Raw genomic sequence first — 72,089 nt, 5'->3', positions numbered from 1 at the left:
AGCCATGTAGCTTTAAGCTACATAAAAGTAAGGACAAGGTCTATTTAGAAACCTAACAGTATTATCGTTCTTGACGATTTATTAACCATGGTAATAATAGCCATAATAGTTATTTTATTTAATTTCATTCAGCGCTTTTATTAGCAACTATATCATAGAATGAAATATATATATTGGCACCATAGGCCTAGTCACTTCGGACAACTTCTAAATTTTAAATTTAGAATTTTATAGGATTAGATTTGTATAATTAAACAAATAATCCTTTGCTTGGCAGGGAGTTATAAACCACAACTGCCTTTTTGTTTTATATGACATAGTCATAACCCGTAGGCATCAAGTCATAATCAGACTTGTATACAGATATAATCAGTAGATAATTTATTAAAGGGTGACATGTGTGATTTTACAGATCACGCTAGTCAAGAATGCTAACATGTTTGCAGATGTTAACAGAGATTTGAATCTTTTTATCCAGGTTTTACCATATTGGCCAGGCCTTTTAATAAGACATTCAAGCTAGGTTTTACCTTCTTAAGATTCTTATTAGAATGGTAAATCAAAATAACATTTGATATTTTTCATTTATTTGCATATTATGTTCATGCACATAGATAAAATGAAATACTTAAATTAACCATTTTTAATAAAGTAAACTAGTACAATTTTGCCCTAAACGGGACTTTAACTTAAATAACATGCCCACGCAGGGGCTAAACCAAATAACAAACAACAAACAAACAAAACAAACCCACGCAGGGGTTAAACAGAAACAACATACCCACGCAGGGGTAGAACAAGAGAAATATACCCACGCAGGGGTAGAGTACAGGAATAAATGTCCTCGCAGGGACATGAGTAAGTGAGCTATCAAACAAAGGATTTAATAATCCTTCTTACCCTTACCCTTGATCAAGTCAACCATCTTCTTAAACATTTCGCGGTTGTGGCGGCGATCTTCCCGCATCTCATGTCGCAACTCACGTCGCACGTCGTTTATCCCTTGCAGGATTTCTTGGACTTGCGGTGGCGACATCATTGGCGCCGGCGGCGGTGGCTGATACTGCGGTGGCTGTGGAGGCTGCGGCTGCTGGTATCCATGCGGTGGGTATCCAAAAGCTGATTGTCCCGTAGCCCAGGGACCTCCAAAAGCACTCTCCTGATTGAGAGGGTTGTAGCCCGAAGCTAACCAGTAGGGATCCCCTGTATAGTCATATCCTGGGGGAAAAGTCGGCTCGAAAGGGTTGAACTGTGCTGCGCTAGCATACGCAGGGATTGGCTCTCCAAAGTTCTGCGGTGGCAGTGGCGCAATAGGCGCAGAAGTCACCTCTGAGACGGGATGCTGAGATTCTCCCATCTCTGACTCCTCGTGGAGCGGCGAGTAGCGGCTGCTACCTGAATGTCGAGGGGTGCCAATGCGTATCCCTCCTCGCGTAGACATACGGGCGTTCCTCCTTGGCCTCTGAGGCGGAGGAGGCAAAACCGGAGGTGGTGGCGGCGGCGGAGTGACCACGTCGCGCCAGAATCCCTCAGAAGGATCCTGCTGTTGAGGCTGCTGCTGAAGCTGCTGCTGCTGGGAGTGATGCTGTGAGTGCACGGGAGAGCTGTGGTAGGACTGGTGCATGGGAGAGTTATGGTAACTAGGGGTATAAACCCAGTCGTGCTGCTTAAACCTCTCCTCGTAGCTGTCAACACCATTGTAAGGTGATCCCCTGAACGGTGACCCATCTGAAATCTCAATGGGGTGGTTAGGTGTGCCGGACGGTGGCATGGAAGGATCGGTATCCTCATCGACCTCCATCTCATTGCCACCCGAAAAGTGGTCTTCAGGTCCAAGTGGGTTATGACCCACTGGTTCTTCCAAGTAGGCATCAGGGTTGTACAGGCCCTGATAGACGGGTGCTGGGTAGTCGTAAGGTGACTGGTGTAGAGGAATGTAGGATTCATGGGAGTTGTGGGGCCCATTTTCAGAATGAGGCCCATAAGAGTGTGGTAGGGAAGGTGAGGTACTCAGTGAGTGCCTAGCGGGTTCAGCGAACGATCTCCAAAGATCTCGGGCATCAGTGTTATGGGATGCTGATGGGGCTCGCCTATGCGAAGGACCTGCCTCATGATCATGAGAGGTGGCGAATGCTCCTCGTCCCCTTCCTCGTACACGTGGCGGCATCTTGAACCTGTCAAAAAAAATCAAACAAGTGGCACAACAAATATATATAAGACAAAGTTAGAAAAATAAAAGAAATTTGAACATTTCCTAAGTTCTTTGTCTAGACTCGAAAATCGAGGAATGTGCAATTGTGTAACTGAGATTAAACACAAAAGACTAGTGTTTAATTCGCTCAGCGTTGGCTCTGATACCAACCTGTCACACCCCGATCTCCACGTGTCACCGGTGGGCCCGGTGTGGGGTATGGTGACGTAGTTGGCATCGTCATAGACAAACAACACAACATAATAATGCACAGCGGAAGCAGAAATAGATTCATTTCAACTTTAATTAAAATGTAATAATAAATATCACAAGTAGTTGAAACGGATCCACAGGCGGATCAAATAAAATAAGATATATTGTTCAACAGTTTATTGTCGTCCGAGCTTGCGAGACTATTGTGGACGCTCTTTAGGAAACAGCCAGCCTAGTACGTATAGTACCTGCACTTAACCTTTTGGGAAAATACGTCAGTTTACACTGGTAAATACAAATTAACTGACTCATTTTGAAAATGATTGAAAATTGATTTAAATGCACATGGCATAAATATTTTTATAACTTGGGATAATTATGCAATATAAACTTGTGAATGAATTACATGCTACTCGTACTTTCGGTAGCCCGGGATCTTGTCCGGGTTAAAGATTAATTGACACACCACAGTAAAGAGTTATACACGACGGGTGTACGCCTACACCCCGTGCTCTGGTCGTGGCCATCTCGTAAGATAATGCCAAGGATATCCGGGACACGGTCAATAACCCCCCAAATGCTTAAAGTAAAACAAGACTGTTTAAACGAGCCGATCAAACTATTCCAATTGCATACCCAAGGGTGCAAGATTTGAGCGCTCGATCAAGCGGTATTCTATATACCGTACCCCAAGCCCGTATAGGGAAAATAAGTCAAAATGTATTTACCTGAGTAAGTATGAATCACAATTGGCAAGTGTAGGTAGCTTTTACTGGGCCTCCTATTCTGGAACAAAGGTTTATAATAACCTATTAGATTCCTAACGGGTCTTTTATTTAAGCCTAAGCTTGACCGATTAGTTTTAAGGACGATACGGTTCAAGCGCATGATTAAGCGGAGACCGGATAGAATGTGATTTAGACCCGACAAGTTTGAATACTTGTATAATATGGGTATACTAAATACATTCTGGATTTTGAGATAAAAATGATAACGTTTGACCCGTTTCGGTCAATTTATGCAAACTAGTTACATAAACCGAACCGAACGCTAAAAGGGCGTTACGGGTAGGCAAAAGAGTCATATGCAAGTCCCCTGAGATAATATGCTTTAAATATGATATAATATCAGCAAGTTATGTTCTATATTGCCCCGGATGTATTTAAACTCAATTTATGCCTTATAAGGGCATTTTGGTCATTTAAAAGATTATAAAAGAGTTAAATTGGAAATCTGAGTTACGCGTCTGATTTATACAGTAAATATACTTAGTTTGACATATTATAACAGTAGGGTATGACCCGTATACAAAACTTATCATTTAAAATCAAACTATGCACCGTAGGGGTATTTTAGTAATTTCACAAGGGCTAAAAATGTCAAAACTGGAAATCTGAGTTCGAAATCTTATACTTACTGTTATTATATAAAAATATGCCAAATACATCAGTAGGTATGAGTCTTATATGTTTAATATGAGTATAACGCTTACTATGCGCTAAAAACGCTAAAAATGCGATTTAGGGCCGTTTCTGGGTTTTTAAAAGAGAGTTGAGATTTTTATATTTCCAGAATGCTCAAAATAATTTATTTGACAAATCAAATCAGTAGAAAAAGGTTTGGGGTCAAAAGGACTTATAAAACTCATTTTATGGCTTAAACGGTCAAAACCGGCATTAACCGAATTAACTTAGCGACCTATGATACGATCAGCCAAAAATTAAATAAAAATCTTCAAAAATCCCAAAATATTATATAACATCAGTGGGTAAAAAGTTTTATATCAAAACGTGGCCTTAAATAGGTTATATGCTAAATACGCCGATTATGTAACATAAAGCTTTAGTTTTACGATATCGGCCATAACTCAAAATCTGGACCACCAACTGATCTCAAATTTTCGGTGCAAGTTTATAAATCAGAAATAAAGATTTCTACTCTTTCACTTTTCCAAAAATCACATTTTATATCAAAAAGGGCAAAATAGTCAACTTTTAAGCATAATCGGAAACATGCATATGAATCGGTTAAACATAGACTCAAGTTGTAAAAATTCCAGAGAGTTAACCTTAAATAAAAAATGGTCAAAGATAAACTCTAATACAGATCTCAAACATGCATGCACGGATCCGAATCGATAGTCTACGAAAAAGTCGTTTTATAAGACTTTCGGTTCCAATCCGGGCTTATACTAAAGATTGTCGAGTTGATCGTGATAAAACACATTCTTACATTTATTATAAAGTTATTTTTGATGATCAAACTGACTGCATGTCATTTACATTACCATTTATGCTATATTTCGCAAAAACCATTTCTGTTGACTTTTTAAGAACAACTTTGACTCGACAAATAGCATGCTTAGAGTGGGAATCAGAGAATACCCTTTTGAGGGTTTGTTTCCCACATAAATACCAACTTATAAGTGGTTTCAATTTGAGAAATGACAGAGCCAAATTCGTTTAATCGAAAAGTCAAACTATATGAACAACGGATTGACTTTTGGCTAATAATCAAAGCTATAACGAATTAGATAATGATATGAAGGCTTACAAAGGTCCTAATGAAGCCTAGATAACACTTGGAAGTTGCCTTGTCGATCAGATTGCTCCTGGAAATGCCTTGAGAGTTCTTGCAAGTTTGTATGTGTTCTAGTTACTACACAAGTGCCTCAAGAAATGGAGAATTGATCTGATTTAAGGAGGTTGCAGGAGTTGTAGGAAGCTCACAGGTGTCCAAGACATGCATGCTCATCTATTGGTGAGTTTTGGAGGTGCTCCCAGCTGTTTCCCACTCCAAATTCGGACTAAAATGCAAAAATTCGCGAGTTTCTGATGCTGGCATGGGCACGCGGCCCGCTTAAGGTAGCCCAGGCGGGCCGCCTGGGGGTTCTGCAGGTCCAACATTTTTCAAACTTGGCAGCTTTGGTCCCTGTCTTCTCACGCGAGGTTTTGGCTATTTATTTTGACTCGTAAACCCTCAAACTTGGTTTTTAAGAACCTTGGGACATTTACCAACATGGTAATGTCCTCGGTTAACTTTGCGCTCACCCGAAAAGCCATGAAATTCGACGTTGACGCTTTTAACCCCTCAAGTACGGTTTTGGCCATAACTTTCTCATACGATAACGAAACTTCATGAAATTTTTACCACATATCCTAGTGAGTATATTTTAGCATTAAAAAGCTTCGGGTCTGCCAAAAGTTCACTCAGAGGTATAAATTCAACATGTTGACACTTTTAGCCCCTATAGTTTGTAATTCCTCACTTTTGTGCATTTCCCGCTTCGTATGATCCATGATCCATCCGTTTAAGGTTATAAACATTATGTAGGGTTATCATAGAGTCAATTTATCCATTGTTGACACTTTGGACCCTTACGTTCCATAGTTTTCACTGTTTGTCAACTTTAGTCCCTCTAAAGTATGTTTTTCGCATATGCAAAGTCTATGACACATGTCAATACATTATTGGACGTAAATTTTCGAGGTGTTACATCACTCCCGAGCTCCTAATAAGTCTAAGTGCTCCTCCAACGCTTGCACGTGGGAGCAACACTAGACTGGGGGACATGACGAGGTATGGTACTGGACCTGACCCGAGCGGTCGGACTTTCCTGCTATTTATCACTTTTATAGTAATTATATATTATTATTGCGTACTAACCCGCGAAGCCCAGCGCGTTGTAGTTTATACTACACTAGGTTGTGGGCTCGTAGAGACAACCCCTTACTGGGCTCATTGAGGTTAGGGTTTTCCCATATCTCCTATATAAGGAGGTCTCCACCTCCTTATTAGGGCAATACACTTTTGTAGCTGGAAATAGGGGATTTTTCCTCTACCGGCCGTCTCTACTTTGCCCACGTTTCTCTCTTCTTGTTTACAGGTCTAGGATGAAGTGGAGAAGACGAGGTGTGGCCATCCATCGCCGTAGAAGTACAGACCCGCTCGGGTTCACTCTTTTACAATAACTAACAAGCTTGTTTAACTAATGGATTTAATTTCAACTAGCTAATTAACACAAACTTATATAGATTGTTTTGTAATGAGCACGTCCTTGTCATTTGATGGTATAAATTTTGGGAAAGTTATCAAAATGGGCAAAGATCAAAATGACTTGCGAAAATGGCCAACTGATGCCCTTTTGGAACAGGACATGCATCATGCATGGAATGAGTCTTTGGAAATCCCTTCCTTGATACCCAATAAAAAATGGACACGTGGCCATCTTATGAGTCCTTGGAGCAACTCATCATGCATGGGATGAGTCTTTGGAAATTCCTCCCTTGCAAGTGGGATCTCGGACGCATCAGGTCCCGGAAACTTTTAGATTCGTCGGAAACTATGGATGTTCGTCGGAAACTTTCAAAACAGAAGGTGTGATGTTGATGGGGGATTATTGAGGAAGATTTGGTTTTTTGGAGTTGATGTTGATGCCGGAAACTATGGAGGTTCGACAGAGACGATGTGAGATTGTTAAGAAAGATTGAGTTTTTTGGAGTTTTTTAAGTTTTCCGGAAACTATGAAGGTTCGCCAGAGACGATGTGGGATTGTTGAGAAGATTCGTTTTTTTTTTTTTTTGAGTTGTTTAAGTTTGAAATCTCACCGGAAACTATGGAGGTTCGTCGGAGACGTCTGAAGGACACATGAGTTGCCAAGGACGCATGAGGTGACCAAAGACTCATCCCGTGCATGATGAGTCCCTCCAAGGACTCATGAGATGGCCACGTGTCTATTTTTTATTGGGTATCAAGGAAGGAATTTCCAAAGACTCATCCCATGCATGATGCCTCATTCCAAAAGAACATCAGCCGACCATTTTCACAAGTTATTTTCGTATTTGGCCATTTCGGTAATTTTTCCATAAATTTTACCAAGTACATGATCAAATAGTCAAAGACCAGCAACATGAAAATATTAAGCTGTACGTACAATATGTGCAAAATAAATAAAAAATAAAAAGAAATAAAACTCCAACAAATGCTATGCTGTTGGTTGTGTCATAAAAGCTTCATCACGTATACATATATGCTGTACACATAATTGAATATATAGCCAGATATGATGGTACCGTTAACTTTATTTCATCAACCTTATCCTTTTTACGTAGTAATCTTCAATGATTTCCGTAGATCTTGATGCACCAACATATATAGGTGTCTTCATCGTGAAGATACACAGATACTAATAATTAATTACTGTCATACAACCAAACCATAATCTCATAACATTCGTACGTCAAACATCGTTGCCAACACACTCTTTTCTCATCTTTATTCTATGCTAATGTATTATCTATCCGTTAACTTACTTCAATTAAGCATCAAACAAATTGTCATATCCTTCCCATTTCCAGTTGTTTTTTTCTTCATAATTTTTGTTAAAAAATTGTAAAGTATATAATATTATATGTAACAGTAATAAATGATTTTGAATATAAAAGTGTCTTTTTTTGTTATTTTATATCAACAAGCTAAAATAAACACTTTTTAAAAAAACAACTTTTTGATTTTTACCACTATAAAAGCTAATTCAAACACTTATTATAAACTTCATTTTTAAAAAATATAAGTCAACGAGCACTTTAAACAAAAAAAAAAAAAAAAACACACACACACTTGGAGTTAAGTAAGCTATTTCTAACACCCACTTAAATTAATAGTTGTTTCCTTTAGAAATTGAGCTATAGCTCAATTGGTATCGGAGAGAAGTGAAGATTTGCGTTTGAGGTCATAGGTCTCAAGTTTGAATCCATTCTCAATCGGGTTTTATCGCAGTGGGCTCTCGGACGGCGGGTTGGATTTGAGGCCATAGGTCTCAAGTTCTAAGCCGTTCCCAACCGGGTTTTACTACAATGGACCTTTAGACAGCGGGTTTTCCCGGCACTGGAGATAGGGGCGGACTCAATGTAGAATTAGTCGTAGCACGGGCTACGGCTCAACCCCGTATTCGTATTCGCAGTGTAATTTTTTTTCGGTTTTATATATAGCATACCAAAAAAATAAACGAGATACCCCTAATAGAAAATTATGAAACTTGATATTATTCATTAAGCCCAAAACCTATTTAGTAACAAAACCCAAATACTTAGTTTTATGATAATTAAGCCCAAATTGTAATAACTAATAAAACTCATATAATAGAATAAGTGATCTTGCGCGTCATATTGTTAAAATGGGAACACATAGTTCTTGTCCTTTGGTTTATCGGGTAGTGAAGCTAGCAACCGTTGAAAGATGTTTTTCGAAATTGAAGATTATCAAGACGGATTTACACAGTCGAATGGGCCCGTAATTTTTTAACAATGTCATGTTTGTGCGGTCGAAAATGATTTTTTTCATAAAGTAAAAGACGACGATATGATGGAACGATTTCAAGCTATGAAAAAAACAGGCCAAATATATTAGGTATTTGTTTACTTTATTTATTTATTTATTGTCTTTTTTTAATATTGTATGATTGTACGGTAAAAAAAAATTGGGATACCCCTGATTTAATGGGCTAGTTCCGCCACTGACTGGAGATAATGGGCTTAGGCTACCCAACGCTATCTGTGTGTTCACATGCATATACGTTGCATTTTGCCATTAGGTTACCCTAGGTAGTCGGGCTTCTATTTTGTTAACCGTTCAAAAAAAAAATTAGGTCTCTATACCTTTTAGTTAATTTATCCCCTCTTTTTCCTTTTCTTTTAAACTCCTTCTTGTGGTAAAAAAAATCTAATAGTTTATTTCTTCTTTTTTTTAGAAAAATAACTCACACCCTCATCTAATCTACATTTATGTCAACCTCGATGGAAAGGCCACCATTTAACACACAAAAATATCATTGAGCGAAATATACTTTTGTTTTTTAGTTACTTTTTAAACAAAGTTATATGTTCTTTTATATTATTTTTTTATTTTTTCAAAGGTAAAATCATGAAAGTAACCAATTTATGATACATCTTAGTTTATACTTATGTATCCTTCAAAACAATTTTTTGTTTGTATGATAGACCGTGATATATATATATATATAGGGTAGGGATCCTAAGAGAAGTCCACCCTATATGAGAAACTTGAGAAACATTCTGGACCACACATTTTTCTAAGACTTTCGTAATATACACATATGTATAGTTTAAAATTGACTATATACATATATGTATATTGAGTAATACACATATGTATATAGTCAATTTTAAACTATGCATATGTGTATATTACGAAAGGCTTAGAAAAATGTGTGGTCCAGAATGCTTCTCAAGTTTCTCAACTAGCCTATCACTTCTCACATGATCCTTTTCCTATATATATATATATAGGGAGCTGCTAAAATAGAAACCACCCTCAGTTGTAAGAACCGCGAGAACCACAATCAACCAATCAGAATAAAGGGTAATTTGGTCATTTGATCCAGATATCTTGTCCATCATCTCTCTATGTCTTTCCTTAAAGAATTCAGATTCTCTCTCCTGCCATCACTTTAATCCCCAACCCCCAAATAAAACCCATGTTTCTCTCTCTTCTCCCCCTTTTCAAAACCCAGAACCTAACCACCTTGTCTCCAACTTCTCAATCATTGGTTTCTACTTTTCTCTAACAGAGTCGTCTTCTACATCGTTTCTTTATGTGTGTGTGGTGATCTGATGTATAGAGCTTGTTTTTTTCTATGCCTTGCATTGTTTTGTTGCAAGTTTCTTTTGTTTTTACAAATTTCTTTAAACGATTTTGGGTATAATAAACTCACTTACAGGTCTTGCCGGCCGAACCACCGAACAGCAACAGATCGGCCGGTTTTTTAAAGGCCTTGTTTTTTTATGCTCTCAATTAACGGCCGACCACCAAGACATCGACGGCCGGAGAAGACAACGTCGATGACGGTGTTAGACGATGACGATGACGTTGCCGTTCAGATTTGATGATGATTCGTTGTTGTGTAATGATGATGAAAAGGTGGTTATGGCTGACAAGCCAGCGATGGCCGGAGAAGACAGCGGAAGCCGGCAGCGCCGCCGCTCACGGCGGTGGTGTTTTTTTTCCCAACGAAGTTATGTGGTAAACCTCTCCCAACTCACTCGTTTCTTTTGATTTTTTTAAGTTTTCAAGTGTTACCGATGATGAAGACGGGTAACGACGATGACTGATAATAATGATGATGATTCAGGGCAGTCGGAGCCACGCCGGCAAACTACGGCGGCGGCGGACAGGTGGTGGTGCTCGAACTTCCACGACGGTCAGCGGTGGTGATTATGTTTAGATTGTTTTGGTTAGGCTCGGGGTTTTGACTCGGGTCAAACTGGGTTCAGTTATGGTTCAAACAGGGTCAACTCAGCTTCTGTCCGGATCGAATCAGTCAACATCGGGTCGACTCGGTCAACCGGTCAACGTATCAAAGATGGTCAAACTCAGTCGCAAGACCCGGTAAAGATTTGACCGACGCGAAATTTCTCTTTATATAGTTATAGATTTCATATTTATACACGACCCGAGCTCGAACCGACTCGATTAGAAATTAGTTTATGTTTCGACATTTCGACGAAACCTATGTATTGTTGATTATATTGAGTGAATAGATGTTGAGTTTTGAAAAAAAAGTATACGACAATTTTTTATCGGGTTATTCCAAAACCAGAGGAAACTCTGTCCGTTTATCGTTAAAAAAACCCGTGTTCATTCTAAAAACGACGCTTATCTGAGACACCTACTCAGTCGCAATTTTTGGGTAAGTTCGTTTGTTGCGATTCTCAAATTTCGTAAACCCGAAATCGGGGTCGGGGGCGTAAAAAGATATTTTGGCGTAAATCGTAAAATGTAAAGCGTAAATCGTAAAACCTTTTTAACGTTAAACCTTTTTAACGTTAAATGTAAAACGTAAACTTTTTAACGTAAAGCGTAAAACGTAAAATTTTTAACGTAAAGCGTAAAACTTAAACTTTTTAACGTAAAGCGTTAAAAAGTTTTTGTAAAAAAAAAATTTAAATCGTTTAACGTAAAACGTAAAAAGTAAAACGAAAAAAGTTTAACGTAAAACGTAAAAAGTTTAACGTAAAACGTAAAAATTTAACGTAAAACGTAAAACGTAAAAAGTTTAACGTAAAACGTAAAAATTTTAACGTAAAACGTAAAAAAGTTAACGTAAAACGTAAAAAGTTTAACGTAAAACGTAAAAATTTTAAAGTAAAACGTAAAAAGTTTTACGTAAATCGTAAAACGTAAAAAGTTTCGTAAAACGTAAAAACCGTGTGATAAAACGTTAAAAGGTTAACGCAACAGTAAAAAGTTTTACGTAAAAAGTTTTACGTAAATCGTAAAACGTGAAACGTAAAAAGCGTTACGTAAAACGTAAAAACGTAAAAAGTGTTACGTAAAACGTAAAAAGTAAAATGATGTATTGCAAAATACATACTTTTATCGTGTATAGTTTGTATATTTTATCGTTATTTTTAGTTTAGTTTAGGTTAGAATTGCGTGCTATTGATCTTTATTGCTTTTTCCAGGTCGTGATACACAAAAATGCTGGAATTGGAGCAAAACCGAGCTGAAATGTCAAATGTCAAGTCTTGGTTCAATACACAAAAGTGTTAGAATAAATTGCAAGGATTTTGGAGAGTTAAACAAGCTTTTGGAAGCAACTTCCTGTGAAAAAGTCCCACTCGCGTAGCACGAGGGGAACACATCAGGCTGTCGCGCTACACCACTGCCTAAACATTGACTTTTCGTTGACCTGGGAAGCCTCGCGTAGCGCGAGCACATGAGCTTTACCCGTCGCGCTACGCGACGGGTGTAACTAACAAGCCTGATATGTTGGTCGACTAGGGTTTCATATAAATTGAATATTTTATCATCAACAACAAATACATACGAATCAAGAACCCTAAGGCGATTTTTCAGAGCAGATTTTGAAGGTTTTCGAGGCGTTCGAGCGTACAAGAATCATAGGATCGAAGCACGGAGCGTAGGAAAGAAGATAACTCGGGTCTTACCTCCCGTTTTTCACTATTTTCACGTTTTGTCACTTTAACCATGAATTCTTGTTTTGAAACTGATTTGTTTTCGTTAGACATGATGTTCCTTGGCTAGATCTTCGTAACTACCTAGACTAGATGATGTTTTGATTAATGTTTTGGATCTTTTAACGGTTTTTATTTGTTTGATTATGGATTGATTTTTAAAGTAACGTGTTCTAGAATTTTTGACTTGGTGCACATGCGTATTTATCTTTGATTGTGGATTACTTGCTGTTTCACATAGATCTTAGTGACGGTCTTTATCACAACATAGGTCTGTGTTGATTATTTGCATCCTTGCGGGTTCGGGTAATCTTTGGGTAAATCGGCCGATAGCCTTAGAAACAGTAACTAAAATATAATTAGAAGTAAGTATTCTGCTTAGCTTGTCGCTGAGAGGCTCGAGTTAGTTATTAGGTCGCAGTGCAATATATAGCTAAATTAGATTTTGAGAGAAGTCGAGGTTAGTTCCCTAATTGCAGTTGTGTCTAGTAAGCCAAATCAGAACCTAGAACTGTCTTAGATTATCGCGCTGAGAGGTAGATAGTCATATTAGGGCACTTTTAGAATCGTTAGAGGACTGAGAGGAAATCTAACAGTCGGTAATCATAACAGCCTTGTAGGGTTTCCTAGGTTTCTTCCTGAGAAGGGTCGGGAAGTCTTAGCATTGAAATACCTTAAGGTTTAGTATTTAACGATCCCGGCTCCATACAACAATAAACCCTTTAAAAGTCCATTCATTGTCAAATCGGATTCATGTCTAGGTAGTCTTTAATCTCATCTGAGTCAAAACCTTAGTTCTTCGTGCGTGCTTTAGTTAATTTTAATTTAATCACAATTTTAGGATTTTAGCAAAACCCCCCCCCCCCAAACACAATATTTGTTAGTCGTGTCAGTATTTAGTCTTAACTGAGTCGTTAACGTAATTCGTAGAGTCCTTGTGGGTTCGACATCCGGACTTACTTTTCTGTGCTAGAGTCGACCGGTACACTTGCCGGTGAGTAGTTTAGTCTGGTTTAGGAGTCTAGATTTTTTATTACTTGAGTCGTAATTTAGGGTAATTTTAGTTTAATTAGTTGAACTACTTTTTCCACATCAAGTTTTTGGCGCCGTTGCCGGGGACTTCTTGGCAATTGCGTTAACTGCTTTGTTTGGATTTCAACTGATATCGTTACGTGCTTTTTGTGTGTTTGTGAGTCGTAGGAGTCCAAGTACTTTTAGTGTCTTTTTCGTATTTCATTGAGTCTTTTATTGGAGTTGACTTACTTGTTTTATTCTTGGTTTTGCAGTTCATGCCCCACACACGTTCGCAGGGACCAGTGAAGCCACCAATTGACAAGTCTTCCGTCTCCACACCAATCCCTCAGGTTCGAAAACCCCCAACTTCATCTTCAGCCCTTTCTGACTCTACACTTCCATCTAAACCACCGAACTTCGACTTTACCCCTAAGTCATCACCCCACAATTCCCCACCACCCTCCCGTCACCCTAGTCCACCACCAGTTCACCAAATGGCCGAAAACCAAACTGTCCACCAGCGTTCCACCGCGGGTTTTACCGCAAACTCACCCATCACCCTCCCTGAAATCACCAATGATAAGTCTTGGCAAATTCCTTCATACATCATGACTGCCATTAACAACTCTTGTCAGTTTCACGGTCGTGATGATGAAGACGCGCCAGCACATATCAACCGTCTCACCCGTCTGTGTAGCACCTTCGGTATCGAAGGTGTGAATCTGGATGCCCGCTATCTCCAAGTCTTCCCCTTTTCGCTTGCTGGCCGCGCAGCCACCTGGCTTGATTCGCAGCCGGCAGGTACTTACACCACTTGGGCTGGACTTAGAGATGCCTTCCTTGCTAAGTATTTCCCACCTGCGAAGGCCTCCCGCCTTCGAGATCAGATCCATTCCTTCAGAATGGAGCCTGACGAACCTTATCACTTAGCATGGGAGAGGTTTCAAACATTGCTCTCGCGTTGTTCCCAACATGGACTGTCGGATTGGGCCTTAGTAGAAAAATTTTATAATGGTCTTACCCCTGAGTGCAAGGCCCGATTCGACACATCCGCAGGAGGCCACCTAATGGGAAAGAAAACTGTGGCTGACTGCAACGACCTCTTTGAGAGCTTCGCTCATGCTGATATAGATCATAGTGCTACCGGCAGGAATTCCAATCCTGTGGTTACCTCCTCATCCTCTCGAGGAGTGAATCAAGTCGTTTCAGACTCAAAGGTAATATCTCAGCTTGACTATATCACCAAAGAGTTGCTAGAAATTAAGAAGAAGGTAGAGGAGAGTGTTAGTGAGAGTAAAGAGGTAGACGAGGACGAGTGGGTTCCCGAAGTGCTAGAACTGAGTGAAAGTGAGAGTGAAAGTGAGAGTACACCCGTAGAGAAGCCCGCCCCTTTAGAGCTTAAAGTCCTCCCGTCCCACTTAGAGTATGCTTTCCTAGGTGAGGGGTCCGAGTTTCCCGTCATTATTTCGTCTAAGTTAGAGGAGGGAGAGAAGGGTAGACTCTTAGAGGTGTTGAGAGTGAATAGGGAAGCTATTGCATGGCGCCTTTCGGATATCAAGGGCATAAGTCCCGCCTATTGCACCCACCGAATACTCATGGAAGATGACTATAAGCCGGTGGTGCAACCTCAAAGGCGACTTAATCCGAACATGCAAGAGGTTGTTAAGAAAGAGGTTCTTAAGTTGTTAGATGCCGGGGTAATTTACCCCATTTCCGATTCACCTTGGGTTAGCCCGACCCAAGTCGTCCCAAAAAAGGGTGGGATGACGGTGATCATGAATGAAAAGAACGAGTTAATCCCATCCCGTACCGTTACCGGTTGGCGTGTATGCATAGATTATCGAAAATTAAACGACGCCACCCGGAAAGATCACTTCCCCTTACCATTCATTGACCAAATGTTGGAGCGTCTAGCGGGTCAACAATTCTATTGTTTTCTCGATGGATTTTCGGGTTATTTTCAGATCCCCATCGCCCCGGAGGATCAAGATAAAACGACATTCACATGCCCTTACGGCACTTATGCGTATCGCCGCATGCCTTTCGGGTTATGCAACGCTCCGGCTACCTTCCAAAGATGCATGGTTGCCATCTTCCAAGACACGCTTGAGACTTCCATGGAGGTCTTTATGGATGACTTCTCGGTTTATGGCACCACGTTCGACCAATGCCTTTCCAACCTAGATAGGATGCTTAAGAGATGCATAGAGACGAACCTTATGTTGAATTGGGAGAAGTGTCACTTTATGGTGACGGAGGGGATAGTGCTAGGACACAAGGTATCGAGAGAGGGAATAGAGGTGGATAGGGCCAAGATAGATACAATAAGTAGATTGCCTCCACCCACGAGTGTTAAGTCCGTTAGGAGTTTCCTAGGTCATGCGGGCTTTTATAGGCGTTTTATAAAGGATTTTTCCAAAATCACACGCCCGATGACTAGGCTTTTAGAGAAGGATGTACCTTTTGTCTTCGACGAGGAGTGCATCAAGGCGTTCGACTTCTTGAAAGAAAAACTTGTTAGTGCCCCAATACTTGTGTCGCCCGATTGGAGCTTACCCTTTGAGCTCATGTGTGACGCAAGTGATTATGCCGTAGGTGCGGTCCTAGGTCAAAGAGTCGATAAACACTTTCATCCGATTTACTACGCGAGCAAAACTCTGAACGATGCTCAAGAGAACTATACCACGACGGAAAAGGAACTCTTAGCCGTAGTGTTTGCGTTTGACAAGTTTCGCTCATATCTCGTGCTTTCTAAAACCACCGTGTTCACCGACCATTCCGCTTTGCGATTTCTGTTTCAAAAGAAAGACGCAAAGCCGCGTCTTATTAGATGGATTCTTTTGCTCTCCGAGTTCGATATAGAAATTAAGGATAAAAAGGGAGCGGAAAATGTGGCCGCCGACCACTTGTCACGGTTAGAGGACCCTAAGAGAGAGGAAGTTCGTGAGGATACCATAGGAGATACCTTTCCCCACGAAACCATAGATTTTGTGAGTGCCGAGGTAGAGGGTTTGCCATGGTTTTCGGATTTGGCAAATTATTTGGCAACCGGAGATCTTGTGAGGGGGATGTCGTTCCAACAAAAGAAAAAGCTTCTTAGGGAGGCTAGGAAGTACATTTGGGATGATCCTTACCTCTTTAGGATAGGAGGGGATAGAGTGCTTAGGAGGTGTGTCGCTAAGGAGGAAGGTTTAGACATCCTTAGGCATGTGCATGAAGGTTTAACTGGGGGTCATCACGGAGCACATGTGACGGCACAAAAAGTTTTCGATAGTGGGTTTTATTGGCCGATGGTAGTTAAGGATGCCGTAGAGTTTGTTAGGACTTGTGATCGTTGCCAACGTACCGGCAACATCTCATCCAAGGATGAAATGCCTCAAAATCCAATCCAAGTATTGGAAGTCTTTGACGTTTGGGGCATTGATTTCATGGGACCTTTCCCGTCTTCTAGCGGGAATAGGTACATCCTCGTGGCCATTGACTACGTTTCCAAGTGGGTTGAAGCTCAAGCTTTGCCCACCAATGATGCCCGAGTGGTGGTGAGATTTCTTAAGAAGTTGTTTACGCGTTTCGGGATCCCTAAAGCTATAATAAGTGACCGTGGCACGCATTTTTGCAATTCCGCCATGGAAAAGGCACTTGCGCGTTACGGTGTCACTCATCGTCTTTCCACCGCATATCACCCGCAAACTAGTGGCCAAGTAGAGAATGCAAACCGAGGGGTGAAGAGAATCCTTGAGAAAACGGTAGGAAAAAGTAGGAAGGATTGGTCGGAAAAGCTCGACGACGCTTTGTGGGCATTCCGCACCGCCTATAAGACACCGTTAGGCACCACACCCTTTATGATCGTATATGGCAAAGCTTGCCATCTCCCGGTTGAATTAGAACATAGGGCGTTGTGGGCGTTGAAAACCGTAAACCTTGACCTTACCGAAGCCGCAAGGAGGAGATTCTTCCAAATTCACGAGTTGGAAGCTTTGAGGGATGCCGCATATGAAAGATCTTGGAGCATCAAGGAAAAATCAAAGGCATTGCATGATCGAAGGTTGCGAGGGTTGAAAGAGTTTAAGGTAGGTGACAAGGTACTCTTGTTCAATTCCCGTTTGAAATTGATAGCAGGTAAACTGAAATCGAGGTGGAATGGACCGTACGTGGTTAAACAAGTGTTTCCGTACGGCACGGTTGAGCTTTACGATGAAGTCGATAAGGGAGTTTGGAAGGTGAATGGCCACCGTTTGAAACATTACTTGGGAGGTCCAATTGATGCTACCGAAGAGGAAGAAATTCCTCTAGAGGACCCACCCACCTTCACCGAACAGTAATTGCGTAAGGTTTCGGTTGTAGAGTTTGTACCGTTTGTAAATTGCGTATTTATTGTGTTTTTCGTAGTTTTTGTTTTTGTGTCTCGTGTGTGTTTGAGAAATTTTGCAGGAAACGTGCCTTGAGGAGCTGGAAATCTGAACAAAACGAGGTCTCAGGTAAGTCCCATACTTAGAAAAAAATTTTGGGATGATTTGGGAATGGGTTGTTAAAACCTCAAAATTTTTCTAAGGCATGAAATCAAAATTTTTACGAAGCCTTCTGTCCAAAATGCCCAGTCGCGTAGCGCGACGGGTACATGCATCACGCTCGCGCTACGCGAGCCCTAAAGGGGTCATAAAACAGTTTTGAACCTTTGCTTTTGAACCTTTGGCCCTTTTTCCCACCTGAACCTTACGCTGGCGTAGCGCCACACCGTATCCAATAATGCTCGCGCTACGCGAGGGGTTTACTAAATCAGAAAAATTAGCACAAAACCCTAAGTCGCCCCTTTTTCATCCATTCTTTCTCCTCACCATCGCCGTCCACATCCACCTTCCCCATTACCGAACCCCCCTTCACCCACCTCCGACCGTCCCCATATCCGACCATCCATCTTTCCCCCCAAAACCCTCCGGTCACCACCCCTACCATACCTTACTTCACCCTTCTCGCCGACCTATCTTCAACCCACACAACCACCATCTCTACTGCCCAATCTATCCGATCAACCACCTGTCACCGATCTCCCCCACTCGGATTCCGACCACCCCCCTTAACCACCATACCTCAACCAGCCATCCACCCCCGCCTTCACCGATAACCATAACCACCACTTTCACCCACCCTCGATTGACCGACATCACCCACCTGCTTACCGTCTCTTTTATTTTCCGATTCAGCTCACTTCAGGTATGTGCTTCTGTTTAATTTCTAGTTATTTGAGTCGAGTCATAATGTCGAGTCATTGTTTAGGTCAGATTAGTCATGGTGTTTATGTCGAGTCTGTAGTGAGTAGTGAGTCGGGTTATGTCTATTGTGTTAGTGTCCTGTATGGGCTTGTCAAATAAGGCACGGGTGCGGGTGCAACGGGTTGGATTGACACGTTGATTGATTTGAGCGATGTGAGGTTGGGGGTGTGATAGTTCTAAGGGTGGGGTGGTTTTGTCCGTGTCTTATTGATCAAGCTTTTGTGCGCTAACATTTATGGGATCGAATGCAACTCAAGTGTGGGGATGTGACGCGCGTCTTGTCACAAAATTTTTGTGCCAAGATTTTTCATCAAGCATACGCGCGCCGCATCCATTGCTTCCACACTTTGGGATTGTCTAATTTTCGGCACTTGGGATTGCTCGAGGGCGAGCAAGGTGCCGGAAGGGGGTAAATGTTGCGTCTTTTGCGTCAAGTTTGCGTCTTGTGAGTAGTCTAGTGTTGTCTTTAGTGTGTCGAGTCGTCTTGAAGTCTTGTCCAGTGTCAATTTGCGCAATGTACATCGCGTGACAATCGGATCACTTTGCTCGTACTCAATCTCCATTCGGGCATAGTTGATTTGGTTTTCGACCGATATGCGTAAAAGTCACTTGTATCGGATAATGGCCGCGAACGAAATGCTATACGGCCAGTGTTCGACTGTACAAAAATATAAAAAAAAAAAACCAAAAATAGTTTGTTATTACTGATGATCTGCTTGGTTTGTCTTGAATGTTAATTGTTTTGCAGATATGGCGAGCAGTGCGAGAGCAGGTCGCGCCAGGAAAAGGGCCGCGGGCCAGACTGCACCGGGACAGGATCCGGTAGTTGTCGAAACGCCAATCATTCAGATAGCACCCGATGATCCGAATCTACGAAAAATCACATATGATAAGTATAGCTTCATCCCGGATTGTAAGATGCACAGAGATGACCATCCGATCCTCAAGTTCGAAGAGGATACATACGAATGGGACAAGTTCAATAAGTTTAAGAAAATGGGTTTGCTTCAGCATAGGATAATACACTGGGAATGGTTGGGTGAGATAGGAGCTGAGCAGGAGGTTAGAGATTTGTTAGGAGAGAGGTTAATAGCTGCGATGAACTGCATTGAGCCACAGTACGTAGAGCTTGTGCTAGAGTTCCACAGTACGTGGTATCATAAGGAAGGTAAGTTTGAGCAGGGAAATGCGTTATCATTCAGTTCTGGTAGGAAGGTGTACGAGATGAACGTACCTCGGTTCGCGGTTATTTCGGGCTTATATACTGAGGATGAGGTTAGGAGGCCCGAGTTCTCGACCTGTCTGAGGGGTGCGTATGTGGAGAATAGGAGGTTTAGTGTGGGGAAAAGAGAGTTGAAGGCGTTCTGGGAGTCGATATCGGATACGAAGTTTGGCCAGACAAATCTGATTACTACGGTTAGGAATCCGATATATAGGTATGTGCTGAGGTTGTTGGCGACTACGTTGGTAGGTAGGAAATCAGGGGAGAATAAGGCCAACTGGATTGAGTTGTTTGTGTTGATGTGTAGGGTGCAGAGGCGAGAGTTTAACTTAGCCACCGTGTTGGTAGACTCGATTAGTCGAGGTAGGAGAGGTGGAAATAGAGCTAGGTTGGATATGGGCCCCTACATTACTAGGATTGCATCACATTTGGGGGTTTTAGATGTATATCGACCTGAGTTCTTACATAAGGGGCCGACTACTGCGATCTTTGGGTTAGAGGACCTGCAGAAGGCAGGAATAGCATCATGGAAGGCACCGTACGGCTGGGAGCCGATTAGAGAGGGCCCACCTGTTCAGCCACGACAGAGAGGACCGGTAGAGGTAGTTGAGCCTCAGCAGGAGGCAGGACCGTCGGGTGTTCAGCAGCCGCCACAGTCACCGGTACAGCCGGCACAGCAGGCTGAGAGGAGAGTTCCATTACCAGTTCCCCTTACTTTAGAGTCATTCTCTGGCTATGTGGAGCAGAGATTTGATAGACTGGAGCGCGTGATTGAGCTACTACACAGGGAACGTGGTGCACCGGCAGGTTCTGTTTCTACTTATCAGGTTTATGAGGCGAGTAGCCACGAGACAGACAGTGGCTAGAGACTGTGGATGGAGTACAGGAGGATGAGCAGCAGCTGATGATATCTTTTGATGTTTATTTTTCTTTATTGCTGTTTTCATCCTAGTTTGTTTGGTCTGTACTTGATATTGATACACGTTAAACTGGTTGGGTAGGTTGGGTTGGTTTGAAGAACAACTTATGCTGTTATTTTGATAGACATATATATGATGGCATGTTGGTAGGTTGTTCGTTGTTTGATAGGTGATTATGTTAGCCGCTTTCGTTCGCGTGTCCGAGGTTGAATTGTTTGCTGAGCGCGTTTCGAATTGGAGGGCTTATGTGGAAATGACTGGCACTTTGACAGTCTCACATATCAGCTAAGTCGTTTCCCTTTTGTTGTTGTATTTTTTTTTTATTTCGTTAGTTCGTTATTTATTTAGTAGTGTCACACCCCGACCACGTAGAACATACAAAACGTGGCGGAAACGTCGGGGAGTGTTGTAACAGAATCAATTGTTTCAAATCCATGGCAAATGAAGTTTCGTTTTATAAATCAAACATGAAAGTTTACATTGTCTAAACAAGAATCAAAGCGTACATAACATAAATTAACTAGTTCTTGTCTCGTTTTAAGTCACTAAGGCACAGGTCCGCCTAAGTATGTCTTGATAAGTCCTATGCATCATCTCCTGAAAACACATGTGAAAATAGGTACGTCAGCATAAAAATGCCTGTGAGATACATTGGTTTTGTGAAAACGGAATTCATGACTTATGTTTGAGAAAATGTTTAGTCATGAACCTCGTATTTTGCTTTGTCTTGTAAATCATTTGAAAAACGGTAAGATCAAATGATATTTATAAATAAGAAGACACTGTATGGTTAAACGGATAACCATGAAAAATGCATTTGTATAGGATAAGTCGTTTGTAAAGCAATGTCTCGTGAAAAGTGTGTTATTTGTATAAAATGTCATATGTCTCAAATTGAAATGATTCAAATAACGGCTACAATATGTTAATACCATACAAACACTTATATATAGGAAGTACCAGCGGCGTATCCACCATGCTTGTATCATATTACACACGCCTCGTTACTTAATCACTTACTCAAACCAAACCATCAGAATGAAATGTTTAACAACGGTAGAAATGTTCATGTATAGTTAAATGTCTATTGTCAAATGTAATTCATGTCAATGGATACAACTGGTTTACACGGTTCAATGGTTACAGACGGTTCATGAAATCAAAAGGGTAAGACGGTTCACATAGTCAAATGGTTACAACGGTTCAAAATGTAGGGTAATGTGTTCATATGCTGGATGAGCATATGCATCAGAAATGCAATGTGAAACAATGTACTACATATGCACACAATGGGCGTACGTAGCATGAAATGTATTGTAGAGTACAACGGTTCAAAATGTAGAATAATGTGTTCATATGCTGGATGAGCATATGCAACAGATATGCAATGTGAAACAATGTACTACGTATGCACACAATGGGCGTACGTAGCATGAAATGTATTGTACAGTACAACGGTTCAAAATGTAGAATAATGTGTTCATATGCTGGATGAGCATATGCAACAGATATGCAATGTGAAACAATGTACTACGTATGCACACAATGGGCGTAAGTAGCATAAATGTGATGTAAAGCAATGTACTAAGTACGCACACAATGGGCATACATAGCATAAACACAATGAAATCATGTACTATATATGTACTATCGAACATAGCAGTATATGATGTGAAAACCGGAAAGCATGAAAGTAGCAAGTAGGCACATGTGTTTCACCCCAAAACAGTTTGGAAAACAGTAAAAGAGGGGTTCAATGTACTCACCTGAGATTGCTTTGAATTCCTTGTATAATAACCAGATAATGCTAGAGGTCACGGGATATCAAACGGCACCTAATAGGTAGCTATATTAATATACCGGACCAAAATCGGAGGGTCGGATAGTATGCGGGTTCGTAAACCAAACGAGTATGGAGACTCGTGTAATATGGTTTAACAAAGCCTACATACTAAAATGAAACCTAACCTAAGTGCTTACGCCCCATCATGACCCGTTTAGGTAGCTTAGGCTACCCTAACGCGTCGTTCGCGTAGAACGCGTCTGGAACGCCTAACATCGTGACCACAAGGTATAACCTCGGAAGGTTATAGCTATGGTCACCTAATGTGTTTGGTCGGATCCTAAAGATCGACCAAATGGGTCGGGTTCGAAAGTATAAGCCATGGTTTAGATCGCTTACCTTACGACCCTGTATAAGCACTAAACTAAAAGTGACGAGCTAAGCATGTTAGAACATGCTTAACTAAGTTTAGAAAACAGGTTTGACATCAAAACAAACGGCTTTGATGCTCACGAGTAGTTTGGTTACAAAATATGCAAGAATGCACATTTTGGCCGAAACTACGACCCGTCACTGAGCCTAGTTAACGTGGTGATCAGTAGGAATAGTCACTACGGACTATAACCATCGTGATCACGCTCACGTTATGAAGTTCCATGAACTTCGCATCGACCATAAGCTGGTCAATGCAGAAAGTCAACAAAATGTTGACTTTCGGACTCGAAAAGCGATAAAAGAGCGAAAGAAGACTTACGGAAGGTCCCCGAGTGCTAATCTAGATCAAATAGCTCAGGTATGGAACAATGGTTCCAACTTAGAGCCTTAAGATCAGATTTTGTGGGTTTTTGGAACAAAGGGGGGGGGGTATTTATAGGAAAAGTGGAACCGTTAGGATCGTTTATCGAATATCGTGCCGCGATCTCGAGCGTACACTTGTCAATTTCTTGTGGTAAGTCAGAACTTGGCCCTTGGCTCCTGATTGGGTGAAAGGGCATTGCCCCTTGATCGAACGAAAGGCCAAACTGCATTAAATGCAAAGATTTTTCTGTCTGACAGTCTCACGCGCCCCGCGTAAGGATTTGGTAAATCCTTACGCGCCCCGCCTAAGGTTCCCAGATCAGAATTTACAATTTTGGTCCCTGCACTTCAGAAACACGTATTTTGGCCCATTTTTGGCACGTTTAAGCCCCGTTAACCTCATTTCAAGGCTCTAAGATGAAGTTAAGGTGTAGGGGACATGAAATATGCTCAAAAATATTCCGGATGTCGGTTCGTTTGGCCGTACGATTGCGATGTTCGCTTAATTACGACGGAATGCGCATAAGCGCGAAAGACGATCCAAATGACGCGACGAATGGATTTTTCTCATGCCCAACACTAAGGCATAATATAAGGATGCTTACATAAATTTTTGGATGTCCGGATGTATTCAGAACATAAGTTATGCGCGAAAGTGCAAACTTGTGCACTTTTTGACACTTTTAGTCCCTGAATGATCCAAAAGTTTGTTTTAGCATACCAAACACCTCAAAGCCTATTTCTAAGCTATGTAGAGGATATTTAGGGTATGTTTAACTTATGAACATGTTCCGGAATGTTCGTTATAGTTCAAATTGGCATACTTTCGCAGTTTGTCAAGTTTAGTCCCTGTAAGCGAATTAACTTGTTTTTGCTATACCCAAGCCTTCAAAACTTATTTCTAAGTTATGTAAAGGTTATTTAAGGTATGTTGAGTATATGTTGATGTTCCGGAGTATTTGTCGCATTAAACTGAGTACGTTTACGCACCAGTTTGCGTATAATGCTCTAGAAAGCAATGTAGAGTTTGAAATTGAACAATAATTGATATGTGCAAAACATACACATATTTATACAAGATCCCAAGTATGAAATACAATATTTCATCGGCTTGGTATTTGTTTGATGGTCGCGGTGACACAGGTGTCACAGTCTCCCCTACTTTAGGAAATTTCGTCCCGAAATTTATTCGTAGGAGTCTATTTGTGAATTTGCCAAATTACCACCAATGATATGTAAGGCAATATCTTGTCATTTCCTTAACGGTCATTCTTCCGAAACGAAAATGAACAGACGGGTCATTTTCAATGGTTGCTTCATCAGAATTGGAAATGAAGGATTACACAACGGATATTCATTTCCTCAACGGATAATCTTCAGAAACGAAAATGAACAAACGGGGTCATCTTCAACGGTTGCTTCCTCAGAGTTGGAAATGAAGTATTACACAACGGATATTCATTTCCTCAACGGATAATCTTCAGAAACGAAAATGAACTAACGGAGTCATCTTCAACGGTTGCTTCCTCAGAGTTGGAAATGAAGGATTACACAACGGATATTCATTTCCTCAACGGATAATCTTCAGAAACGAAAATGAACAAACGGGGTCATCTTCAACGGTTGCTTCCTCAGAGTTGGAAATGAAGTATTACACAACGGATATTCATTTCCTCAACGGATAATCTTCAGAAACGAAAATGAACAAACGGGGTCATCTTCAACGGTTGCTTCCTCAGAGTTGGAAATGAAGTATTACACAACGGATATTCATTTCCTCAACGGATAATCTTCAGAAACGAAAATGAACTAACGGAGTCATCTTCAACGGTTGCTTCCTCAGAGTTGGAAATGAAGGATTACACAACGGATATTCATTTCCTCAATGGATAAATCTTCAGAAACGAAAATGAGCAAACGGGGTTATCTTCAACGGGTATTCTTCAGATTTGGAAATGAAGGATAAACGGATATTGATTTCCTCAACGGATAAATCTTCAGAACGAAAATGAACAAACGGAGTCATTTTCCTCGACGGGTATTCTTCAGATTTGGAAATGAAGGATAAACGGATATTCATTTCCTCAACGGATATTCTTCAGAAGTGAAAAATGAATAGCTAGTTCATTTTTCCTCAACGGATGCTTCATCAGAATTGGAAATGAATAGGGTTAACTCTAGACACATGACAGAACTTGCTGTGATTTCTGTGCACTAAATTCCATAATTATGTATGCATCCATAATTACGTAATCCCTTGCACAGTCCGCACAGTTTGTTTTGTAATGTTTTGGGGAAGGATATCAAACTTGTGATGAGGGTGACTAGACTTCCATCGGTTCCTTTTAATTAGATCGACAGGGGATCCTCTTGGTTAGGCCACCAAGGAGTCCTTTCAGCTATATCATCACATGATATCCCTAACCAGATTTTTGGATGAATCTGTTTAGCTAGACCACTCAAGGGGTCTAATTATGAAGTAGTACTTTATAATCCGAGGGACTTAACTATAACATAGAAGTCCATTGAGGATTTTAAGTAATACCTTTGGGCATCCTACTATGAATCTCTTGTACACGGATATGTAAGATTCTACGAAGATTTGGATAACATAATTTGGATCACACAACAATACATAAGGAAACACATAAGCACATAGTCACATAATTGTTTAATTTGATCATAATTTGTTATTAACTTGTTGTCGATTGAATACGGATATGGAAACCTGTCGACGGATCTCAATGTTCACTGGAATCTATCTGAGAAGATAGAAAGATCTCCCAAAATTCGATTTTTGATTACAAGGAATCACCACATTCGAATGAAGGTATACAACAATTAAAGACTTACGGGAAATTCCTAGGTACCCTATTAAGGATTTATAGTGGTACCTTGGGTATTCGTCTTGTGTTGTAACCTGCGCCTTGTACTTCGTTTCCTTAGAATAAACGGGTACTTAGGAATTCCGTGGAAGACGCAAGCGATTAAAGAATGGGAGAATTTTGGGGGTAGTTTGTTCTTCAAGGAATACGGTTCCTTGATTGTCGGTATTGCAAGGGATATGTCGTTTATACATGCAACCATCGAAATACATTGCAATGTAAATGAAAGATTTATTTATAAACAACGATATCAACTGTTCCTTGGATCTTGACAACAAAAGAAACTTAATACATAAGACATGATTATTTCTAAACGATGTTGTCTTCTAGTCAGTCCGGTGATCATCCTTGTGCTGGATTTGCATTAGCAAGCTTTGGGCAATTTCTTCGGAAATGACCCATCTCGCCACAGTTGAAACAAGAACCTGGTAGGAAACGACCTTGAGCGGGATTGTTGCCAGCTTGGTTTGGTGCAGCTGCAGCTGGGCAGATTCTTGTTGTATGGCCTATGAGTCCACAAGTTTGGCATTTGCGGCACTGTACATTGGCGTGATGATGGAGGCTACATTGGTTGCACAAGGGTGCAGTTCCATTGTATGGTTTTCTAGCAGGGGGTTGAGCTGGTTGGTTGGGGACGGCTTGACCATTGTGAGCGACCACGGCGAAGTTCTGAGAAGCCTTTCGCTTCCTTGACTTCTTAGGAGATTCAGTCTGTTCATCCATGGTCTTTGATTCCTCGATTGGGTTCGATTCCCCGGCTGATTTCTTGTCACCTTTTCGAAAAAGTTTATGCTTTCTGATCTGCGATTCAGTCAAGGTTGCAGATAGCTCAATGGCCTGACGGAGTGTGGTAGGGTTGCTACCAGTGACAATGTCTTGTACCGAGTCAGGCAGGCCGTCGATGTACCTTTCGATAGCCTTGTCGAGTGGGGCGACCATAGTCGGGCAAAGTAGACTCAACTCCTCAAACCTATCAGTATATGCCCTGTGTTCGCCACTATCTTGTTTCAAATCATCAAACTCCTTCTCCAACGCTCGTTGTTCATGACGAGGACAAAACTCTCTCATCATAAGTGCTCTCAGTTCAGCCCATGTTTGTGCTAGAGCAACATCTGCACCACGGTCTCTCATTACCCCGTTCCACCATGTAAGAGCCCTCTTCTGAAACACACTCGAAGAAAACTCGACCTTGCGATTTTCCGGACACTGCACGTGGCGAAAGGTATTCTCGATGCTCTCGAACCATTGGAGAAGCCCAGTTGCTCCCTCAGAACCACTAAACTTGAGTGGTTTAGCCGAGTTAAAGTTCTTGAAATTGCATGTACCACTGTTGTTGTTGTTGGCTTGGTTCCATTGAGCAAAGAGATTTGGGAATTGAGCAGCCATCTGCTGCGTAATAATTTCTGCCAGCTCGACAGTTGCTATCTGGTGTTCGCGTCGAGGAGGCATTCTAAAAGAGGAAAACATGAAAGGAAACAAATAAAATGGTATTGGGTAAGAATAGGATGTTACAATCACTGACCATAATCACAGTTGATGGTCACTTGTTTGAATCATGAAGCAAACAAACAACACCAGGGCTGAATCAAAGCAAATAGATCCTCATAGTGTATCGCGAAGACATGCTCGCCTATAAGTGGACACTCACCCCAAGAGTTCCCAGGTAAGAGTGACTGGTCCGATTATGCGGATTTGTACGAACACTCTAACCTTAGACAGAAAACCCAGGGTACAGGCATTCACCCTTCCAGTTCGCACGTGTTCACCCTATTTAGGACCCAAAACTTTGACGGGAGTTTTGAAAATTCAAAGGGGTTCAAAACCTTAAAACAAAGGGTTCAAAACCTTACAATAGAGAGTTCAAAACCTAGTAATCAATCATCCTAGAACAGATGATTAGCTTTCAAGGCGGTTTTGAAATTTATGTTCTTGTTGTGGTCGTCGCCTAAGGGTAGGTGACGGTATTGTTTTGTGACTAAACGCAAGTAAACTCGCGTTAGGTTCCTAGGAAGGTTATAGACTAGGTCAAAGCATTACTAATAACCTAATTCCCTATAACCATTGGCTCTGATACCATCTTTTCTGTCACACCCCGACCACGTAGAACATACAAAACGTGGCGGAAACGTCGGGGAGTGTTGTAACAGAATCAATTGTTTCAAATCCATGGCAAATGAAGTTTCGTTTTATAAATCAAACATGAAAGTTTACATTGTCTAAACAAGAATCAAAGCGTACATAACATAAATTAACTAGTTCTTGTCTCGTTTTAAGTCACTAAGGCACAGGTCCGCCTAAGTATGTCTTGATAAGTCCTATGCATCATCTCCTGAAAACACATGTGAAAATAGGTACGTCAGCATAAAAATGCCTGTGAGATACATTGGTTTTGTGAAAACGGAATTCATGACTTATGTTTGAGAAAATGTTTAGTCATGAACCTCGTATTTTGCTTTGTCTTGTAAATCATTTGAAAAACGGTAAGATCAAATGATATTTATAAATAAGAAGACACTGTATGGTTAAACGGATAACCATGAAAAATGCATTTGTATAGGATAAGTCGTTTGTAAAGCAATGTCTCGTGAAAAGTGTGTTATTTGTATAAAATGTCATATGTCTCAAATTGAAATGATTCAAATAACGGCTACAATATGTTAATACCATACAAACACTTATATATAGGAAGTACCAGCGGCGTATCCACCATGCTTGTATCATATTACACACGCCTCGTTACTTAATCACTTACTCAAACCAAACCATCAGAATGAAATGTTTAACAACGGTAGAAATGTTCATGTATAGTTAAATGTCTATTGTCAAATGTAATTCATGTCAATGGATACAACTGGTTTACACGGTTCAATGGTTACAGACGGTTCATGAAATCAAAAGGGTAAGACGGTTCACATAGTCAAATGGTTACAACGGTTCAAAATGTAGGGTAATGTGTTCATATGCTGGATGAGCATATGCATCAGAAATGCAATGTGAAACAATGTACTACATATGCACACAATGGGCGTACGTAGCATGAAATGTATTGTAGAGTACAACGGTTCAAAATGTAGAATAATGTGTTCATATGCTGGATGAGCATATGCAACAGATATGCAATGTGAAACAATGTACTACGTATGCACACAATGGGCGTACGTAGCATGAAATGTATTGTACAGTACAACGGTTCAAAATGTAGAATAATGTGTTCATATGCTGGATGAGCATATGCAACAGATATGCAATGTGAAACAATGTACTACGTATGCACACAATGGGCGTAAGTAGCATAAATGTGATGTAAAGCAATGTACTAAGTACGCACACAATGGGCATACATAGCATAAACACAATGAAATCATGTACTATATATGTACTATCGAACATAGCAGTATATGATGTGAAAACCGGAAAGCATGAAAGTAGCAAGTAGGCACATGTGTTTCACCCCAAAACAGTTTGGAAAACAGTAAAAGAGGGGTTCAATGTACTCACCTGAGATTGCTTTGAATTCCTTGTATAATAACCAGATAATGCTAGAGGTCACGGGATATCAAACGGCACCTAATAGGTAGCTATATTAATATACCGGACCAAAATCGGAGGGTCGGATAGTATGCGGGTTCGTAAACCAAACGAGTATGGAGACTCGTGTAATATGGTTTAACAAAGCCTACATACTAAAATGAAACCTAACCTAAGTGCTTACGCCCCATCATGACCCGTTTAGGTAGCTTAGGCTACCCTAACGCGTCGTTCGCGTAGAACGCGTCTGGAACGCCTAACATCGTGACCACAAGGTATAACCTCGGAAGGTTATAGCTATGGTCACCTAATGTGTTTGGTCGGATCCTAAAGATCGACCAAATGGGTCGGGTTCGAAAGTATAAGCCATGGTTTAGATCGCTTACCTTACGACCCTGTATAAGCACTAAACTAAAAGTGACGAGCTAAGCATGTTAGAACATGCTTAACTAAGTTTAGAAAACAGGTTTGACATCAAAACAAACGGCTTTGATGCTCACGAGTAGTTTGGTTACAAAATATGCAAGAATGCACATTTTGGCCGAAACTACGACCCGTCACTGAGCCTAGTTAACGTGGTGATCAGTAGGAATAGTCACTACGGACTATAACCATCGTGATCACGCTCACGTTATGAAGTTCCATGAACTTCGCATCGACCATAAGCTGGTCAATGCAGAAAGTCAACAAAATGTTGACTTTCGGACTCGAAAAGCGATAAAAGAGCGAAAGAAGACTTACGGAAGGTCCCCGAGTGCTAATCTAGATCAAATAGCTCAGGTATGGAACAATGGTTCCAACTTAGAGCCTTAAGATCAGATTTTGTGGGTTTTTGGAACAAAGGGGGGGGGGGTATTTATAGGAAAAGTGGAACCGTTAGGATCGTTTATCGAATATCGTGCCGCGATCTCGAGCGTACACTTGTCAATTTCTTGTGGTAAGTCAGAACTTGGCCCTTGGCTCCTGATTGGGTGAAAGGGCATTGCCCCTTGATCGAACGAAAGGCCAAACTGCATTAAATGCAAAGATTTTTCTGTCTGACAGTCTCACGCGCCCCGCGTAAGGATTTGGTAAATCCTTACGCGCCCCGCCTAAGGTTCCCAGATCAGAATTTACAATTTTGGTCCCTGCACTTCAGAAACACGTATTTTGGCCCATTTTTGGCACGTTTAAGCCCCGTTAACCTCATTTCAAGGCTCTAAGATGAAGTTAAGGTGTAGGGGACATGAAATATGCTCAAAAATATTCCGGATGTCGGTTCGTTTGGCCGTACGATTGCGATGTTCGCTTAATTACGACGGAATGCGCATAAGCGCGAAAGACGATCCAAATGACGCGACGAATGGATTTTTCTCATGCCCAACACTAAGGCATAATATAAGGATGCTTACATAAATTTTTGGATGTCCGGATGTATTCAGAACATAAGTTATGCGCGAAAGTGCAAACTTGTGCACTTTTTGACACTTTTAGTCCCTGAATGATCCAAAAGTTTGTTTTAGCATACCAAACACCTCAAAGCCTATTTCTAAGCTATGTAGAGGATATTTAGGGTATGTTTAACTTATGAACATGTTCCGGAATGTTCGTTATAGTTCAAATTGGCATACTTTCGCAGTTTGTCAAGTTTAGTCCCTGTAAGCGAATTAACTTGTTTTTGCTATACCCAAGCCTTCAAAACTTATTTCTAAGTTATGTAAAGGTTATTTAAGGTATGTTGAGTATATGTTGATGTTCCGGAGTATTTGTCGCATTAAACTGAGTACGTTTACGCACCAGTTTGCGTATAATGCTCTAGAAAGCAATGTAGAGTTTGAAATTGAACAATAATTGATATGTGCAAAACATACACATATTTATACAAGATCCCAAGTATGAAATACAATATTTCATCGGCTTGGTATTTGTTTGATGGTCGCGGTGACACAGGTGTCACAAGTAGTTAGTCAGTTTGAGTCGTATTCTCGTTCTTGCATTAGGGACAATGCAATCTCTAAGTGTGGGGATAGGAATACATGTAAATAATCGAGTCTTAATTATAAAAATCCAAAAAAATTAAAAAAATTGAAAAAATACAAAAAAATTGAAAAATCAGAAAATGTCTTTCGAAATAAAAAGAAGTTTGCATTTTTAACGGAAAATGATAGAAAAAACAAATGATTGCTCGGGTTTGAATAATAATAATATGAGATCATAATAAATCGAGCTTGCGTCTAGTTAGGGATGTGTGGGTAGGCCCGGGTTTTGGTTTTAAATCCCTTTGAGTTAATATACCTTAATTGTCGGTTTGCTAGTGGGTTCTCGCCTGGGAAATATGGGAAACTAAAACTGGCAAAAATAGTATAAGGGGTGCCGTTATAAGCTAAGATGGTTAGAGTTTTTTGTCATATCTCGCTGAAAAAAATAAATAAAAGTGAGCTAGAAACTAAATGAAAGTAACACAGGCCTATGTAATCTGTGGTTGGGGATAGCGACTCTACAGCCGGAATGCCTATGGGATGTGTGAAATCGACTTGCCGAATAAAAGTACCGAAACCTATGTAATCTGTGATTGGGGATAGCGACTCTACAGTCGGAATACCGCTGGGTTAGGGAAAGCATCGTCTAGTCTCACGAAAATGAACTTGAAAAAAAAATTGAAGCAAGCTAGAAAAAGAAAAAAAAAAGAGAAAAAGAAAAAAATCAGATTTGATGTCAAACTCTCTTTATCTTGGTATAAAACGGTTAGGAATTGGTCAAATGATCGTTCGTTTAGCCCTATAAGCTTGAGTTGGGAGTAGGTGGACTGTAGATTCTAGTGTGAGACCCTAGGTAGACTGACCGCACTTGAACTAAATGTACATGATAAGGGTTTAGGATCAAATTCGGGTTTAAAGTGGATCAACATATCTGCAATCGCTGCTAACGCAAGTCTTGGTTTTAATTAAAGTATACCTATGATTTTCTGCCCGAGTGTTTGTTTGTTTATGATTCCGTTGCATAATTCTTTTTTTTCGGGGACGAAAAAAGAGTAAGTGTGGGGATATTTGATGTATTGCAAAATACATACTTTTATCGTGTATAGTTTGTATATTTTATCGTTATTTTTAGTTTAGTTTAGGTTAGAATTGCGTGCTATTGATCTTTATTGCTTTTTCCAGGTCGTGATACACAAAAATGCTGGAATTGGAGCAAAACCGAGCTGAAATGTCAAATGTCAAGTCTTGGTTCAATACACAAAAGTGTTAGAATAAATTGCAAGGATTTTGGAGAGTTAAACAAGCTTTTGGAAGCAACTTCCTGTGAAAAAGTCCCACTCGCGTAGCACGAGGGGAACACATCAGGCTGTCGCGCTACACCACTGCCTAAACATTGACTTTTCGTTGACCTGGGAAGCCTCGCGTAGCGCGAGCACATGAGCTTTACCCGTCGCGCTACGCGACGGGTGTAACTAACAAGCCTGATATGTTGGTCGACTAGGGTTTCATATAAATTGAATATTTTATCATCAACAACAAATACATACGAATCAAGAACCCTAAGGCGATTTTTCAGAGCAGATTTTGAAGGTTTTCGAGGCGTTCGAGCGTACAAGAATCATAGGATCGAAGCACGGAGCGTAGGAAAGAAGATAACTCGGGTCTTACCTCCCGTTTTTCACTATTTTCACGTTTTGTCACTTTAACCATGAATTCTTGTTTTGAAACTGATTTGTTTTCGTTAGACATGATGTTCCTTGGCTAGATCTTCGTAACTACCTAGACTAGATGATGTTTTGATTAATGTTTTGGATCTTTTAACGGTTTTTATTTGTTTGATTATGGATTGATTTTTAAAGTAACGTGTTCTAGAATTTTTGACTTGGTGCACATGCGTATTTATCTTTGATTGTGGATTACTTGCTGTTTCACATAGATCTTAGTGACGGTCTTTATCACAACATAGGTCTGTGTTGATTATTTGCATCCTTGCGGGTTCGGGTAATCTTTGGGTAAATCGGCCGATAGCCTTAGAAACAGTAACTAAAATATAATTAGAAGTAAGTATTCTGCTTAGCTTGTCGCTGAGAGGCTCGAGTTAGTTATTAGGTCGCAGTGCAATATATAGCTAAATTAGATTTTGAAAGAAGTCGAGGTTAGTTCCCTAATTGCAGTTGTGTCTAGTAAGCCAAATCAGAACCTAGAACTGTCTTAGATTATCGCGCTGAGAGGTAGATAGTCATATTAGGGCACTTTTAGAATCGTTAGAGGACTGAGAGGAAATCTAACAGTCGGTAATCATAACAGCCTTGTAGGGTTTCCTAGGTTTCTTCCTGAGAAGGGTCGGGAAGTCTTAGCATTGAAATACCTTAAGGTTTAGTATTTAACGATCCCGGCTCCATACAACAATAAACCCTTTAAAAGTCCATTCATTGTCAAATCGGATTCATGTCTAGGTAGTCTTTAATCTCATCTGAGTCAAAACCTTAGTTCTTCGTGCGTGCTTTAGTTAATTTTAATTTAATCACAATTTTAGGATTTTAGCAAACCCCCCCCCCTCAAACACAATATTTGTTAGTCGTGTCAGTATTTAGTCTTAACTGAGTCGTTAACGTAATTCGTAGAGTCCTTGTGGGTTCGACATCCGGACTTACTTTTCTGTGCTAGAGTCGACCGGTACACTTGCCGGTGAGTAGTTTAGTCTGGTTTAGGAGTCTAGATTTTTTATTACTTGAGTCGTAATTTAGGGTAATTTTAGTTTAATTAGTTGAACTACTTTTTCCACATCATAAAACATAAAACGTAAAAAGTTTACGTAAAACGTAAACAATAAAACATAAAAAACCGGCGCGTAAAACGTAAAAACGTTAAAAATGTTGAGGTAAAAAACCGGCACGTAAATCGTAAAAAACGTTAACGTAAAAAACCGGCGCGTAAAACGTAATAAAACCGGCGCGTTAAAACGTAAACTTTTTTATCGTAATACGTAAACTTTTTGACGTAAAACGTAAACAAACGGCGCGTTAAAACGTAAAAAACGGCGATTTTCTGTTGCGTTCGGTTTTGCGTAAAACGTTTTTGTAAAAAAAAATTAACCGTAAACTTGTTAACGTAAACCGTAAACTTTTTATCGTAAAACGAAAAAACGTGAAACGTAAAAAGTGTTACGTAAATTTTTTCGTAAGTTTTACGTCAAACGTAAAAAGTTTTTCGTAAAATTTTTTTCGTAAGTTTTAGGTAAACTTTTTCGTAAGTTTTTCGTAAAACGTAAAACGTAAAAAGTTTTACGTAAAACGTAAAAAGTTTTACGTAAAACGTAAAAAGTTTAACGTAAAAGTAAAAACTTTTACGTAAAACGTAAAAAGTTTAAATTTTTAACGCAAAACGTTAAAAGTGTACAAAAAGGGACGCGTTAAAAAAGTGAAAAAAACGGCGCGTTTAAAACGGCGTGTAAAAAAACGACGCATTAAAAAACGTGGAGAAACGGCGCGTTTAAAAAAAAACGACGCTTGAAAAAACGGCGCGTTAAAAAACTTCGGAAAAACGGCGCGTTAAAAAACTTCAAAAAAACGGCGCGTTAAAAGACTTCGGAAAAACGGCGCGTTAAAACGGCGTGTAAAAAGCGTGTAAAAAATTTGGCGCGTTAAAAAACGTGGAAAAAACGGCGCATTATTTACGTGTAAAAAACCGCGCGTTAAAAAAACGACGACTGAGAAAAACGACGACTTAAAAAACGGCGCGTAAAAAACGGCGTTAAAAAACGGCGCGTTAAAAAAACGCCGATTAAGAAAAACGACGCCTTTAAAAAACGGCGCGTTAAAACGGCGCGTAAAAAACGGCGCGTAAAAAACGGCGCGTAAAAACGGCGCATAAAAAACGGCGTTAAAAAACGGCGCGTTAAAAAACGGCGTTAAAAAACCGCGCGTTAAAAAATCGGTGTGTTAAAAACGGCGCGTTAAAAACGCCGATTGAGAACGGCGCGTTAAAAACGGCGCGCTAAAAAACGGCGTTAAAAAACAGCGCGTTAAAAACGCCGATTGAGAACGACGCGTTAAAAAACGGCGCGTTAGAAACGACGTGTTAAAAAAACGCTGATTGAGAAAAACGACGCGTTAAAAAAACGGCGCGTAAAAACGGCGCGTAAAAAACGGCGCGTGAAAAACGGCGCGTAAAAAACGGCGTTAAAAACGGCGCGTTAAAAAACGGCGTTAAAAAACAGCGTTAAAACGGCGCGTTACGCTTGAAAAACGTTGCGTAAAAAAAACGGCGTTAAAAACGGCGCGTCAAAAAAAAAACGTAAAAAGTTTAACGTAAAACTTAAATTGCAAAAAGTATAAAAATCTTTTAAAAAAATCTGAATTTAAAAATGTTTTTAATAAAGAAATTATTTTAAAAAAATAAAAGTAACAAAAAGTAATTAATGAATAGGACAAAAAAGGTAATTTAAAATTAATATATATAAAAAGACAAAATAGAGTTATTTTACTTAAATACTCTTTTGTATTATAATATTAAATACATAATAAGACAAAAAGTTTTTAATATTAATATTAACTACTTTTAATCACATCCATCCATTTAGTTGATCTAAGGGCCATAAAGTGGTTCTCATGGTTTTTACAACTAGAGGTGGTTTTCATTTTAGCGATCCCCTATATATATATATATAGGGGAAGGTTAAAATGAAAACCACTAGTTATTGTGAAAACTCGAAAACTAATTAAAAAAAGCCAAAAAAACATACAAAAAAAATTTTTTTTTTTTGCAATCAAAATTTCGCAGGTATTTTAATAATAAAAAAATTTTCAAAAAAAAAAAAATTTTTTGTGTAGTGCACATGTGTAATACTGCACATACGTATGTGTACTACACATGTGTATTATTACACATGTGCACTACACAAATTTTTTTTTTTTTTTTTTGAAAAAAAGTTTTTTTTATATATAAAAACTAGCGATTTTTATAAAAAAAATTGAAAAAAAAAATTTGTGTGTTTTTTAGGTTTTTTTTAGTTAGTTTTCGAGTTTTCACAATAAAAGTGGTTTTCATTTGAACCATCCCCTATATATATATATATATATATATATATATATATATATATATATATATATATATATATATATATATATATATATATATATATATATATATATATATATATATATATATACACGAATCAGATTCAGGTATTTCGTTCACCCCCGTGTATCCTAAAAAATATTTTGTTTCAAGATTATTTAGATATGATATAAGATTTCCCTATAATGGCAAAACATTTCACCCTAATTATTTTGATATGACTAAAGCATTGGTTTATTTAGATATATTCAAACGATTAATTCTATATACATTAAAGCATTGGTTTATTTAGATGTATTCAAACGATTAATTCTATATACATTATTATTAGTTTCTTCGGTTTTCTCTTTTTGAATCTCGATACAAGAGATTTAGCTTTCAAGTACTCTCCAACAATATGATTGCCCCCCCCCCCCCCCTCAGTTGATTCGCAGATAGGGGTTGCCGACAAGAATCGGTCCTTACTTGTATGAATTGGTATGATTCTGAAAGGACGTCGGCAAAGATAACGAGGATGAAATAAAGATGCACATTAATATGGTATAGGATGTTGGTTTTGTGAAATGTGTTAACTTGGATATCTTTGAAAATCGTGTAAAGGCTTTCATATTGAATTATTTTGCTGGTACTCACGAATATTCAATCGTATAAGTTTCAGAGAGAAATCATTTTATTACGGCTTCTCCAATTTTATTACGGAAGAACAAGTTTGATACTACAGAACATATTTCGTACTGATAAGCATTTCAATACTGACAGCACGTTTACTACTGAAGAACCATTTTTTGTTGAAACACAAATTTGATACCGAGGACCACTGAAGAACAACTTCAATACTGAAGAACAATTTTTTTTGTTGAAACACAAATTTGATACCGAGGACCAGTTTTGGTATCGAAGAACAAAACTACTGATCTTCATTTACTATTGAACACCAATTTTATTTCTCTTTCAGCGACTTTGAAATTTTCCAGCCAGTAGTGTTGCCCTGGACCCCTATTTTTTGTGGGCGTGAAATCATAAGATTTTCAAACAAGTGTGCACCCGACACTTTTCCAACTTATTCCATCTTTGATTATGATTTCTCATTTGGTCACTAAGTAAATCCAATTACATGAAATAGTTAGATGACTGATGACACTAAAATCACTAACATCGGATCTAGGGTAGGGATGTCGTTTATGACGAAAATGACCAGACAAATTAACGTTGTTAAATGAATTGAGTTTGTTTAAAAGAAAACATCAAATTCGCAAAAAGTAATGATCTAGGGATCAAATTCTTAGTCCGGATGATAGGAAAGAAAAATGGTGTGATTTACCCAAATAGTAAAAAAAAAATAAAAAAATAAAAAAGAGCGAGCATTAATTGCGTCATAAGAGGGAGGTTGAGTGTGGTTTACGACACAACACTTGAAAGGTGTATGGCCCAATTACTTAATATAAATAAGGCACCCTCATTTTCTTACACTCACATCACATGGAGAAGCTGCAAAACGCAAATGGTGTGCTGCTGAGATTGCCTCCCGGTTTCAGGTTTCACCCAACAGATGAAGAACTTGTTGTACAATACTTAAAGCGCAAGGTCCACTCTTCTCCTCTGCCTGCTTCCATCATCCCTGAGGTGGATGTCTGCAAGTCTGATCCTTGGGACCTGCCCGGTGTTGACTCTGATCAGCAGGAGGAGAGGTTCTTCTTCAGCACCAGAGAGATCAAGTATCCCAATGGAAACCGATCCAACAGGGCCACCCAGTCCGGTTACTGGAAAGCAACCGGGCTGGATAAGCAAATTATGGGGGCCAACCAAGTTGGATTGGTTGGCATCAAGAAAACTCTAGTTTTCTATAAGGGAAAGCCCCCCACCGGCTCCCGAACTGATTGGATTATGCATGAGTATCGTCTTGCTACCACGCAACCAACTCAGGTCGTCATGTCACCACCATTTTAAATAAATAATAAATCCATAGTCCATAGTCAATACTAACTAAATTTTCAATGGTTATGTAGGGTCTGGAAAAGTGGGTACTGTGCAGAATCTTTTTGAAGAAAAGAGGGAACTACAAGGACGAGAAAAAAAATGTGCCGGTTTTCTATGATTTTCTGGCTACACCCAAGGTGAAGACGTCGTCGTCATCATCATCATCATCGGGCTCAAGTGGAATCACAGAAGAGAGCAGCACAAATTGTTAATTAGGAGAAATCAAGAATAATGTTTCTTAGTTTTCTAGTACTAGTACTAGTATCGATGTTGGAGTTGAAATTTAGATGGAGTTTGTAATCTCATCTTGTTAAGTGTTAACATGAGTTTTTGCCCTCAGCTCAGAATGTGTTGGTCCTGCCTAAAATGATAAATTACAAACTTAAAACACAAAATTAGCCTGCAGAATAGTAGGGGAAGGAAGTCATAGATTCCCTTTGCATTCCAACTAGTTAAATTAAGGGGAGACTATTTGCACACTTGATGTGTAGATAGTCAGCCTAAAAAGGGGGCTTTTTTGTCTTATATACACACCCTGCAGTGTCGAGCTGTAGGCAAAGCGTGACGTTTTGGTCCGGTCCACCAGACAAAGACTGACGGGTCTGTTGACCGGACCAAAACGCCGAGTTTTGGCCGCGTTTTGATCCTGTCAACCAGACACCCGGTCAGTCTTTTGTCTTGTTGACAGGACCAAAACGCAGTCAAAGCTCGGCGTTTTGATCCGGTCAACAGAGCCATCAGACACCCGTTAGTCTTTTGTCTGGTTGACCAGACCAAAACGCCGCACTTTAGCCACAGCTCGACACTGCAGGGTGTGCATATAGAACAAAAAGCCCTTTTTAGTGTGCATATAGGCATTTGGGTGTGCTAGGTCCACCCATTAAGAAGTTTTACTACATACATACATGCTGCATTCCACCACGTAGCCGTCTCTTTCATAAAATAGATGCTTGACAAAGCAAAGCAAAGCAAACGTAAAGGACAAGTCATTTGATTATTAAAATTCGGTCGGAGTTACGTGATGAATGAAGCAGGTAGGTTTATTTATCAAAGTGTATGTATGATCTTGAGACATACAAGAAGGTGGGCCGGCTCTCACTTGTTTCTTGTTATAATAATAATAAGAAATGAAGCTCATCATGGGTACATATTGGATGGAGGAGAGTATAAAAATGCCGACCAAAAGTTCCTTGAGAAACTGGACAACAAATATATATTATTTTATTGGAGTTGGAGTTGTTCACGTCACGCTACATAATATTATTTCCAATCGTATTATTTTGAACTTAAGAGACAATGACATAGAATAGGTAAAAGTGGCTGTTGATCATCAACAATCAACTTTCATCTTGCACCATAATTGTTATTCAACCACCATCACAAGTCAAAATGGGCAGATGAAGGGGGCCGACTTAAGTTGACCAATTCCAAAACCAACTACCTTATTTTGCTTACACTCTCTGCAACAGTGACCCTTTCTCAATATCCACAATTATTGGTTTGATTGGCCTTAATCTAAGGACTCTTTTCTCCAAAAGGTCCTCCTCATAATCTAGTTTCATGATTCAAAATGTGTGGACATGTTTCAAAGTTGAAACACCAAAATAAAATACCACCACCAACTGGATCCTATTTGTCCAAACCAAACACTTTTTTATGTTATTTCAAGTAAAAAAAAAAAAAAACATATCCATAACCTAGAATACTACTGACCAAGGCTTTTACCAAATCCTTAACAGATAAAAATAGAGACCCTTCAGTTTTCTTATTCTTGTTGGGCCCCGGACGCTGGCGCATTTGTCTTTGAAGGTGGTGCCTGTGAGCATGCCCTCAGCACAGCTTCATTCTGCAAAAAGATAACAACTTCAAGTCATTTCACATACCAATTAAGGTTACCTTTCTAGGTGATAGTGTTACGCCTTGATTGCAGTGTGTGCATATAATGTATATATGTGTGTGCCCTCAGGGGAGCAAAAGTGAAAATTGCACTAATTTTAACGTTATTTTACTAATTTAGTGAAAATAACGTTAAAAGCAGCAGACAAGGGTGTTGATAGCCGAGAGACAAGGGTGTACATGCACAAATCGGCCTTTGTCCTGATTGCTGAGTGTTAGCCGCTAGAAGCAGCCTCTCTATTCCTATGAGGAATAGGTAAGGTTGTCTACATCTTACCCTCCTCAGACCATTGTTATCAATAGTGTCCATAGCGGACGCTATCGCGAATAGCGTAGTAACGCAGCCATATGCCACTACAAGGTGCTATGCGACCAAATATCGACCAAATAGCCACATCCGACGGTAGATTCCAGCGACGATGTTGCAACTTCTAACATGTGTATGATGATGATGATGATGATGATGATTTCAAGGTGATGGTGTGTCATACACCAGATATAAAACACGACAGGCCAACAGATAATACGAAATACTGATATGCGATCATTTACAAACACGGCTATTTATAGCCTTTGTCCTTGGCGGTTAAAATAACCGCAAATACAGTTAACTGGGCGCCAACCCATAACTTACAGTCGGGTCAATCACCAGTTCTACTAACCTGTGTCTACATACTATGACCCATACAACTTAGACTATAGTTAAAACACTCAGGTACATTTTGTTAGATTGATTATATTTAAGTTGAGTATTAAACCTTAATTATGTATGCGACAATATTAGACTTAGACCGTGGGGTATGGTGGGGCTTGGGTTGGGGGCATGAGTTGACACGTGGAGTTGGAGCCCCCCCACCGCCTAGTAACGTGTCCGTGGGGTACTGCGGGGCGTGGGTGCACCGCTTGGGTTGGCAGATTAAAAAAAATTACAAAAAATTTATAAAAATCACACAACATTTATAAAAAAAACCTAAAATTTCATTAAATTTTTAAAAATTACATAATCCTAAAAATTACATAATTCCTAAAAATTACAAAATAAAAAACCTAGAGCGTTAGGTAAATTTCAAAAAAGGCGATCTTGTCGAACGCCTTTCGCTCCTTGCCTCAAAACTCAATGTTCGCCACCGCCACCCGGTCCTCGTGGCTTAACTCGCCGCTCGGAACGGCTTCGTAGTAAGCCTTGAAACGATCGAGCTTGGGCCGTAGCTCGCGCCATTTATGTTGGCACGCGTTGAGGTTGTGGCGGTCGTGTCCGACGTTATGTCGGTAGGTTGCGAATGCTTCCAGCCAATATCGTGTTTGGCCAGGTTGCCGCCCCTTCATTGCGTCAACGACATGGCGGTGGACAGCGAATAGGAGGCCGCCACATCGGATGTCAAGACCGCCCCACGCCCGGCTTCAAACACAAGCCCCAAGGGCCACGCCCCAACCCAAGCCCACCCGGGGTGGTGGCTTGGGCGTTTCCCCCCAACCCACGCCCCAACCCAAGCCCCATACCCCATAGTCTTAAGATTAAGATTATTAGTGGATGATTACACACGCTGATTAGATAGGCAGTTATGAAGAGAGAAACCAACCAGTTCAAAGGGTATATAAACCCTATCATGTAATCATTTGAGTTCTAATCTTAAGCGCCTATTCCCTCGCCCTCAAACTCCACCTATTCTATTTGATTATCAAATTCAATGGTTTAAACCATTCTACAAATGACATCAGAGCACAAGGTTCAGGCCTGTGATGAAGCATTTAGAAGATGACTACAAGATGGGATGCCACTACGGTACTGATGACTCTCCATTCAATCTCTCTACCGTTTTCGTTCAGATAAAATCAACCGGTGGTGTGTTGGCAGCAAACGGTATATAAACAACCAACCAACCAACCCCTATCAATCAAATCGAATTCTAATCATTATCCCCTGCCTCTTCCCCCTATTCTATTTGATTATAAAATTCCATTCTTGTAAGATAAATCCAACCACCAGGCTGGCTGGCTAAAACACAAGGATGAGAGATAGAAATAAGAAATTCAAGTGCATTAAAAACAAAATAACAGAAGAATAGAAAGAAAGAAAGAAAGAAAGAAAGGACTAGTACCTGCCAGACGCGTTGGATACGCTTCTTGGCGTTTAGTTTGCGGGTGGTGGTGAGTTTGATTCTCTTCCAAACCAAACCCCCTGAATCGTGCTTCTTCACTATTTCCATCACTCGCGTCCCCCAGAATGCTCCCCCCATCTTCATCCCTCCTCACTGATTCACTCCCCCTACGCAGAAACCCAACATGCTTGCTTGCTTGCTTTTTTAATTCCCCTCACACCCTAATCGCTTAATGGGCCTGCCTGCCCTGCCCTAATGGGCTTTACCATCTCCCACTCAACTAAATTACGATTACTATATATTATTATTATATTATATTATTCTATTTTATATTATATTATTCTATATATTAATAAACGAATTAAAATAAATAGTGATTTTAATATTATAATAATATATAGCTTTTTTAATACTTGTCTGGTGGCAAGAAAAGCTGCTTCCAGAAGATTATCAAGTGTTTTTGCTCGACGATTTCATTATTTGGTGGTTGGTTTGGCCCTTGTTCCTGTAACTCGAATCCTAGCCCGGTATATCCCATTTTAGTTTTACACTATTGTGAATCTTACGCCTTCTTACTCTCTGATCGAGGTTCTCGGCATTGAAAATCAAGAGCAATGGTGATATATATGCGGATTAGACACCAAAAAATAAACACTCAAAAAATGGCTACAATTTAAGAAATGTGTTTAGTGACGACATCAGATTTCTAATTGATGGAGAACGGTCTGGTGGCAAGAAAAGCTGCTTCCACGAGATTGTAGCTTTTTTAATACTTTTATTATTTCAATACTATAATAATAGTTATTTTCTTTACTTTTTAACTTTAATCCGTTTTTTTCATATCAGAGGTTGGGATAAGCTTAGTGTCAACCGGTATCGAACCAGTACTGGTATTGAAAATACCAGTATGATCCTGTTCGGTATCAGTACATGAAGGTAAAAAACGGCACTAATACAGAAAACGCCAAAAGTTGGTGCCGAATTGATATTGGAAATCTTTTGGTTCGGGAAATTCAGTGCTGCTACCCGGTACCATTTGCCCATCCCTGATCACGGTTACCGTACGAACAACGGTATCGTACAAATTTTTTTTGTTCATTTTCTTCAACTTTTAATTTTTTCTTTTTTTAGTTTTAGGGGTAAGGATGAGCTCAGTGCCAACCGATACAGAATCGGTACTGATACCGAAAATACCGGTTATAGTACCGGTATATGAAGGTAAAAAACGGTAGTGAACCGGTACCAAGAACGCCAAAAGTCAGTACCGAATTGGTACTTAAGATCTTTCGGTTCGGCAAATTTGGTACCGGTACCCAGAACAATTTGCTCATCTCTGACCACGGGTTTCATATGAACAACATCGTTACCATACAATTTTTTTGGTTGATTTTCTCCCGGTTATCTCTTAGTGTTTTTTCTATATTTTCTTTTCCGTTCACAACACGCCCGTACTCTGATTTCAAAACACATGTAAACACAGACTAAATAACAAAGAAATTCGCCGCAACGCGGCAAACTTCTTTAAACCTAGTTAGACTTAGAGGCTCTTTGTTTACCGTTCAAATTCAAACCTATTAAGGGTTCAGAATTTATTGGTTCAGACTTTTTTGTTTCACGAGTAAATGTCTGAATTGTTCAGATATTTGCCTTCGAATGATTAAGATTTTTAATCTAAATTGGTCAGACATTTGCCTCTAAACGGTTAAGCACTATACTAGCTCTTAATGGTTCAGACCTCTTACTGATTCAACACTTAACCATTCAGATGTTGCCAAACAGCCCTTTATGCTAAAAGGTGTGGTCATGACCCTTATGACCACCATGACTCACCACATAGTGCCCAAAGGCGCAGCTTCTAGTGGGCGGGAGGGGGCGGCCGACCACCCCGAACTTTTCGCTCAGTAGTAGAGAGTATATAGTTTTCGTATAGACATTTTTGGATATACACATTTTCGACCACCCGGTATTATATAGTTTTTTGGGTATATACGTTTTCGACCCCCCGGTCGGAAATCTCAAGCTTCGCCACTGTAGGCGCCATGTAACCCACCTCTAACCCATCATCCAAAATCACTACCTTGAGACCCAAACCAATATTCCTTTTATTCTTTTAATATATTTTTGTCTCAAAATCATCAAATGGGGGGGGCGTGATAAACGTGGTTCACTCCATGCGAACCACCATCAATCAAGGAGAAGAGTGATATACATCATCATCATCATACTCAGTAAATCTCACCAATAGCAAAGCTAAGGTAGGATCTGAGGAGGGTACGATGTAGACAGCCTTATCTTTATCTCGTAGGATAGAGATGCTGCTTCCAGTGAGACCCCCGACTCGATTGTAGTTTTGCATCAAGACTTGGACATAAGGCACATAACACTTAGCAATCGGGAAAAAGACCGATTGGTGCATGCACCCCCTTGTCTTTCGGCTATCAACACCACTACATGATGCATGATTAACCATCCGTCGCTTTTAACGTTATGTAACGCCCTAACACGCTTTTACTGAAAAGACGCAGTGGAAATTTGTACCATAAAATTTCTTTCATTATAAACCTTATGTCTTGCATGAAAGTTCACTTTTAAAATAACTCCTCTATATTGAATACATCAAACTAACTCAATTATAGAATAAAACATAACTTATATATAACAAATTACATTCTTATACACCCCGTACAATCCTTCATGTGACTCGGTCCTTGATCTCTATCCCTTGATGATCCTCGTGTTTCGTACTACCTGCGCTCACCACATAAAGTCATAACATTAGCACGCATCATAAACACACAAGATTTATTCACATTTACTCTTTGTTCCATTAACTCTTTACGTTCCAGCTTTCCATTTGATCATATGATCCCCGGTGAGACTTCCTTGCTAATCCTGCGTTCCACTTCATTCACCAGGCATACTATTAATATCGTTAGCACTAATTTCATTGGGTACATGCGTAGCTATTTTCTTACATACTTGTACATAATTATATAATCACACATAACCAATTACATACATACGTTCGTACCCTTATATAAACACATCTATGTCACTTCATGCGTATCTACATACACCCATACCTCCATCATTGCGTACACTTCCGACATTATACATATATACAAATATACATTCCTGCTAGTAGCATACCTAACTCATACATGCCTAATCACATACGTACCTCCATAAACTTACATATGCCTCTATACTTATCTTGCTCCATTTCATGCCTGCGCACACGCTCATTGCAGCTCATGAACACTTTACAATAAGTTAGATTACATTTTGGGACACCCTATGGGCTATGGGACTGATTTGGACGAATTCTGCACATTTTAATGAACTTGCAGCTGACGCATGGCCGTGCGTCCAACCGCATGACCGTGCGGTACCTACGACGTCGGGGGCACTGGTAGTGCACAAGCCCGTGCATTGATTTACTCGGATATGCACGACCGTGCGGCCAAGCGCACGACCGTGCGCCACCAATTCCTTACGGTGACAACCTACTGCTTTACGATAGAAAAATGGCTTCAGAGCCTACCGTAACTTACGGTAGCTACCGTAAGTTACGGTAGCACCCAGATCAGCTATCATTCAAAAATGCTAAAACTCGCATAACTTGCTCGTTTTGCACCCGTTTCACTCGATTCTTTTTCCTACGCGACCGTAATTAAATTCCCCATCTCATGGAGTTAACATTCGACATCCGGATTAACAAAATTCTAATCTTTTAAGCTATCGACTTATTACCTTTTTACCAAGTTTTGACCCGTTCATGCTTTTATCAACGTAATCTGATTATTTGACCTCGATTCCTCATGAACCTTATAATTTCAACGTTGTTTATCATAAAGGATCAAATTCTTAGCTGTCTTGCATCCTCTTAACACACTTTCTCTTAAAGCTTATTTTGACCCGTTTAACCTCATAAAAAATCCTTCGACTTAGATAACTTTTCTCGTCTAAACTAGATCAATACTTATCTTGAAACTTTCATCATTGCATAATCTTACATAATTTCCCGCACTCATGAACATGAAATCTATATGCATACTAAGAAGTGAGTCGGAAGTCACTTACCTTGTGCATCCGTGCTCGTAACCGCTTCCTTGCCTCATCTTGACCCGTTATCCTTCCATGCTTGGTCCATGCTTGTGTGGTTCCAATTCTTTCATGTTGTCATGCCATAATAATGTTAGTATTCATGCCTATTCAAATTTACATTTACCAACTCTTATCAACATTGGCTTTCACTAACATGCATATGACATGATTCGTCAACCACATTATTCAATATCTTCGAAATCCAATTCCGTTATCACACATAACACATAATTGGTCTAACACATATTCAATATCTTCGATTCACTCCCCCTACAAAGAAACCTAACATGCTTGCTTGCTTTTTTATTCCCCCTCCCACCCTAATCGCCTAATGGGCTGCCTGCCCTGCCCTAATGGGCTTTACCTCTCAACTAAATTACCATTAGACTTAGAGGCTCTTTGTTTACCGTTCAAATTCAAACCTATTAATGGTTCAGAATTTATTGGTTCAGACTTTTTCGTTTTATGAGTAAATGTCTGAATTGAATAGTTCAAATATGTAACAACTGCCACTAAAATCCATAATTAGGATGATAATTAGGTAATAAGGAAACCCTAATTGAGAAACCCAAGTGATTCCGTATAAACCCTAAAATTTTCGTAACAATCGGAATCAGGATCAGGGCCCCTAAAACTCAGGGGGGTTAAACCCTAGTGACGTTTATCCTCTAAAACTTGCTGGAGAAGTAAAAATTTCGTTGATTAACAACTCACCAAGGCTAGTTTGGACACGAAACAACCTAGGCTACGAAATAGACCCGTCGCGCCACGCGACGGGTACACAGGTCTTCTTCGCGTGGCGCGAGGGAGGGCAAATTCCAGCTATAAATAGAGGGCAGTGGGACTTAGTTCTGTGCTTTACTTCGACGTCCAAATTCACTTTATATACTGAGTTATAGTCGAAACAGTTCACAAACACACACAATTATCGAAACGCTGCCGCAATCAGGGTAATAACTCGATCGCTATTACGATTCAACGTCCGATCGATTATAACTATCCAACGATAGTCCAGGTGCTGCTCAATTGAGCTTGTACTTTGATTATTCGTCGTGATTTCGACTTGAATATTAGAGTGCTGTTCGAATTCGGACTATGCTCTGTTATTCGTTGTGAATCCGATTGAATTATCGAGTATCGCACTGATTAATCGTTGTGAAGGTTTAATCTCGTGAATTGTCGTAACTGCTGTATTAGTTACTAACCTGCCTGTGTGTGCATTGTGTTAAACTAGGTGAAATCAAGGCTAATCAGTAGGCTTATATCTATTGCTCGTTAATCTGCAATGTGAGTCATTCTTCTTTTTAAATTGTTTTCTCACAATTTGTGAGTAAGTATTACAATACCTCAAGTTATTTTCAAGGTTATAATTACAGGGATTAAGTCTTTGTAATCACCAAATTACAGCTGGTATGTGGGGTATTGTGCACATTACTATTTTTATCACTCTAGGTGAGTGAATATTACTCTATGTGAGTGATTATTACTCTGTGTGAGTAAACCGTCACTATTAGGGCAACGGGACCAATAGTGATATGACCACAGTCACAGATCCGGTCGAGTGACAAATACCCATTCTTGATAATTGGTTGATAGAAACATTGTAATCGCGCTTAATACTGTAAATTTATAACTAACGGGTCGTTTTAGAAAATGGAATGATTCACTCAGTATTTCCCCGCTGACAAAACCTTTTTCAAACATGTTTCAGGTGATCTATGTGATCCAGGAAAAGTGCAGTAAAGCACTATCAAGCTCAGAGAAGTGGCTCAGTGTAAATAAATAAATAAAACATGTTCTGAAAAACAAAGATTTCTGTGTGAAATCAACTTATTGTAAATTATGGGATTTATCCCTTAAGAACTTTGTGTAATATATTAAAACGAGCATATTTTCCGGTGAAAAGATCCTGTTGTAAAAAGACTTCCGCTGTCGCATAAATTAAATACCACGGGTACCACTGAAATCTGCATCGCGGGCCCCGACTCCGTCCAGGGTGGGTCGGGGGCCGCGACAGGAAGGTGGTATCAGAGCTAATAATTAAATTGAGCCACTGATCGAGCCACTGATTAAGCCTAAATTAAGTATTTTGTCCAAATGCTTAATTTTACTAATTGTTATTCAGTGATTATATGTTTTATTAACTGGTTATTGTTAGTGACAGTATGGGTAAGCAAAAGCTGTCTGCTATCTACCACAAACTAGATGTGGCATCTTCTTCTAGAAACCCAGTAAACCTAGAAGAAGGAATCTTTGTCCGCAAAGCAAACTATGAGAATCCTCTTTCCCCAGAGAAAAGGGATTCGATACTTAAAAAGAGTCAGGAGAAAAAGAAACCCCGAACCAAGAGAGTTAGGTTTAACCCAGAAGTCCAAGAATTGGGTAATAGTACACCTTGGGAAGATAAAATAGACGAGAAATGGGCAAATCTCTATATGCTAGCTACGGTAGCAGAAAATGCTAATCTCTAAATATCCGATAAGTTGGGTCTAGTAAGAGAAATCACAATCCCGTAAATAAATAAAATCCCAGTGTGTTTATTTCAGTTATTTCTGTACAAAAAGTAATATGCAATAAAACTTCAGTGTTTGTTTGTTAAACTTTGTTCCAAAGTTTTAACATTGCATTTTGCATATATGCTATGCAGCATGAATGAGATGTCGGAAGCCTTCCAGAATCTCAACTTATATCCAGTGCCTATCGAAGTCTCGCACGACTTTACTGGTTACATTGCTGACATAGAAGAACCTGTGGAATTCAAAGCTCCACCGCTGGAAAAAGCCAAACCTAAAAAGAAGAGAAGATATGTAGGATGGAGGAAAGTACGCCGTAGGAAACCTGCCACTAGGAGACTCCCTAAAATAGAAAATCCTGTGATCATGAGCAAGGGAAAGGAAATAGAAACTGGAGAAAGTTCAAAACCACCAGAAAAGGAAATAGGAATAGATCTGAAACAAAAGGGAATAGAGATTGGCGAAAGCTCTAAACAATCTGAGGAATTCACGTTCCAAGACGAAATAGATCGCCTACTGGATAATTGTGATGTTCTAGAGCCTATCAACAATAATCTCTTCTCTTACCCGGCTACAGTTTAATTCCCACTAAACCTAGGACCAACTATTCCAGACCCACTAGTTCATACCAGACCATTAGGCCAAATGGAGGAATGGTGGACCAATGACTGGCAATTCCAAAACATAGTCAACAGTCCTTATAGCTTCCTTCCACAATTTGACCCAGAACCACTCCCAAATCCTCCCATGAGTAATGAAAACCTAGCTGAACTCCGTCAGTTCGGTGAAGAACTGATAGGTACAGGTAATAGGATCAGGGAAATGGGGGAGCATCTAACTTGGAAGTACGATGAGAGGGAGCATCGTTACTAGAACCGTCAGTTAAACCACAGAAAACCGTATTGTATGATAGTAACTCAAAATTCTGTAAAATGGGCAATAAAACTCTGTAAAATACAGTGTGTATGGATGCATATACAATATACCATAACAAAGTAAAAGTCGAGAAATCGACAATTTTGGTTATGCTGTGATAATCTATGTGTTTATCTATGTGAATTTTGTCATTGATAAGTTAGACACTAATAATTTTTACCAATTAGCAGATGGAAAACGCTAATAATGAACCAATTAATGAAGTAAATCAATCTGAGCAAGAACAGGAAGATCAATATATAACTCGACAAGATATCGAGCACTTTATCGCCCAAGGGATAGCTCATGCTATTCCAGAAATTGTAGCTGCTGTTCAGAAACCTGCCGAACCACAATTAATTCCTAGTAAACGTATCCCAGAAGATAACGACAGTAACAGCATAAATGGAGGCGGCAATCATGACGATCATGATCCGCAACAGGCCCCACTCCCTAAAAGAATGAAAGCTGCAACGCCTGGTTGCACTTACAAAGAATTTCTTGCCTGCAAACCCGCTGAATTTGCAGGTAACGAAGGGGCAACTGCAACACTGCGTTGGTTAGAGAAAACCGAGGCAGTAATTGCAATAAGCAAATGTGCCACAGAGCATCAAGTGATGTATGCATCAAATCTGTTCAAAGAAGGAGCACTCGAATGGTGGAACACGGTCCTCCAGGCAAAAGGAAGAAGGATAGCCTACGCCATAGGTTGGGAAGAATTTAAGAGTTTGGTAGAAAGAAAATTCTGTCCCGGATACGAGAAGGAACAGATGGCAAACAAGTTCCTAAGTCATCGTATGTTAGGTGTAGATTGCCGGGGCTATACTTCAACATTCTTTGAATACGCAAGGGTAGTGCCATCACTGGCTTCGCCAGAACCGGTACTTATCTCTCGTTACATCTGGGGGTTAATTAGTGAAATCCGAAACATCGTTAAAGCTGCGAGACCTCGTACTATTGACGATGCGGTAGAATTAGCTAATACCCTGACGGATGAGTTGGTACGCACAAGAGAAGAAGATCGCAAGAAGGAAATAGCTCAAAAGATTACCCAAGGATTTCGTGTGGGTAATACCAAGAAAAGAGGAACCGGGCAGTCCTCATCACCTTCTTTCTGCAAAATTTGCAAAAAGAAGCATTATGGACAATGCAACATGATTTGCAATTTTTGCAAAATGAAAGGACGTCGGGAAGAAGACTGCAGGAAGAAAACAAGAGTTTGTTATAATTGCAGAGAAATGGGACATTTTCAATTTGAATGTCCTAAGTTAGCTAAACCTGTAGTTAACCAAACCAAACCAGCTGAAGGAGCAACTAAGAGAAATGCGCGAGCATTCCAGCTGACTACTCAAGAGGCCGAACTCATTCCAGATGTGATAGCCGGTACGTTTCTAGTACATGACGTATTTGCAAAAGTATTATTTGACTCTGGTGCAAAGCAAAGTTTCATTAATACTTCATTGTGTCAAGCTCTTAAGTTACCGTTAACCACTCTTAGGCAAATTTTCACAGTTGAAACCGCAGAAGGAAATTCTGTGAATATAGATAAAATCTGGCAAGAAGGAAAAATAGAACTATTAGGCCATAAGTTTTCTACAAATTTGTTACCAATGAATTTAGCAGGATTCGATGTAGTCTTAGGAATGGATTGGTTAGTAGCCAACCATGCACGAATCTTATGTGACAAAAATGCAGTAGAAATTCAAACCCCTACAGGAGAAGTAATTTTGATTACTGGAGATAAACCTCGAAAGCCACTGAAATTTATCTCAGTAATGAAATTGGCTAGTTATTCGAGAAAACAGGAAATGGTGTATATGATTTCAGTAATCATTAACACTAAAGATAAAGAACTCCAGGACATCCCCGTAGTCTCAGAATACCCAGACGTTTTTCCAGAAGAGTTACCTGGATTACCACCTGATAGGGAAGTAGAGTTTAGAATTCATTTAATTCCAGGTACTGCACCAATAGCTAAAGCACCTTATAGATTAGCACCTACCGAAATGCTAGAATTGAAAAAGCAATTAGATGAATTACTAAGCAAAGGATTCATACAACCGAGTTCATCCCCTTGGGGTGCACCGGTACTGTTTGTAAAGAAGAAAGATGGATCGATGAGAATGTGTATCGATTATAGAGAATTAAATAAGGTTACAATTAAGAATCGATACCCACTACCTAGGATTGATGATCTTTTTGATCAATTGCAAGGAGCTAGGTATTTCTCAAAGATAGATTTAAGATCCGGATACCATCAGTTGAAAGTACAAGAAGAGGACATACCTAAAACTGCTTTCAGAACTAGGTATGGTCATTATGAGTTTACAGTCATGCCCTTTGGATTAACGAATGCCCCAGCAGCATTCATGGACATGATGAATCGCATCTGTAAACCGTATTTGGATAAATTTGTAATCGTGTTCATCGACGATATACTTATTTACTCCAAAAGCCAAAAGGAACATTGTGAGCATTTACACGTTCTCTTAACTCTGTTAAGAAAGGAAAGGCTTTATGCCAAATTCTCAAAGTGTGAATTTTGGCTGCAAGAAGTACAATTCTTAGGTCATGTGGTAAATCATGAAGGTATCCATGTAGATCCTGCTAAGATAGAAGCCATTACAAAATGGAAAGTTCCACAAACAGCTATGGAGATAAGAAGTTTTCTAGGCTTAGCTGGATACTATAGACGATTTATCAAAGATTTTTCTAAGATAGCCGTACCATTAACTAAGTTAACCTGTAAAGCTGCTAAGTTTGAATGGGGACCTAGACAAGAAGAAGCCTTTAAGATTTTAAAGCATAGGTTGACGAATGCACCAATCTTAGCTTTACCCGAAGGAACAGAAGATTTTGAAGTATATTGTGATGCTTCAAAATTAGGCTATGGATGTGTATTAGTGCAACGCAAGAAGGTAATTGCGTATGCTTCTAGACAATTGAAAAAGCACAAAGAAAATTATACGACTCATGATTTAGAATTAGGAGCCATAATTTTTGCCCTTAAGATCTGGAGACATTATCTGTATGGAAGTAAGTTTACTGTCTATACCGATCATAAGAGTTTAAGATATATATTTGGGCAAAAAGAGCTAAACATGAGGCAAAGAAGATGGATGGAGATGCTAAGCGATTACGACTGTGATATCCAATATCACGAAGGAAAGGCAAATGTAGTTGCAGATGCCTTAAGTCGTAAGTACCCTGAGAAACAGAAACGAGTCCGTGCTCTGAGGTTAAATCTACAAGTAGATTTAATAGCACAAATCAAAGAAGTTCAGAAAACAGCAATCCAAGACGATGCTGAAGGAATGAAAGGTTACCTAAAAGAACTAGAACAAGGAAATGATGGAATTTGGAAATTCCATAAGAAACGAATTTGGGTACCTAAGCAAGGAAAGTTAAGAAATAAGATTTTAGAAGAAGCTCATAAATCTAGGTATACCATGCACCCAGGAAATAATAAAATGTACCAAGATTTAAGAAATAATTTCTGGTGGATAGGAATGAAAAAGGATATAGCCAAATACGTATCCAAGTGTTTAACTTGTTCACAAGTTAAGGCAGAACACCAGAAACCTTCAGGATTACTTCAACAATTAGAAATGCCTGTATGGAAATGGGAACTCATAACAATGGATTTTGTTACAAAGTTACCAAAAACCAAAAGAGGTAATGATGCGATTTGGGTAATCGTAGACCGATTAACCAAGTCAGCTCATTTCTTACCAATGAAAGAAACCTTTAACATGGAAAGGTTAGCACAACTCTACGTGGACGAGGTAGTATCCCTACATGGAGTCCCGCTCTCCATTGTATCGGATAGAGATAGTCGTTTTACATCTCATTTCTGGAAAAGTTTTCAGAAAGCAATGGGAACTCGACTAAATCTAAGTACTGCTTATCATCCACAAACAGACGGACAGAGTGAAAGGATAATACAAACGCTAGAAGACATGCTCCGAGCATGTGTAATTGACTTTGGTGGTAATTGGGATAGCCATTTGCCATTAATTGAATTCTCCTATAACAATAGTTATCATTCAAGCATCGAAGCTGCACCATTCGAAGCATTGTATGGACGCAAGTGCAGAACTCCAGTATGTTGGGCAGAAATAGGAGAAAGTCAATTATCAGGACCTGAAATTGTACAAGAAAACTACTGGCAAGATAACACAGATCAAGGAAAGATTAAAAACAGCCAGAGATCGTCAGAAAAGCTATGCAGACAATCGTCGCAAGCCGCTCGAATTCCAAGTAGGAGATAAAGTACTTTTAAAAGTTTCTCCTTGGAAAGGAGTAGTACGCTTCGGTAAGAAAGGAAAGCTAAGTCCAAGGTACGTTGGACCATTCCCAGTGATTCAACGAATCGGACCAGTTGCTTATCGTTTACAGCTACCAGAAGAATTAGCTGGAGTACATGATGTATTTCATGTATCCAATCTCAAGAAATGTCTATCAGATGAGTCCCTGGTAGTACCTCTTCAAGATGTAGAGGTGAACGAAAAGTTAAAGTTTATAGAGAAACCCCTACAGATCGAAGATAGAAAAATCAAATTTCTCAAACATAAACGACTGGTGTTGGTCAAGGTTAAATGGAATTCAAAGAGAGGACCAGAATACACTTGGGAGCTAGAATCAGAAATGAAGCGCAAATATCCTCATTTATTCCAATAAATCTCGAGGACGAGATTTTTCTTAAGGTGGGGAGGATGTAACAACTGCCACTAAAATCCATAATTAGGATGATAATTAGGTAATAAGGAAACCCTAATTGAGAAACCCAAGTGATTCCGTATAAACCCTAAAATTTTCGTAACAATCGGAATCAGGATCAGGGCCCCTAAAACTCAGGGGGGTTAAACCCTAGTGACGTTTATCCTCTAAAACTTGCTGGAGAAGTAAAAATTTCGTTGATTAACAACTCACCAAGGCTAGTTTGGACACGAAACAACCTAGGCTACGAAATAGACCCGTCGCGCCACGCGACGGGTACACAGGTCTTCTTCGCGTGGCGCGAGGGAGGGCAAATTCCAGCTATAAATAGAGGGCAGTGGGACTTAGTTTTGTGCTTTACTTCGACGTCCAAATTCACTTTATATACTGAGTTATAGTCGAAACAGTTCACAAACACACACAATTATCGAAACGCTGCCGCAATCAGGGTAATAACTCGATCGCTATTACGATTCAACGTCCGATCGATTATAACTATCCAACGATAGTCCAGGTGCTGCTCAATTGAGCTTGTACTTTGATTATTCGTCGTGATTTCGACTTGAATATTAGAGTGCTGTTCGAATTCGGACTATGCTCTGTTATTCGTTGTGAATCCGATTGAATTATCGAGTATCGCACTGATTAATCGTTGTGAAGGTTTAATCTCGTGAATTGTCGTAACTGCTGTATTAGTTACTAACCTGCCTGTGTGTGCATTGTGTTAAACTAGGTGAAATCAAGGCTAATCAGTAGGCTTATATCTATTGCTCGTTAATCTGCAATGTGAGTCATTCTTCTTTTTAAATTGTTTTCTCACAGTTTGTGAGTAAGTATTACAATACCTCAAGTTATTTTCAAGGTTATAATTACAGGGATGAAGTCTTTGTAATCACCAAATTACAGCTGGTATGTGGGGTATTGTGCACATTACTATTTTTATCACTCTAGGTGAGTGAATATTACTCTATGTGAGTGATTATTACTCTGTGTGAGTAAACCATCACTATTAGGGCAACGGGACCAATAGTGATATGACCACAGTCACAGATCCGGTCGAGTGACAAATACCCATTCTTGATAATTGGTTGATAGAAACATTGTAATCGCTCTTAATACTGTAAATTTATAACTAACGGGTCGTTTTAGAAAATGGAATGATTCACTCAGTATTTCCCCGCTGACAAAACCTTTTTCAAACATGTTTCAGGTGATCTATGTGATCCAGGAAAAGTGCAGTAAAGCACTATCAAGCTCAGAGAAGTGGCTCAGTGTAAATAAATAAATAAAACATGTTCTGAAAAACAAAGATTTCTGTGTGAAATCAACTTATTGTAAATTATAGGATTTATCCCTTAAGAACTTTGTGTAATATATTAAAACGAGCATATTTTCCGGTGAAAAGATCCTGTTGTAAAAAGACTTCCGCTGTCGCATAAATTAAATACCACGGGTACCACTGAAATCTGCATCGCGGGCCCAGACTCCGTCCAGGGTGGGTCGGGGGCCGCGACAAAATATTTGCCTCTTAATGATTAAGATTTTTAATTTAAATTGGTTTGACATTTGCCTCTGAACGGTTAAGTATTATATTGCCTCTTAATGGTTCAGACATCTTACTGATTCAACACTTAACCATTCAGATGTTGCCAAACAGCCCCTTAAGCTAAAAGATGTGGCCATGACTCTTATGACCACCATGACTCACCACATAGGTGCCCAGAGGCGCAACTTTTAGTGGGCGGGAGGGGGCGGCCGACCCCCCCGAACTTTTCGCTCAGTAGTGGAGAATATATGCTTTTCGTATAGACATTTTTGGTATACACGTTTTCGACCCCCCCCCCCCCCCCCCCCGGTATTATAGAGTTTTTTTGGGTATATACGTTTTTGACCCCCCGGTCGGAAATCTTAAGCTTCGCCACCGTAGGTGCCATGTAACCCACCTCTAACTCATCAGCCAAAATCACTACCTTGAGACCCAAGCCAATTTTCCTTTTATTTTTTAATATATTTTTGTCTCAAAATCATCAAGGGGGGGGGGGACGTGATAAACGTCGTTCACTCCATGTGAACCACCATCAATCAAGGAGAAGAGTGATGTACATCATCATCATCATCATTATCATACTCAGTAAATCTCACCAATAGCAAAGCTAAGGTAGGATCTGAGAAGTAAGATGTAGACAGCCTTATCTCTATCCCGTAGGATAGAGATGCTGCTTCCAGTGAGACCCCCGGCTCGATTGTAGTTTTGCATCAAGACTTGGACATAAGGCACATAACACTTAGCAATCGGGAAAAAGACCGATTGGTGCATGCACCCCCTTGTCTTTCGGCTATCAACACCACTACATGATGCATAATTAACCATCCGCCGCTTTTAACGTTATTTTCACGAAATTAGTAAAATAATATTAAAATTAGTGCAATTTCACTTTAACCCCTGAACGATTACACATATATACATTATATTTACACACCACAAACAAGACGAATAAGAAGAGTGGTATACCATTTCATTAATGATCCTACATATAAATAATGTCCCAAAACCACACCCCTGTACTCCATATTTGTTGTTTGGTATAGAGAATAATCTCTGATTATGGTTTGAATTGTATTGAGAAATTGTATTCATCAAAAAGGGTTACAAAGAATGGTGTTTATATAGAACACCAAGTTACATATTAGCCCCCTATACTATCTATTATCTTCTTTCCGACACTCCCCCTCAAGTTGAGTAGTGGGGTTACCAATACTCAACTTGCTCAAACAACTATTAAACGCGTTTCCGTTGACTGCCTTTGTGAGGATATCTGCGAGTTGATCTTTTGATGCTACATACGGGAGCTCTATGATCCTTTCCTGCAGTTTTTCCTTGATGAAATGCCGATCAACCTCTACATGTTTCGTTCGATCATGTTGAACTGGGTTTTCTGAGATTTGTATTGCAGCTGTATTGTCGCACATAATTTTACTGGGTACCCTTTGGGAGAAACCAATATCTTCTAGAAGCTTCCTGATCCAAAGAACTTCGCTTAACCCTCGAGCTATGCCTCTGAACTCTGCTTCTGCACTTGACAGAGCAACCACCTTCTGTTTCTTACTTCTCCAGGTAACAAGGTTTCCGCCAACCAAGGAGAAGTACCCTGATGTAGACCTTCGGTTTCCCTTATCTCCTGCCCAGTCTGCGTCAGTGTAGAGCTCAAAAGTTAAATGCCCATTTGTTTTGAATAACACTCCATGGCCTGCGGTTCCCTTGAGATACCTTAGAATTCTCTGAACAGCTTCCATGTGGGCAACTTGTGGTTGGTGCATAAACTGACTTACCACTCCAACAGCGTACGCTATATCCGGGCGAGTATGGGAGAGATAAATTAACTTGCCCACGAGCCGTTGATATCTTTCTTTGTCTGCGAGCTTTCCATCGAGTTCCATGTGAAGATTGTGGTTCACCACCATTGGCGTATCTGCTGGTTTACAATCAATCAGCCCAGTTTCCGCCAGGAGATCAAGAACATACTTCTTTTGGCAGATGAAAATCCCCCGTTTAGACCTGAGAACTTCTATTCCAAGGAAATACTTGAGATTCCCAAGGTCTTTCATTTCAAACTTTGAAAACAAATTCCTTTTCAGCTGGGCTATTTCTTCTACATCATCTCCGGTGATAATCATGTCGTCCACATATATGATCAAGCAAGTTACGAGGCCGTTCCTTCTTTTAAGGAACAAGGTATGATCAGCGTTACTTTGGCGATACCCGTATTCTTTCATGGCCAAGGTGAACTTTCCAAACCATGCCCGAGGAGACTGTTTTAGCCCGTATAGAGATTTCTTCAACCTACAAACTTCCCCATCTTTAAAACCCCCTGAAAAACCTGGAGGTGCGTCCATGTAAACTTCTTCAGTTAGGTCTCCATGAAGAAATGCATTTGTAACATCAAATTGATGGAGGGGCCAATCCTTATTAGCTGCCACGGAAAAGAGGACTCTGATGATATCCATTTTTGCAACCGGAGAAAATGTCTCAGAGTAATCGATCCCATACGTCTGAGTGTACCCTTTGGCTACAAGCCGGGCTTTGTATCTTCCAATGGAACCATCTGGTTTATATTTAATCGAATACACCCACCGGCATCCAACTGTTTTCTTTCCTTTAGGAAGAATGCACTTCTCCCATGTATGGTTTTTCATAAGAGCACGCATCTCCACTTCCATTGCTTCTTCCTAGTTCTTCTTACCTTGAGCTTCCTTAACGGAATTAGGTATTTGTTCAGTGTATAGTGAAGTAACAAATGCTTTCGCACTGTTAGATAAGTTCCCGTCGACCATATTAGCTACAGGATATCTTGAATTTCTGGTTTCCCTCTCTGGGGAGTACCGTTTTGGAGGAACCCCTCTATTGGCTCTAGGTGGAAGAGAGTATCTTCCGGTAGTCTCTTCTGTTGCAACTGGTTCAACATGTTCAACAACTGGATCAACCTGTTCAACAACTGGATCAACATGTTCTGTAGTTGTCGGTTCTATGTGTTCCCCTGTTGTCTCATAGTTATAAGACGTAGAACATTCAGGATTCTCAGTATTTGTTACCTCAGGTATCACGTTGGATGGACTTTCTTCAGTGGTACTGTGCTCCGCAGATTGTGTGTCTGTGTTTGAAGGACTCGCAGTACTGTGAGGAAGTTCTGTTGTTACTTCTTCAGACGAGGGAAGTTGGGATAGCCAACTCAGAGGGTCTATACATTCGTTCTCCCCCTGACCACTGAGTTGGGTGTCATAAAAGTATTTTGTTTCAAGAAAGTCAACGTTCATTGTGGTGAACATTTGACGAGTTTTTGGATTATAACACCGATAACCTATTTGGTCGATCCCATAGCCGACAAACACACATTTCTCAGCACATGGGCCGAGCTTGTTTCGGTTGACTTTGGGTATGTGAACAAATGCGGTACACCCGAAAATTCGAGGTTCAAGTGTAAGAGGATGGGGAATACTGGCAGACTTAGACAGACAATCTAAGGGAGTCTTAAATTTAAGAGCTTTTGTGGGGAGCCGATTCAGGAGATACACAGAGGTTGCAACTGCCTCCGGCCAGAAAGATTTAGGAACCTGAGATTCGATCAAAAGAGCTCGAGTCATTTCAAGAATAATACGGTTTTTCCGTTCGGAAACACCGTTTTGTTCGGGGGTATGAGAACAAGAGGTTTGATGAACTAATCCTTTGGTTTTAAAGAACTGTTTCATGGACGTATTGAGAAATTCTCCCCCATTGTCGGATCGAAGGATTTGGATTTGGGTTTGGAATTGAGTTTGAATCATAGCATAAAACGTGATAAATTTTTCGTAAACTTCGGCTTTGTTTTTCAAAAAATATACCCATGTCATGCGAGTGCAATCATCCACGAATAGTATAAAGTACCGAAGACCCTGCCCCCCCATCACAGGAGCAGGACCCCACACATCAGAATGGATTAGTGAAAAAGGTGAAGCAACTTTCGTATTGCTAGGTTTAAACGGTTGTCGATGGCTTTTAGCACGAAGACAGGTTTCACAATCTATTTTTCCATTCGAGGGGAAGAGTTTTGGAAACAAAAGGTGCGAATAGCCATGGGATGGATGCCCCAAACGTCTATGCCATAACCAGGCTTCCCGATTTTCGGTTCCATGTGCCAACATTACAGTACCCTGTTGAGTCACTTCATCCACGTAGTACAATCCGTGACGCTCAGTACCACGTCCAATAATTACACCGGTCCTGATATCCTGTAGGAGGCAGAAGGTAGGGTGCATTAGTACCGTGCAATTTAATTCTTTGGTAATATGACTGATTGACAGTAATTTGTGTGATAAGGACGGAACATAGAGGCAATTTGACAATTTCATAGTTGGTGAAATTTCAATTACTCCTCCTCCTTTCACTTGCATCGTTCCATTGTTTGCTGTATGTATTTGAGATTTTTGAGGTTGGGTCATTGACCGTATGTCTAATGGTTCAAACGTCATGGTGTCAGTGGCACCAGAATCAAATATCCAAGAATTGTTTTTTCCATGATTGATTGCCATTTTTTTTAACGTTGCCCCGGCACTGCTATTAAGTAACCAACTAAACCGGCGAATTTATCAATTTCGCTGGATACTTGAACTCGCGTTCAAGATTTTAGTTCGGAATATCGTCGCTAGAAGCGAAGGTACTCTACCGGCGAATTTATTAAATACACCGGTAACTTGAACTCGCGTTCAAGATTTTAAAAAACCCGCAAATTCGCTACCGACAGCGAAATTAAACCACAAATGGCAAAAGAAGAACTTCGCAGACGAACGCTAACAGTAGCGAAATTAATCAAGTTGGCGGCAGCGTATTCATGAAAAAGGAAATGGCGAAAATTATGGAGTTGGTGAAAAAAGGAAGGTAGCGAATTTATGGAATTGATTGAAATTGCTTGGAACACAACAATTGTTGAAAAAAAAAGGATATTACTGACAAAGACCCATTCCCCAAACAATGATACTGTCGGCCACTTGCACTTGTTTTAAATATTGGTTGAAATCAATTTTCCAAACAATATTAATGGTTTATGAGGATCAATAGAAAGCCTTTTTGAAATCAAGAATTTATTTCAAACGAAAGAAAATATAATAACAAACAGGAAACAACCAAACGACGGCAGAAACGGTGGCTCCAAAGGTAGGGTTTTAAGCGGCGGCGACAATGGAGTTTTGGAGTTTGATAAGATATTTTTTTGGGTTTGATTTTGGTTTTGGGTTTTTTCTAGTTTGATTTTTGGTTGAGAGAGATTGTCGATGAAGAACAAAGTGTTCACGAATCAGAAACACTGCTCTGATACCATGTTGTTTGGTATAGAGAATAATCTCTGATTATGGTTTGAATTGTATTGAGAAATTGTATTCATCAAAAAGGGTTACAAAGAATGGTGTTTATATAGAACACCAAGTTACATATTAGCCCCCTATACTATCTATTATCTTCTTTCCGACAATATTACTTTTTCAACCCTCACCACAATTAAATTTTTCACTCCCATAGAACTCAAAACAGCCATAATTAAAAAAAAAAACTCTTATATTTAAAAGATAAACATTATAAAATTGATTTTTTAACGACAATTTATACTCCCACCCTTTATTACACAAATAATCTAAATATTCATCATTGTCTTGGACTGAATCTGTGACCTATCCTCTAAGTAGGGTTGTTAAAAAAATCATGACTCGAAGCTCACTTAGATTTAGTTCAGAAAAAGCTCGCTTGAAATGACACGATTTGAAAATAAGCCGAGCTGGATTGTCTCGCTTGGTAGTTCGACTATGCTTAGCTAGGAATATTTTACTTATTATGTATTTTATTTTTATTTACATTATAATATATTACAAAAAATTGATTATTATTTACATGTATTTAGGAATGTAATTTGATATCTATGATATATTTGAAGGTTGATTATCATGCTAATGAACTAATAATGTATTTCATTGAAATTTAAAACTTATTTTGTGTTGTAGAACTTGATTTTGGCTTGTAATGTATTAGGTTGACCTTATTTTAGATGTGTTATTTTAAAGTATTGAATAATATTTTAGACTACTAAATTTTCAGAACTATATATTAATTTTTCTTTTTAAAATCCGGCTAAACCAAGCTAAGCCAAGCCAGCACGGCTTAAAACCAAGTCGAGTCCGAGCTTAGATTTTCAACTCAGTTTCAAATCCGAGCCGAAGCAGCTCAGTTTATAATCGAGCCCAACCCGAGCTTTGTAACATCCGCCAAAATTAGGAGATAGAGTTGAAGACAAAGACACATAGAACATGCCTTAGTAATAAACTGGATCTTTGTCATAATTTCTCTTGAATAATGTATGAAATATGTAAAATGTTTTCTATGATTATATGTGACAAATTTAATTTGTTGACTTTAAATATCTAAACTTATAATAGTGTCATAAGCTATGGCAATCATCATGTTCCGTTACCTTATCTATTGTGGGTCGGGGTGTTACAAGTTTGCCCTGACTTGGCTCGGTTCATGAACAAGCCTGCCTCTAAAAGTAATATGTCTCTACCAATTGGACTAGCCCCATGTTAAAAATTAAAAATTGATTTCTTCTATTTTCCACAATTTAACATCCGAATATCAACTTGTTTAGTTTAGATCTTAACCAAATTATCCTAGCTTAGTTTATTTTTTTATCAAGCTTATACTCGTTAAAGTTTCCTACAGAGGTTAAATATGCCATCCTTCCCAAGTTTGCGGTCTTGAGATGGTCACCATCCCGCTCGTCACTAGCCCTTTTTGACTATTTAATATAATGAACACACATTAATTAACCACTATATTTCACAAAAACAACATGATATTTTTTTACACAAACACAACATGATATTATTTTACAACTTAAAAAAAAAGATAGAAACAACCCAAATAATCCAACAATCTTTTTGTTCGGTTCGTTTACATGCATATATTGTTGATGGATTTGATTAAAGAGGAAAAGGATATGCGGTAGAAAGTTGATTAAAAAGTTAAACCAAACACTTGGTTAGATGGTGTGGTTTAGCATAATGCTCTTCCACAAAAGCAATGAGCTTTAAGTAATCTACTCTGTAACTTTGATGGGGTAAACAATAGTTAAATAAAACTATAAAAAAAGGAAAAAACAAAGAAAACTGATGATTAGTGCAAGACTAATGGCCCCATCTCATCCTCTCTCAACGCTCGCTAAGGCATCTATGAGGAACAACTTGGCGCCGGCTGATGTTGGGGGCGCTATGGCTGTGACGCTTACCTAACATGTGACGACTGTCCACACCACTTAGCTTTTGAAAATTGAATCAACATAAATAAATGTGAACAGTCGTGTATGAAATTCTTCTTGTTTTAATTACCTTCACAACATGAGTATGGCTAGAAAAATAAAAAAGAAAGTAAGTGAATAATCGAAAGCATTGCGGTCGTCGGCAATCCACAACATAAAAAATTTTTAATATGAAAGCGGTTTAGTTTTGAAATAGGAAACGCGGGTGTGAAACCGTCAATCCCATCCTTTTCTAATAATTGCAACTTTGACTTTGACTCTCAATTAAATTTAAATATAGTGATACATACATACATCGTTGCTCCTTGTGCTCCACATATATCCTCTTCAATACATTTATTATTTATACACTTTTATTCATTTTCATTTTCATAAATCAAGGAAAAGAAAAAACGTTGGATAATTTGTGAATATGTTGCGTGACTAACATGAAAGATTGACGGTTGAAGTTGAACAAACACCGCTTTGACTTTTGACCTTTGAATTCAATCATTCATAATCATCATTTTCTTCTTTTCTCTTCTTCTTTAATTTCAATAATTTCAATTCAATCTGATACCACAAACAAACCAACCCTTGCTTCCTTCCTTCATTCCGAAGATAGATAGATAGATCAATCCCTCGATCGATATGAAGTCTCCGTTCAAAAAACTACGCGGGTTGGGGCTAAACAAGCATCGTCCTCAACCTCCTGCCCAACTGGATGAGCTTTCTCAGGCCTCACAGGATATGCAACACATGAAAGATTGCTATGACAGCTTACTTTCCTCTGCTGCTGCCACCGCCAACAGTGCTTACGGTATTATTCTATTCACTCTTCACAGAAACAAATTCTAATTCTAATTCAAATTCCAATGATAATTGTTGTTTCAGAATTCTCGGAATCATTGCGGGAGATGGGAGACTGTCTTCTGGAGAAAACCTCGCTAAACGACGACGAAGACAGCGGCAGAGTCTTGCTCATGCTCGGAAAGGCGCAGTTTCAAATACAGAAGCTGGTTGATACCTATGTAAGTGTGTATATATATATGACCATTTTTATATGTATTCATTTGTTAATTAACTGTAAACTCATTGATTTCCAGCGCTCACATATTTCTCGGACAATCACAGTCCCTTCAGAGTCCTTGCTTAATGAGTTGCTTGTAGTTGAGGTTTGTCACATACTACATAACCACCATTTGAATTGAATTGAATTTCATATCAATCCTTCCTTAGGTAGGGCTCGCTCATGTTTATTTATTTATTTACTTTACTTTACGCAGGAGATGAAAAGGCAATGTGACGCCAAGAGGTACGTATGCGTCCACATCCACATCCACATCCACATCCACATAAGCGTTTGCTTTGTTAATTTTAATTGATTTATAGAAAATGGTGGTTGTAGGATGTTGTATGATGAAATGAAACATAAACACAAACAAAGGAGGACAAGGTTAGCAACATTAGGAAGCAATAATAAAGGTGAATATGTTTCTTCCAGTCAGGTGCAAGCAGCTAAAGAGGAATTTGAGGAAGATGCTACATTATTTATCTTCAGAATGAAGTCCTTGAAAGGGGGTCAGTCTCGAAGTCTCCTTACGCAGGCTGCTCGCCACCATGCTGCTCAGGTCGCCTTTCCTTTCCTTTCCTCATCTCTTTTTTATTTATTTATTATCAATCAATCAATCATTTGTTTGTTTGTTTTACTTACTTACATGTTGGGAATGAATGCAGATGTCGTTTTTCAGGAAAGCTCTTAAGTCTCTTGAAACGATCGAGCCACACATTCAGTTAGTAACAAAACAGCATCATATTGATTACCACTTCAGTGGGCTGGAAGATGATGACAGGGACTCTGTTTTTCTTACTGATGACGAAACTGACGACGAAACTGATGATGAACAGCATTACGGTGAATTGAGTTTTGATTACCAGAGGAACGATCCCAAGGATTACGTATCAAGCTCAGAAAGCTCAATGGAGGTAATTTGAATGATTTATGCATTTGATTTTGCTAAACTATTTGTTTAATTTCTCTTCTTTCTTGCAGTTGGTAGACCTTACATTCCCACAAGTAGAATCAGTGAAGAAGGTAAAACATATGAGACTAGTCATCACGGCCGGCCCTGAAGGTGGGCGGGGAGGACCACCGGTCAGGGGCCCGATATTTCGAAAGACACGTTATTTTAAAAAAAATCCGATATTTATATGTAAAAAAAAATAAATTAATAGGGTATACTCATATAAACACCAACCTAGGCTCACTTGCAAAACTATTTTTATGGTTTAGATTAGTTATTAGCTCCATTGGCGAAGGATAAAAGGGGTGGGGAGGGGCGCCCGACCCCCCGAACTTTTCGCTTAGCAGTGTTATATATGTAGTTTTCGTATAGAAATTTTTGGGTATATACGTTTTCGACCCCCGATTCTATAGAAATTTTTTGATATATACGTTTTCGACCCCCCTGGTCATTCGGGTCAAGCTTCGCCACTGATTAGCTCATCGTCATTTTGGTACATGAATTCTCGGGGGCCGGCCCTGCTAGTCATTTTGGTAATATATGCATTGAATTAAACTATCATCAATGATTTTGCTTGCAGGAGGAGGAGGAGCAGAGGAAACCCCTTTGGAATTCATCTACATATAATATACAAGTGAACAACAACAACAACACTTGCAGCAGCAAATCAGCACCACTTTCTGCTAAGAGTAGTAGTAACATGGACCCTAGTCAAAAGTTTAGACAGTCATCTGCTAGAAAATTAAATACATATGTTCTCCCAACACCACTTGACAAAAATCCAAGCTTTACTACTCCAAGTAGTCCACAACCAGCATCAACAAGTAATGCTAATATGTGGCATTCATCCCCTTTGGAGTTTAAGAAATACGAAGAAAAAGCCAAATTCCCGTTGTCGTCAAGCAAACCAACTCAGCTGCCGTCTCCGTTAAGACATCCTTTTAGTGACAACAAGGTCAAAAGATATGCTTTCTCGGGTCCTATACCAAGCAATTCACTGTTAAATAGCGGTAAATTGGTTAGTGGTATTCTTGTGTCATCGCCTAGAATTAGTGAACTACACGAGCTCCCTAGGCCGCCTGCGTCTCCTTCAAAAGGTGGAGGATTCTCTGCCCCTTTGGTCTCGTTCAAAGATTCTAATAAGTCATCGCCCCCATCAGGACGTTGAACACAGGCCAACGGATCCTAAAACTGCATTTTTAGGTAGGTACACATGTTATTATGATATGTTCTATAATATGAGGTATTGTTGGTATGTCGGGATTATTTTTGACCTGTGTAATTGGAGTAGTATTTTAATTTGTATAGTTCGGTGTTGAGTTTACAATGATTATGTATTAATATTAAAAAAAAAAAGATGATCCAACATTTGCAAATTTAAGGTTGATACAACAAATCTTTAAGGTGTGATCTCAACTGCGATAGGCTTGTGCTCGTGAACAAGAATCGCAGTTTCTCATTTGGGTTACTTCTATGTGAAGTTCTCTTGATGTTCATGACACCCTGTGCTTTAGGGGCGGGTCGAGTCCTCTTAGCTTACCAACCAGCACCAGATCACCCTCTCCTTTGCAACTTTTGATGGCCGGTTTATCAACCATGGGTACTGCTGTGGCCAGACCATAAGATGTTAGAAATGCTAACGCAGGACATTCGGTGGTGAAGGCTTGGGCTAGACGCCTCCCAAGTCAAGCTGCATGCTGTGACTTTTGATGGGTGCTTGAAACCTTTTTCCTTGTGGAAAGGGAGTGAGTTCTTGAGGAGGAAAAAGGGCAGCAGCATATCACATGAAAGGAAAAGAAAGAAAGAAAGTAGATTAATAGATGGTGGTAACCACATAAAAAGCAATCACAAGTAGAGTTTCACATGATTTTTGCAACCAAAAAACTAAAACAAACATTAGTAGTTGGGTGGAGGATTAAATTATACAAGTGAACATGATCTAAGCCACACCCAACCGGCACACGATTTTACCTGGGAACAACCACCAAACGCACATAACAAGCGAATCAATAACACAACTACAATTAACAACTCTTGCTCAACAACCCAAACCAACAAAATAGAAGCTGTAAAAAGCAAAACTTATAATCACAGTAGCCACCAAAGAAAACGATTGACGCAAATAATAAAACACACCAATCTTACTAATCTATCAAAGGAGATTAGCTTGCTGAACTAAGAAAAGCTTAGGTGACAATCAATGAGCTATGCCAACTCGGATTTTCATATGTCATTATTACATCATATATCACTTTCATTTATTTATGAATACATTTCATATTTAAAATATTTAACTTCTTCATTTGAATTTCAAAATATGAGAAAGGGGGTTTCAAAATAACACTGATATGTTCTGGCTCCACTTTCAAATTTCAAACCATACTTTCAATCCGCCCCTCTCTCTCAAATCTAAAGCTTTCCATCTCATTCTTCTCCCTCTTTCCATACGTTCTGCCTCCCAAGTCATTCTTATCCCCTACCGAGCAATCTTTCCATCAAGGGTTTCAAGATCCGCATCATCATCAATTCGGTTTCAAACACCATATCCCCAAATACTTTCAAACGCTTCCAGATTCAGTTTATGTCTCTCCTTCTTTCTCTTTTTCTCTAGATGTTGGTGATGGTGATAATATTCCTAACAAACGCCTTAAGCAGCTGCGTAAACAATTTATGATAGTCATATGTGTACCTTTTTCCCTAATCAGGTATTTGTTTATGATATTTCATGCTTTTCTATTCGTTTAAGCAGATCCAGAAAGATGGGACAACTTAAAATCTAACAGCTTGTGAGAAAAAAATGGTTATGTAAGTCGTAATCTTTCTCTATTTTTTATTGGAAATTTTTAGTTCATAGTGATATGATTTTGTGATTTAATTTCAACTATGATGCTTTGAATCTGGTTTAGAGGTTATAAAAAAGGAATTTGATATTGAGGGTTGAGTTTTGATATTTTTTAAGGTTGCTTCTACTCGTGGGGGAAGGTTCTCATGATTGGTGGTCATTTGGTTCTTGAGGGGCCTGCGGTAGAAATTGTGCTGAGTATAAATGCCAGATTTTATGCTATTTATAAGCCTCTTTACGTTGAAGTGGTGAAATATGCGAGTGATTTTCACTAAGATTAGTTTTGGTAGTAATATTTTTTTTAATGTTTTTACTGAACTCCTAGAAAAGTGGGGGTCTTGCATTTGAATTATTTGGTCAATATCGTGTGCCCACAGGCTGTTCGACGAAATGCCTATGAGAGATTACTAGAAAAAGAGGCATCTTGCAGTGGGTTTGATCTTTAGCTTTGATTCCACATGGTATGTGGGTACAGTTGTGATGAACAAATATAGATTTTGGCGATGATGATAAAGTAAAACTTGAATGAAGATCTCACCATAGCGTGGCAGGGTTGTAGGATGGCAAGGGTTTTTATGGCAAGTGTTAGGTGCTGTTTGTTTTTTGGCCAGAAGTACTTCTGGTCACTTATGTCTGCGCGACGCAGACGCGCGCAGACGTTTGATGTCTGCAGCTTGTTTGTTTTCTCGCAGACCTTTCATTAAAAAAGGTCCGCGAGACCTCTTCTTGGAGCAGACATGGACCCAAGTCTTCTTGGAACCTCTTCACCACGCAGACCTCTTCACCTCCAAATCTGCCACCACCATCTCCACCTCCGCCACCATCTGCAGCTCCACCTCCACCTCCGCCACCATCTCCACCTCCACCTCCCTCCACTCCGCCACCACCTCTGCTCCACCTCCACTCCGCCACCACCTCCGACATCATCATCAACATCACAAACAAAACCCCCAAATCGACAACCCTCATCATCATCATAAACAGAAGGTAAAGAAATAGAAGGGGGCGGTTACCGTGAATCCCGTCAAACCGAATCACCACCCCCGCCGTTCCATTCTTCTTCTGGTTCTCCTCTCTCTCACTTCTAGTCTGCTTATTTTCGCCGCCGCACCACCACCGAACGGTGGTGGTGGTGCTCAGTGTCGTCAATCGAAGGGGAACTAGTGGGTGATTGTGTCGATGACCTGCTAGTGGAGACGAACGGACGGAGAGGTCCGCCGGATGCCGGTGTTCGGCTCTGGTCATCAGACCGAGAAGATGGAGAACGAGGGAGTATGGGGGTGTTGGCTATAGTTTGTGAAAAAGGAACTAGGGTTTCTTGAAGTTGAAGAAGAAAGAGAGATGTCTGGTGTGTGTTGTGTGTGTAATGTGTGTGAAGAGGTTTATGTATAAAAAAAAAAAAAAACAAACCCTCTTCTTCTTGCAGACTGCAGACCTTTGGTCCACCTCTTCTCCTGCAGATGCCTGCAGATGTGGTCCGCAGACTGCAGACCTTTTCCTACAGAAAAAACAAACAGAACCTTAATATGACTTATACAAATTTATGATCCTGATATTAATAATTTGTCTGAACACGAGAAGTTATTTTCTCAAGTTTCGTGTCGTGAGATATCGGATGTGCCGAAAACTGTGTTTATCAAGGATGTGATCACATCTGAGATGCATCATGTTGCACCTAATAAGCCAGGTGCGTGTTTGAAGATTCGGCATCTAAATTTATATATGCATTGAGCTTGATAGTTGATAGTTGATAAGGTAAGTTTCACTGTGATGCATATGTATCTTAGTTTTATCTTAATATAAATTAATAATGTGTTATGCTGGGAATTGTTTCATGTGATGCAGAATTTTGAGAAAATAACTTCTCGTGTTCAGAGTAAAAACAAGGACCAAGTTAAACACTATTATTATCGTCTTGTGAGGCGTATGAACAAGTTGTTTGGCCCGGAACTTTCTCTTGATGCCAAACACTCCAAATATACCAATGCTGCCATGCTTCGATGGTAACTAACTAACCATATATAAATATAGTAATATTATAGGTTTATGTCACGCGAATGTTGTTTATTTAAATTGTTTATTATTGCGCAGGTGGTCGTTACTTGAAAAATACAGCTGTAAAGTCTCAAAGCTTCACTTGAAGCCTCGAAGATTCAACCATTTTTTGGAGAGCTTGGTTAGTTGATTCTCAATGTTCACTTTTTGTATTTGGTTTTGGATGTTAAAAGCTGATAAATTTATTATTCTTTGCCATGAAGGAATATCAACTATTGAAAGACCGTAAGAAGAATATCAAAAAATGACCCGTTCAGGGGGAAACGGTTCGATAAAATCCATCACAAGGTGTCTTAAATCAGAACAATAGCAAAGGAGACTCGTCTCCAGTTTAACAAGCCAGACAGAAGAAAAGATCAGGTGATTGATAAATTTATTATTCTCTGCCATGAAGGAATATCAACTATTGAAAGACCGTAGGAAGAATATCAAAAAAACGATCCATTCAGGGGGGAAAACCGTTCGATAAATCCATCACAAGGTGCCTCAAATCAAGGGGATTATAACATGAAACATCGGGCTGCCACTCTTGAGCTGTTACACACACAAAGGGTTTTTTTCTGTAATATGCCCCCTTATTTCCTTAATGCTTCTGTTGGATTGGGATAGATAAAACAACCCTCCAAAATTAATTTCCGACATCCCTGATATGTTTAGAGTGTCCCTATATGTCCTAAATTACACCCAACATATGAAAATCGGTCCCATAAAAATTTAATAAAATCAAGTTTTATGGGTCGCTCGCGGGCCGCGAAGACCTCCTCTTTGTCTTACGTGGGCCGCGACAGATCAACCACCAGGCCGCACCCTGAGGTGCCACGTGGCACAACGCGTGTGAAGGCTAGTGGTCTGAGTCGACTAAGCTAGGCCCTACTACCCCTATGTCGCGGGACGCGAAGGATTAACCTTCGGCTTACGCGGGGCGCGACAAACCCGATTTCCAGCCTATAAATGAGATCGATCAGTTTCACTTTTCCGTCGCTCAATTCTTAACATTCTCTCTCAATTTCTACATAGTATACACTATACGAGGGCATAATACCCCCCCCCCCCCAAATAACGAAATTCTGCCTCGTTGTAAGTATTATAACCCCCGTTTACGTATTAGATACGCTGCCCGATTGATTTAGGATTCCGTAACTGCTATCGAGGCTCTGCCCGACGTAGTTTTTGGAGTTCTGTCTTGGGGAGGGTATAACTAATGTAAATACTGGGTTATTATACTAATGCGTGTGCATTGTGTAATTAATAGACAATCACCAGGAAATCACAAAGG

The 72,089-nt window shown here is 39.7% G+C and overlaps 4 protein-coding genes across 13 annotated transcripts in view; 3 read left to right on the top strand and 1 right to left on the bottom strand.

The window, feature by feature from the left end:
- Window positions 1-38,325: 38,325 nt before the first annotated feature.
- LOC110922891 (NAC domain-containing protein 83) lies at window positions 38,326-39,173 on the top strand. Its single transcript, XM_022167085.2, has 2 exons — window positions 38,326-38,779; window positions 38,863-39,173. Exons 1-2 carry the CDS (start codon window positions 38,336-38,338, stop codon window positions 39,043-39,045), a joined length of 627 nt encoding a protein of 208 aa, XP_022022777.1. The 5' UTR covers window positions 38,326-38,335; the 3' UTR covers window positions 39,046-39,173.
- Window positions 39,174-40,316: 1,143 nt separating this feature from the next.
- Window positions 40,317-43,041, bottom strand: LOC110922551. The gene is made up of 2 exons (XM_022166837.2): window positions 42,829-43,041; window positions 40,317-40,679 (listed from the first exon to the last, which is right to left on the bottom strand). The coding sequence occupies exons 1-2, from the start codon at window positions 42,970-42,972 to the stop codon at window positions 40,599-40,601; spliced, it is 225 nt and encodes a 74-aa protein (XP_022022529.1). The 5' UTR covers window positions 42,973-43,041; the 3' UTR covers window positions 40,317-40,598.
- A 21,184-nt stretch (window positions 43,042-64,225) lies between these two features.
- On the top strand, window positions 64,226-67,272 carry LOC110920888 (uncharacterized protein At2g33490). Of its 3 annotated transcripts, none has more exons than XM_035986433.1 (8): window positions 64,226-64,712; window positions 64,787-64,923; window positions 64,999-65,067; window positions 65,179-65,207; window positions 65,397-65,523; window positions 65,630-65,878; window positions 65,946-65,987; window positions 66,497-67,272. In XM_035986433.1, the coding sequence occupies exons 1-8, from the start codon at window positions 64,544-64,546 to the stop codon at window positions 67,082-67,084; spliced, it is 1,410 nt and encodes a 469-aa protein (XP_035842326.1). In that variant the 5' UTR covers window positions 64,226-64,543; the 3' UTR covers window positions 67,085-67,272. The 3 variants fall into 3 exon arrangements, with proteins under 3 accessions (XP_035842326.1, XP_022020801.1, XP_022020799.1); XM_022165107.2 differs by having other exon boundaries at window positions 64,227-64,712; window positions 65,301-65,523; XM_022165109.2 differs by lacking the exon at window positions 65,946-65,987 and having other exon boundaries at window positions 65,301-65,523.
- A 975-nt stretch (window positions 67,273-68,247) lies between these two features.
- LOC110922772 (TSL-kinase interacting protein 1) overlaps window positions 68,248-72,089 on the top strand; it is a 4,394-nt gene continuing 552 nt past the window's right edge. The window contains exons 1-4 of one of the 8 annotated variants that reach the window (XR_004885466.1): window positions 68,248-68,621; window positions 70,604-70,761; window positions 70,850-70,934; window positions 71,017-71,173. Coding sequence is in view for 1 of the 8 variants with exons in the window: in XM_022166975.2 (XP_022022667.1) it covers window positions 68,598-68,621; window positions 70,604-70,761; window positions 70,850-70,934; window positions 71,017-71,061 (312 nt within the window). In the remaining 7 variants the exon portion in view is untranslated. Of the gene's footprint in view, window positions 70,762-70,849; window positions 70,935-71,016; window positions 71,464-72,089 lie in introns of those variants that run through there. The other 7 variants (XR_004885470.1, XR_004885469.1, XR_004885467.1 and 4 more) reach the window with 7 other exon arrangements.

This window comes from Helianthus annuus, chromosome 17 (genome assembly GCF_002127325.2).
Source record: "Helianthus annuus cultivar XRQ/B chromosome 17, HanXRQr2.0-SUNRISE, whole genome shotgun sequence".
Taxonomy (NCBI): domain Eukaryota; kingdom Viridiplantae; phylum Streptophyta; class Magnoliopsida; order Asterales; family Asteraceae; genus Helianthus; species Helianthus annuus.
The sequence above is the reverse complement of the archived record's forward strand: the minus strand, read 5'-3'. Positions and strand labels throughout refer to the sequence as shown.

Excerpts from the sequence above, each read along its gene's own strand:
- LOC110922551 (XM_022166837.2), bottom strand. The coding sequence starts at position 42,972 with ATGAAGATGGGGGGAGCATTCTGGGGGACGCGAGTGATGGAAATAGTG. Across the intron at positions 40,680-42,828 it reads GTATCCAACGCGTCTGGCAG|AATGAAGCTGTGCTGAGGGC; the intron begins GTACTAGTCCTT and ends ATCTTTTTGCAG.
- LOC110920888 (XM_022165107.2), top strand. The coding sequence starts at position 64,544 with ATGAAGTCTCCGTTCAAAAAACTACGCGGGTTGGGGCTAAACAAGCAT. Across the intron at positions 64,924-64,998 it reads AGAAGCTGGTTGATACCTAT|CGCTCACATATTTCTCGGAC; the intron begins GTAAGTGTGTAT and ends ATTGATTTCCAG. Across the intron at positions 65,988-66,496 it reads AAGTAGAATCAGTGAAGAAG|GAGGAGGAGGAGCAGAGGAA; the intron begins GTAAAACATATG and ends TTTTGCTTGCAG.
- LOC110922891 (XM_022167085.2), top strand. The coding sequence starts at position 38,336 with ATGGAGAAGCTGCAAAACGCAAATGGTGTGCTGCTGAGATTGCCTCCC. Across the intron at positions 38,780-38,862 it reads CTACCACGCAACCAACTCAG|GGTCTGGAAAAGTGGGTACT; the intron begins GTCGTCATGTCA and ends ATGGTTATGTAG.